Source organism: Artemia franciscana, unplaced genomic scaffold (genome assembly GCF_032884065.1).
Source record: "Artemia franciscana unplaced genomic scaffold, ASM3288406v1 Scaffold_1426, whole genome shotgun sequence".
Taxonomy (NCBI): Eukaryota; Metazoa; Arthropoda; class Branchiopoda; order Anostraca; family Artemiidae; genus Artemia; species Artemia franciscana.
Genome location: NW_027062827.1, coordinates 1 through 72,089, shown reverse-complemented (window position 1 = coordinate 72,089; position 72,089 = coordinate 1). Strand labels below are relative to the sequence as shown.

The 72,089-nt window shown below is 36.6% G+C and overlaps 3 protein-coding genes across 3 annotated transcripts; 2 read left to right on the top strand and 1 right to left on the bottom strand.

Moving 5' to 3' along the window:
• The first annotated feature begins 34,436 nt into the window (after positions 1-34,436).
• On the top strand, positions 34,437-35,684 carry LOC136042537 (piggyBac transposable element-derived protein 3-like). Its single transcript, XM_065727500.1, has 2 exons — positions 34,437-34,478; positions 35,352-35,684. Exons 1-2 carry the CDS (start codon positions 34,437-34,439, stop codon positions 35,682-35,684), a joined length of 375 nt encoding a protein of 124 aa, XP_065583572.1.
• Positions 35,685-40,286: 4,602 nt separating this feature from the next.
• Positions 40,287-44,751, top strand: LOC136042538 (endoplasmic reticulum chaperone BiP-like). The gene is made up of 2 exons (XM_065727501.1): positions 40,287-41,235; positions 43,541-44,751. The coding sequence occupies exons 1-2, from the start codon at positions 40,287-40,289 to the stop codon at positions 44,587-44,589; spliced, it is 1,998 nt and encodes a 665-aa protein (XP_065583573.1). The 3' UTR covers positions 44,590-44,751.
• Positions 44,752-70,495: 25,744 nt separating this feature from the next.
• LOC136042539 (uncharacterized) lies at positions 70,496-71,806 on the bottom strand. Its single transcript, XM_065727502.1, has one exon. The coding sequence runs from the start codon at positions 71,804-71,806 to the stop codon at positions 70,496-70,498; it is 1,311 nt and encodes a 436-aa protein (XP_065583574.1).
• Positions 71,807-72,089: the final 283 nt, after the last annotated feature.

The following is a 72,089-nucleotide window of genomic DNA, read 5'->3' as shown; positions in this document are numbered from 1 at the left end:
GCAACGGAATCATCAATCTCCAATAACTAACATTATGGTAAATGTTGCATGTGCAACAACACTTGTAATAACGGTAAATGTTTCATAATATTAAATGTTGCATGTGCAACAACAACACATTACAACTTTCATAATGTTAAATGTTGCACTTGTAATAACGTTAAATGTTGTAAAAGTGTCAGCAAAAAGAAATACTAGCTAAAGAAGAAAAACAAAGCAACAAAATCATCACTCTGTAATAACTTTCATAATGTTAAATGTTGCACTTGTAACAAAAACGCTTGCAATAACGTTAAATGTTGTAAACGTGACAGAAAAAAGAAATACTAGCGAAAGAAGAAAAATATCATCAATCTGGAATAAGTATTTTCGTAATAGGATGACACATTTAATGTAAATGAGCAATCAAAGAACTTGCATGATTCTTAATTCCAGTTAAACCATGCATTGAAGTCCTTGATAGGGTTTAATAAATATTATTGATTAACGGTATATAGATGCTTGATTTTTTTTCCCATCGTCCTACGGTGAAATAATGGGAAAGTAGAGATAACATTTTCATAAGGAGTAGCAAGAGCAGGGGAGAGGGAAAATTTCTTGTAATCAGTAGTGAGGCCTTTTTTAATTTAGGCAAGCACGTACCTGCTACTCATTTCTTCCTTCAAAGGCTTAAGGTGAACGACAATTCCCTAAAGACGCAAGAGTTATTAATTTTCTAAGAGATCCAGGTGTCTGTTACGTCATAGGGAATGCTTTTCTATGGCTATTATGCTTAAAATCCTAAGGGTGTAAGGGAAATATTCAGGGGCTTCTTTACCCTAGGATTTCTTTGGTATTATCTAATAGAGAGTCTTTAACAAACCTGCAGGGGCTTCCTTATTCCAGGATTACCGTGATTGTTAACCTAATAGAGTTTGGGTGCTACGTAATATGGTGTTTACATTACGTAATAGGACTTAATAGAGGGCCAGGTAAAAAGCTGTTGCGTAATAGGGTTTGTTTACTTTTGGTTGTTACGTAATAGGAAATGTTAGAGTCCAATTTATTAAGACATTTCTTTTCAAAGCATTTTTCAAGACGTTTCAAGACATTTTTCTTCAAACGTTTTTTATGACATTTTTCTTCAAGACCTTTCAAGATATTTCAAGACATCCCAAGGCGTTTTTAAGACATTTTTCTTCAAGACGTTTCATGACACCCCAAGACATTTTCTTTGACATTTTTCTTCAAGACGTTTTTCTTCCTGATTTCTTTAGTTCTTACCTAATATTTTCTCTGATTCTTAATAAACCTACGAAGGTAAGGTGGGGAAAACTTTCAGGGCCTACTAATGGGGGACTTCCAAGACGGTGGACCCTAACGGTACACCTAGCATGCATTTTCATTGAGGCTTCCTAACCTAACCACCGGATGGCCTAAGCATCCATTTTCACGGGGGGGGGGTACCATCTAATTTTACTGGGGCCCTAGCATCCAATTTGATCGGGGATACTAGCCTATTCGCCGTGAATTAACACGTTAGACCCTCAACAGGTTGACTCTAGTTCAGCATTGTGGAGTGATATGCATGAGAGGAAAATTTTCATCCAAGTCAACTTGTAGTCAACCTGCGATTGTTCCCCAGCGAGAACCTCCAACCGGTACGACTCTAGTTCGTCATTGTAAAAAGACACGTTTGCATGGAGCATAAATGGGAGACAGTAACAACGGCCATCCAAGGGGTAAAATTAACCTGGACAATTTGTCTTGGCTTTTTTCGTCAATTGGCCATGACTTCCGTTCAAAAATCAACCTTCCATCAGGAGTCCTAGCAGTCTATTCCAACGGGGCCCTAACATCCAATCTCATTAGTAGTCCCTAATCTAACCATTGGGGCTCTTGCACCCTATTCAACCTGGTCCCTAGCGAGTAATTCCAACGGAGGGCCCTAGCAACAAATTTCCTCGACAAGACGTTTTTAAAAGTTTTTCAAGATTTCTTTGGATGTCATACAGTAGGGGAATGTTTACTCATGTTAAGGATGAGGCTATCACGCATGATATGCTAGACTTCATAGCCCTTTGGGGACTGCCGCTTGTAACAGAGCACAGCGCGCATGTGGAATGCTACGTAATGACACTGCAAACATGGGATGTTACATAATACTTTAAAAGTTTTATTTTCTTTTCATGACGCTTTTCTTCATGATTTCTTTACTTTTTATGTAATAAGAAATGTTTAACTGAGTTAAGACATTCACACGCAACTTTATTCTTCAGACCCATCCTGGGGAGACTTGTCCTGGAACAAGTAATCTAAAAAGAGATAGACTTTATATTGTAAATAAAAGTTTTATTAATAAAAAAACGTACACAATCATGAAATCACAGAAAGAGCAGTTAAAACTCAACAAACAAACAAAAAAAACACAAAAAACCTCATATAAGATAAAATATAAGCAATAAGAACCATGGAATCATAGAAAAAGCAGTTAAAATGCAATAAATGGAAAAGAAATACGTGAATAAACTTTATAAAGGATAAAATATGAACAAGAAGGACCTTGAATAAAAAAAGACAGGGTCCTAGCAACAATTTTCAAGGGTGGGGTTGTCATTAGAGATTACTTTAAGGCATATTAAGAGGCATTTCTGAGAGGTTTAAATGGAAATGCTACGTTTCTTTGAACCATGGCTATGCATATTCACGCCACCGTGGCAATATGTGGTTAGCGTATCCTCACATCCAATTCCACCATGGAGCCTAGAAACTAATGCCAAGGGGACCCTAGTGAGCAATTTCAGCAGGGCCCCTAACTTCCAATTCTAACGGGGGCCCCGAGTAACTAATTACAGAAGGGAGATCTGTTATTAGAGATAAATTTAAACCAAATTAATAGTTATTTCTGAGAGCTTTGAATGGAAATGGTACGATTTTAGCCTTCACTAGGCAAACTCACGCCACCGCGACAATATGTGGTTAGCCCACCCTAGCAAGCAGCTCAAGAGGAGGAGGGGATTTATTATTAGAGATAAATTTAAACCACATTAAGAGTTATTTCTGAAATATCTTAATGAAAATGGGTCATTTTTTGACCGGATCTTAGATTTCAGTCCCCCTAAAGGTGAGGAATTCTTTTAACACCTCCCAACTTAACTTTAAGCTGTAATCCGAGCAATTTACGTCACTGTGTCAAATCATGGATGGAACACGGCACCCACAGCCATCCTTCGACGTGATGGCTTCCACGGCAATTCACGTCACTAAGACAATGTGTCTGCCTCCCTTGACAAACCTATGATACGCACTATTATTCCTAAGACATTTTCCATATAGTTTCTTAATAAAATTATGGTTTGTTCCGTTGATTCGTGTTTTTGCAAGTCACCCCTCAATTTTATGACCTCCATGACGATTCAGGCCACCATGCCAATGTGTGTCTGGCTCATGACATCCCTTTGACAGATATTATCATTACTAAGACATCTTCCAAATAGTTTCTAGTTAAAAATCATCGATTACATCCAATATTTCATGTTTTTTGCATATATCATGTCATTTCACGCCATCGTGCCAATCTTTGACTAAGTACCTTATCATGACTATATAGACTCTGGCACCTTAACATCATTTCTAAGAAATTTTTTTTAATATATTTTTTTAATAAAGTGATGTTCAATTCCGCTTCCCCCACTTCCAACACTCGGTTCCAATTCCGATTCTACTGGTTTCGGCTTCGGTTCAACCGATTCCAAATCTGGCCGCGGTTGCGCCAGTTTTATTTTCCCACACTTCAGTCCCCAGTTCCATAATTACAATAACGCCAATTCCGCTCCAAGTTCCATCAATTCTAAAATTTTGTTTTACAGCTGCCTCCGTGGTAATCTATTGCAGATCATTGACAATACCTAGCTTATCATACGTTTTCGATCAGTATCATTTTTATATTGGAAGGATATAACACTCAAATGGCATTTTTTGCATACTAATGTGGCTCTTCGTGAAACTTGTTCTTTGATTTACCTCATCGTAAAACTGGTTTTGTTCATGGAACTTGTTGCGTGCTGATTTTTGTTCATGAAATCTGCTGAATGCTGATTTTTCTCTTCGTGAAAATTGCACATTCTTTTTTTCCTGGTGACACTAATTTTGTTCACATATAACTTGTTGTGTGCTGATTTTTCTTCGTGGAACTTATTGCGTGCCAATTTTTTTACAAATAAAAAAGAAGTAGAAGTCAATGAAAAGACAACGAACAAAACTCTGACCAGTAGAGAGAAAAGATGAAAGACTAAAACAACGTGGTTATTTCATCTTTGTGCAAACTAGGCGTCCTTAGCACAAGAGAAACAAAGATAAAAAGAAAAAAAACACTAAAATGAAAACAATTAAAACCACCACCGTCAATATTTATAAAATTTAATTGTCACAGCTGATCCACGTAGGGCAATTAAACTATTAGAGAACATCAAAGCAACTGAGGAAAAAAATTATGAAAATATAAATTAAGTTATTTATTTTGTTGCAAAAAATAACTTTATTTCAATTTATTTTAATTTTTTCCTCGGTTGCTTTGAAATAAATCTAATAGCTTCTTTTTCTTACGTGGATATATTTTGAAGATATATTTTATTAATAGTGATGGTGGTTTTATTTGTTTTTATATGAGTTTCTTTTGTGCTGACGATGTCTAATTTGCATACAGGTAAAATATCCGCGATATTTTAGTCTTTCATTTTTTCTCTCAACTGATCACAGTCTAGTTTATTGTCTTTTTATTGAGTTTTACCTCTCTGTGTTTTTTTTCATGGCTGGCCAGTTTGGCTTAAGAAATTTCTTTCGTGCTGATTTTGTTCGTGAAACTTGTTGCACGTGGATTTTTCTCTTTTTGAAACCTGTACATTGATTTTCACTTCGTGACTGATTTCGATTATGGAGGTTTTTACATGCTGATTTTTATTTGTGGGCCTTTTTGTTTGATGAATTTTATTCGTGAAACTTATTGCATATTGGTTATTTTCTTCGTGAAATTTATATATTAATTTTTTCTTTGTAAAACTGATTTTGTTCGTGAAACTTGTTGCTTGCTGATTTCTGTTCGTGGAACTTGTTGCGTTCTGATTTTTGTTCGTGAAACTTGTTGAACGTTGAATTTTCCATTCATGAAACTTGTATATTGATTTTTCTCCACGTGAAACTGATTTTGATCATGGAACTTTTTCCGTGCTGATTTTTGTTCTTGGAAGTTTTTGCGTACTGATTTTATTCGTGAAGCCTGTTGCATGCTAGTTTTTTCTCTTCGAAAAACTTGTACATTGATTTTTTTCTCGTAAAACTAGTTTTATTCGTGGAAGTTGTCGCAAGCTGATTTTGTTCGTGGAACTTCTTGCGTCCTAATTATCTTCGTGAAACTTGTTGCATGTTCATTTTTCTCTTCGTGAAACTGATTATTATATTCGTGGAGATTGGTGCGTGCTGACTTTTGTTCTTGAAACTTGTGCAGTGATTTTCTCCTTGTGAAACTGATTTTGTTCATGGTACTTGTAGTGTACTGATTTTTGTTCTTGCAACTTGTTGCATGTTGATTTTCTTCTTTGAGAAACTTATGCTTTGGTTTTTCTTCTGGTGCAATTGATTTTGTCCCTGGAACTTCTTGAGTGCTGATTTTGGCTCGTGGAACTTGTTGCATTCTATTTTTAATTTTTGAAACTTGTTGCGTGTTGATTTTTTTCTTTGTGAAACTTGTGAATTGATTTTTCTCCAAGTGAAACTAATTTTGTTCATGGAATTTGGTGCGTGCTGATTTTTATTCGTGGAACTTGCTGCGTATTGATTTTTAATTCTTGAAACTTGTTGCACGTTGACTTTTCCTGGTGAAACTTGTACATTGTTTCTCCTTGTGAAACTGATTTGGTTAATAGAACATGTTGTACGATGAATTTTCTCGTGGGTCTTTTAGTCTGCTGGTTTTGCTCGTGAAACTAGTTAATTGTTGATTTTTCTCTTGTGAAAATTGTACATTTATTTTTTTTTCTTGTGAAACTGATTTTATTCATGGAGCCTGTTGCGTGCTGATTTTTGTTTGAGAAATGTTTTGCATGTTGATTTTTCTCTTGGTAAAACTTGTCCATTGATACTTTTCCCCGTGAAACCGAATATGTACATGGAACTTAATGTATGCTGGTTTTTGCCCGTGGAACTTGTTGCGTACCGAGTTTGTTCATGAAATATGTTATATGTTGATTTTGAAACTTGTACGTTGATTTTTCTCCTCGTGAATCTGAGATTATTCATGGAACCCGTTGAAAGGTCATTTTTGTTCGTGAGTCTTAATCTATCATGATATGCTAGTAGGTAAGGTTAACCTACCCTACAAAGGATAGATTAGGTTGTTAGATTTGATGACGTGTCATATTTGAATTGATGGAACTCGGAGTGGATTTTGCAAAATTGTAATCGTGGATTTCGGAACCGAGGTGGGGAAACAGAACTGTTGAACCAGAGCCAGATTTGGATTTTGATTGAACCGAGGTGGAAACCAGTAGAATTGGAGGTGGAACCGTTGTAACCGAGGGTAAGAAGGAGGGAAAGTGGAATTGCATATCACTTTATTAAAAAAAAAATTTTTTTAAATGTCTAGGAATGATGGTGGGGTGCGAGAGGGTCAGTCATGATGTGGCACAATGGCGTAAAATGACATGGTATGCGAAGATGGGTTGGCTTGCAAAAAGAATAAACAATTTGATTTAATGCATTTTTTTAACAAAACATATTTGGAAAATGTCTTAGGAATGATAATATGTTTCATTGGGGTGCCACGAGTTAGCCACGTATTGGCTTGGTGCCGTGAATTGCCAGGGAGTTAATCACATTGAGGGGTGGCTTGCAAAAACACGAATCAATGGATCAAAGCATAATTTTATTAAGAAAATATCTGGAAAATTCTTATGAATGATAATGCATATTACAGGGTTATCACGCGAGGTAGCCACTTATTGTTACGGTGACAATCCATAGTGTGACACGGTGTCGTGGATTGCTTGGACGAACATGTTCTACAGCTTAAAATTAAGGTGGGAGGCGTTAAAGAACTTTTCAGCTGTGGGGGCCCTGAAATCTAAGATCCAGTCAAAGAAACGAGGCATTTTCATTAATACTTCTCAGAAATAACTGTTAATTTAGTTTAAATTTATGCCTAATAACAACATTCTCCTCTGAAATTGGCTTTTAGGGGAACCCTGTTGGAATTGGATTTTGAGTGGAATCTGCTGGAATTGCTCAATAGGGGTGGGTCAGCGATATATAGGCACAGCGGCGTGAAATATGCAGTCTTGGCTCATAGAAACGTGGCATTTCCATTAAAGACCTTCAGAAATACCTCTTAACATGGTCTAAATTTATTCTAATAACAAGCTCCCTTCCCCCTCTGGAATTGGTAGCTAGGACCCGCGTCTTTCTTTATCTAATGGTTCCTTCTGCTTATATTTATCCTGCGTCAAGTTTTTTCACGTTTTGTTTTTCCGTTTGTTGAGTTTCAACTGTTCTATCTTTGATTTCATGATTTTATAACGTTTTCCTATTATTAGAATTTTTATTAAAATAAAAATCTCTGGCTTTTTAGATTACTTTTTTCAAGACGAATCTTCCATACGCAATCATTCACATGAAGAAATGTCAAAAACCAATGCTATGTATTATCTGCTATGTAAATGAACCTGACTAGATCACATTAAAAGATTAATAACATTTTAATAGGCAGATGCATCTAATGGAGAGAAAATCAATAGTATTGGGATGCTTACGTGCTCAAATGGGGAAAGGGTTGGGAACATGCAGTCAATTTAATCATTTTATTAAACGGGACATGAAAATTCTCCGGTTGCGGAATTTGTTTTTTCGTACAATCAATTTTCTGAATTATTTTGGAAAGGTTTTCGTAGTCCAACTGGTTAACGCTCCATTCAATTGGACAGAAATGCCTATTCAAATCCTAATGAAAACAAACATCATTAGAATACAAAGGTTCCCTGAGAAAACCATCTTGATAGAAAATGAAATCTATTATATGTATTACGTAACATCACACGTGTACATCGTCATTATATAACACCTGGGTGTGTTTTTTGCTCAGTCACAAGGGGGATTCCCCACTGAGCCCTGGAGAAACAAGTTACGTGTGAATGTGTCATCCTCAACACAGATAAACATTCCCTACGACGTAAGAATTTCAGAAACCATGAAGAAAACGTCCTGAAAGAAAATTAAAACTCTTAAAGTCTTGAAGACTCCATTGAAATTGGTTGCTAGGGTTCTCCCGATAGAATTTATTCTTAGGACCCCTAGAGACTCCCGGTTGAAATGGTTACTAGGTTCCCCGGTGGTTGGGTTAAGGACCCGATGAAATTAGATGCTAGGGCCCCGATAAAATTGGATGGTAGCCCCCTGCCACTAAAATTGGATGTTAGGCCCCCCCCCCAGTGGTTAGGTTAGGTTGAGGGATGCCTGTGAAATTAGAAGATAGGGGCCCTGTTGGAACCCCTCGTTAGGACCCTGCTTCTTGAAGGTCCCCCACTAGCGGTTCCTAAAGTTCTTTCCCATCTTGCCTTCGTAGGTTCTTATAAGAATCAGAGAACCTATTTGGTAAGAACTAAAGAAATCATGAAGAAAAATATCTTAGGAAATATCTTGGGATGTCTTGAAAAGTCTTGAAGAAAAAATATCTTAAAAAACGTTATGGGATGTGCTGAAACATCTTGAAGAAAAATGTCTTAAAATATATTGAAGAAAATTGTCTTGAAACGTTTTGAAAAAATGTCTTGAAGGAAAATGTCTAAATAAAACCCCTTGAGCCTAAGCTAGTGGACTCTAACATTCTCTATTAAGTAACAACCAAAAGTAAACAAACCCTATTACGTAACAGCTTTTTCCTGGCCCTCTAATAAGTCCTATTACGTAACACACAAACCCTATTACGTAACACCTAAATTTTATTAGGTAACAATCACGGTAATATTGGACTAAGGAAGGCCCTGAAGGTTTTTTAAAGACGTTCTATTTGGTAAAACTGAAGAAATTCTAGGGTAAAGAAGCCCCTGAATGTTTCCCTACACCCTTAGGTTTGTTAGGCATAACAAATGATAGAAATAGCATTACCTATAACGTAACAGACACCTTCGTATCTTACATCACAAATAACACCTTGCCTCTTGAGGGAACCGCCGTTAAACTTAAATCATTCAAAGAAGAAAGGAGTAGCTGGTGTTTGTCTGCCTAAATCCAAAATGGCCTCACTACTGTAATCCAGCTGGAATCTTGTGATACCAAAGCTCCCTTAGAGATCCTACAACATAATCCTAATGATAATTTTGAGCGTTCTGAAAGAAATATCGATTCAGTTTCTGCTCTGATGAAATTTCAGATATAGTTGTTTATTATATAACATTTAATCAACAAACTAGTCCAAAACCTCACAGGTGAATCTTCAAAATTGTTATTTTCATTCTATTTATATTTGATTTAGTTTCAAAGTTTCTTTTAATACTGGTGATGCAACTGTTAATATGACATGTTTGATCTGCAAACAAGTCCATATTTACATGGCAGAAACTTCAAATTTTTTGACGTTAATTTAGGTTGCTTTTTTTCAGGAAGTTCACAGACTGAAAATGATTGATGAATTTGAAGTTTTCATGTTGAAACCGAGACTATTGTTGATACTTTGGGTGCTGAAATTGATCGAATAGAAAAGGAATTGAAGGTGGGTTAACTGTTTTTGTTTATTTTTTAGGGTTTTTAGCTGAAGAACGTATTAAGTGACATCCTCCCCCCTCCCTTCACGCACTAACACGCAACCTAAGGACGACCCTGACTGCGCCGAGGGTGTAGTAACCCTACATATGCAAAGTACATATAAAACAGCACATTTGCAGGATTTAAGTCAGGGGGTGGATGAGTTGTTATTAGATTAAAATATTAAAAATTTTAAGAAAAAAATATAGTAAATTACGGTTGTCCACGCTCCTCCTTTGTGTTGGTGGGTCTGTTCTTGAAAAGGATGCATGTAATAGTTATATTACATTTGTATGATAATGACGAAATAGAAAAGGAATTAGAAGGTTAATTAAGCCTTTTTGTCTTAGCAATAAGAGGATTTATTAGTTGTTTTTTTTTATTTTAAATAAAGTTAAAGATACTTATATGGTCAGCTGGTAAAAGCCATACAAAAGAAAATACGTCACATTGTCACTAAGTTCAATAGAAAAACTATTAAATTATGTTACAGGGCCATGTAGCATTTGTTAACTAGCCTTTTTTTTGTTTCTTTAAGGATACTGAAATATCGTTGGCAAACTTCCAGCGTCTGAATTAAGCCCTACAAAGGTCATTTTCTGTCTTATCAAATGAATTTACTTTAGGAAAAATAGTATAAAATAATGGTAATACGGGACCCAGAGATCGAATCACGCTGCAGGAATGCACTGCAGGGCCGACGCAGGGACCTTAGTTGTCAAGAAGCGTCGTTAATTCTTAAATAGTATAAAACAATAACAAATAGTATATCTATCTATCTATCTATATATATAAAATAAGTTGTCTGTGTGTTATGTCTGTCGAGTGACGTCATGTAATCATGTCGTCATGTCGTCATGAAGTTAGTTGTCATCATGTTTGTTATGACGATGACGTCATTAAAGGTATTTAAGACATTCGTTCACGGAAAAATGTTTAATTGTAAAATGACTGAAGAACCTACAATGGTAACAGCCGAGGAAGCTGCTCAAAGAGTCTATGCCAAAAAACTTGCTGCTGATAGAGAAAGTAAGAAAAGAAAGCGTGCCGAGGAATCACAAGAACAGCAAGAAAACAGGCTTGCGGCTGATAGAAAAAGTAAGGACAGAATGCGTGCCGAGGAATCACAAGAGTAACGTGAAAACAGGCTTGCGGCTTCAAGAGATTATGCCAGATTAGAAATGTGCAATTTCTGTCAACGAAGGCGTGTCGAGGAACTACCAGAGCAATACGAAACCAGACTTGCTGCTAAAAGAGAAAGTGAAAAAAGAAGGCGTGCCGAGGAATCACAAGAACAGCAAGAAAACAGGCTAGCGGCTGATAGAGAAAGTAAGAAAAGAAAGCGTGCCGAGGAATCACAAGAGCAACCTGAAAATTATCGCCTGGCATTCAGGTACAGCCCAGTCGATGATTATAGCCTGAGTAGATGTGTTCAAATCGGGACTATGTCTAAAATTTGTCCCTATTGTAAGGCCTTGAAATTCAATGGTGAAACAATGGGAATGTGTTGTGCCTCAGGAAAAATTAAACTTCCTCTATTGGCTGCACCAACAGAGCCATTGAAGACTTTGCTTACAGGAACTACATTAGAATCTAAGCGTTTTTTTTTATCACAGATCAGAAAATATAACTCTTGTTTCCAAATGACGTCGTTTGGTGCCCAAATCGAAAATCCAGATCAATTTATGCCTACTTTCAAAGTAAAAGGGCAAATTTATCATAGAGCAGGGTCACTTCTACCATTCTCAGGCGAGAATCATAAATTTTTACAATTGTACTTCATCAGTGATAGAAATTCATAATTGAATGCACGTCGCGAAATTTCTCCCGAAGTTGAAAGGAGAATCGTTTCCCAATTGCAATATCTTTTCCACGAAGATAATAATTTAGTGCATCTGTTCAAAACAGCCATCGATTTGATGCCTACTGATACGCATAAAATTGTTATTTCCGCTGACAAAACGCCTCCTGGCCAACATATGCGTAGATACAATGCTCCAGCTATCGACGAAGTGGCAATCGTTATGGTCGGTCATAAGTTTTTACCTCGAGATATTATTCTTCAGAAGCGAAACGCGCAGTTGGTAAGAATTGCTGAAACTGATCGATGCTACGATGCCTTACAATATCCTATCACTTTTTGGGATGGAGCCGACGGCTATCACTTTAATATTAAATTGATAAATTCAGCCACTAACAAAGAAATGAATAAGAAATGCAGTGCAATGCCTTATTATTCCTATAGACTAATGTTTCGGCAGGATGAAGACAATTATATTTTAAAATACCGTCAATTGTTTCACCAATACGTCGTTGATATGTATGCAAAAATTGAATCAGAATGTTTGCTATTTATCCGTCTGAATCAGACCAAGCTCCGCTCTGAACAACATTCATTTGCGAGATGCAGTTGTAAATGACGGTAATACCACAAACGTTGGAAAATTAATGATTTTACCTTCGTCTTATGCTGGCAGTCCCCTTCATATGCATGAATATGCTCAAGATGCTATTGCGTATGTTCGTCTCTATGGTCGTCCAGATTTATTTATTACATTTACATGTAATCAATCTTGGGACGAGATACAGCAGCTTTTACTTCAAGGACAATCGGGGGTTCATAGACATGACATTACGGCCCGTGTCTTCCGGCAAAAGCTGAAATCACTGATAAACTACATAATAAAACTTAAAGTGTTTGGGTCAGTGCGATGCTGGATGTACTCAGTGGAATGGCAAAAACGAGGATTGCCACATGCACATATACTAATCTGGCTACATTATAAAATTACTTCTAACGAAATTGATGATGTGATTTCCGCTGAAATACCTGATGAAAATGTCGATAAGGGGTTATATGATGTTGTTGTAAAAAATATGATGCATGGACTTTGCGGTGCATTGAACAAAAATTCACCATGCATGGCCAAAGGAAGGTGCACAAAGCAACATCCTCGACTTTTAGTACCCAACACAATTACTGGCAATGATGGTTACCCACAATATAGAAGAAGATCTACTGAAGATGGCGGTAAAACAGCAATAGTAAAGAAGCATAACAGTACCACCATCGAAGTAGATAACCAGTGGGTTGCACATTAATATTGCTTGCGGGAGATTTCAGGCAAACATTACCTATAATACTTAGTCAACCCCTGCAGACGAAATGAATGCTTGCCCGGAAAATTCTAATTTATGGGCACACGTAAAAACATTAAAATTAAGTACAAATATGCGTGTCCGATTGCAAAACGATGACTATGGTCAAACATTTTCAGATCAATTGCTGGCAATTGGAAACGGAAAGCTCCCAGTAGACTACATTTCAGGACGGGGAGAGTGGGGCACGTTGGCCAGTGGGGCAGGTTGAACACTTGGGAATTGGTCTGCCATCTATTGCCAAAAAATTTTGTAACTGCTACTGAATGTGAGAAATTGCATCATAAACATGTCATGAAAATATGGTGGCTATAGCGTCTTTGTGAAAAAAGTGGCGGACAAATTTTGTTTTTTCGGTAAGTTTTTATGAAAAATCAAGGTAGACGTAGTGTAATTTTGAGAGAAAACGAGAAAAATAATTACAATAAGATTTTTATCGCAGGAAAGCCAGCTGATTGGCTCCATTTTAGGCTTGGATCTGAATTCTTGACTTTAACAGTTTTTAAAGTAGCCATGTTTTTGTTTAGCTTTCCTCTGTGGGGCAGGTTGGTCACTTTTTTATGGGGCAGGTTGGTCACTTTGAAGACGCAATGTCCAACCTGCCCCACAGTGTGAAAGAAAATGTTATTTATATTTTCTTTGAATATTCTTTATTTTTTGTTATTGTAAGTGAGATTTAACAAAAATGAGGACCTACAAGAGAAAAACAGAAAATGGGACCATTCCTCCTGAGGTTATAAGACAAGGTGTGCAAAAAATACTGGAAGGAGGAAAGTTTGCTACTGTAGCCCGTGAGATGCATATCCCCCGATCGACTCTTAAGCGCTACACTCAGAAGTTCTTAACAGAAGGTGGCACAAGTACAAATGATGTCAGTGAAGTACCACTGGAAAATTTTATCCCACGGTAGAAAACGTGCAAAATATTTACGGCTGAAGAGGAGAAAAGCCTTGAAAATTATCTTATTAGAGCATCACAACTTCATCATGGACTTTCAACAAGGGAGGTCAGAAAATCAGCGTTTGATTTTGCTGAGAGACTAAGGATATTCATCACTGGGAAGAAGCAAAAACATCTGGAAAGGACTGGCTCTGGGCCTTTTTACGCTGCAACCCAACACTTTCTCTACGATCTCCAGAAGCGACAAGTATTGCAAGAGCTACTGCCTTTAACAAACCTGTAGTCAATGCTTTTTTTGACACATACGAGTCATTGCTGCGCAAATACAGTTTTTCGGCTTGTGATGTATGGAATTTAGACGAAACTGGCCCCACTACTGTTCAAAATCCAAGAAAAATAGTGGCCGAGAAAGGAAAGAAGCAAGTTGGAAGAATTACATCAGGAGAAAGAGGGGTGCTAGTTACAATGTGCACAGCTGTGTCTACTCAAGGAATTGCCATCCCACCATTCATGATTTTTCCGAGGGTAAAGTATCTTCCTCACATGATGAAGGGATCTCCGCCTGGGAGTGTGGGCGTTGCTCATCCCTCGGGATGGATGACTGGAGAGAACTTTGTTGTTTTTCTTGAACATTACATCCGCCACAGCAAGCCTAGCGTTGAAAGGCCAGTGCTACTTCTGATGGACAACCACACTAGCCATGTTACCATTGAGTCGCTTGAACTGATGAAGAAGTCCCACATCCTTGCATTAACCTTCCCGCCACACACAAGCCATAAACTGCAGCCGCTAGATCGAAGTTGTTACGGACCATTCAAGGCATACTATAATGCTGCCTGCGACACGTGGATGACAAAGAATCCAGGAAAATCCATTTCTATTTACGACGTAGCGGAGCTAGTTGGAACTGCCTTTCCTCGTGCATTGACTCCAACGAATATCACATCTGGATTCAGGGTTGCCGGAATTTGGCCTTGTGATCGTTTTGTGTTCGCGGATGAGGTATTTCTTGCCGCAGAGGTTAATGACAGACTTGATCCATCTGGTATTGCGCAACGAGCAGGATCAGAGATGTTTGTTGGACAAGATAGTGGAAGTCAATCACAGTCAGAACCAAGTTCAGCTGATCTTCAAGCCCTTGTGGGATCAACGTCTGCTGCACTTAGACCAGAAGTAGTAAGACCTTACCCAAAAGCACCACCAAAAAAGGGTGATACGATTAAACGGAAGAAGGGAAGGTCTCAGGTTCTTACTGACACACCAGTAAAAAACGCTTTAATCAAAGAACTCTCAGCTAAGAAGAAACGCAAAGGAGAAACTGAGGAGAAAAAAACCAGTAAATCCAGTAAGAACACCGCAAAAGAAATGCAACGTAAGGCACTTTTCGTCGAAGCAGACAATTTCAGCTCAGATAGTGAAAATGAGATGGTCTTTGACGACGATTCCAACCTTGATGTTGATATGGATGACTGTACAACTGAAAAAGATGAAGTCAGTGTTGGTGACTTTATCCTGGTGGAGTTTTTAGGCAAGAGAGTGAAAAAGTATTTTGCCGGTGAAGTCAAGGAAGGCACCAGTGAAGGATATGTAGTCAACTTCCTTCGGAGGAAATCTCCCTCCTGGAAATTTGTTTTTCCTGAAGTAGCTGACGAATCACTAGTTCCTCAAAGTGACATTGTTATGAAGCTTCCAGTTCCCAGGATCTCTGGGGGGACCGATCGTGCCGCAAAAGCACTAGTCTTCGACGTTAATGAATAAATGAATAAAATGTATTTTTTTTGTATCTAATGCGAAATTGCTAGTTAAATGTTGCATTTTACGTAAAATATAATTGAAACAATAATAGTACTACAATTGTATCTGGTGTTAGAAGTAATAAAGAGACTATTAACAGTGTGACCAACCTACCCCCCTACGGGGCACATTGGTCACTTTCGACCTCATCTGTTAAAAATGTTACTGAAGAGAAAATAACGGTAGATTAAATCTAAGAAAAATTGTGGACGTTGAACAGGAAATGCTGTATCTTTTGACACTAGAATCATTTTCCTAGCTTGCACACTTTGGCCACACAGTCTGCCAAACCAAAAATGTGACCAACCTGCCCCACTCTCCCTTATACAGCTACCTGCTGAATTCTGTAATTTAGTGACGTCCAGAAATGAATTGATTGAAAAAGTATTTCCGAATATTCTAAACAATTATAAAAATAATAAATGGCTAAGTGAAAGAACGATTCTTGCACCCAAAAATATAGAAGTCCACGAAATCAACAATATTGTTTTGACCAAGATTCGAGATCAGGCAGTCCTTTACAAGTCAGTCGAAACAGTTTTGGAACCAAATGAGGCAGTTAATTATCCATCTGAATTTTTAAATTCCGTGGATCTTTCATTGTTTCCACCACATGTGCTACAACTAAAAATAGGCGTACCAATAATACTGTTAAGAACAATCAACCCACCAAAGCTTTGCAATGGCACGCGACTTGCCGTAAAAAAACAATGGAAAACGTAATATAGGCCACAATCTTGACAGCGCCTTTTGAGGGTGAGGCTGTTCTTGTTCCTCGCATTCCCATGATTCCGACGGATCTGCCTTTTCCATTTAAAAGATTGTAATTCCCCATTCAATTAGCATTTGCAATCACTAACAACAAAGCTCAAGGTCAATCATTAGAAAATGTGGTATAGATCTTAATACTGATTGTTTTTCCCACGGACAATTGTACGTTGCATGTTCGAGGGCTGGTAAACCTGACAATCTATTTATATGCAGCGACAATTGGACAGCAAAGAATGTTGTATATTCGGAAGTTTTACGCAGTTAATTTTTATTGTATCTATCTATCTATCTATCTATATAAAAACGAGTTGTGTGTATACATGTTTGTTTGTTTGAAAAAAGAGTGTTTGCATATGACGTCATTATAAGTACATAAGGCTTTGTATATGCACAGACAATGGAAAAGCCAAGAATGTTGTATATTCGCAAGTTTTACGTAGTTCAAAACACATATATAAATATATCTATATTCATAGGTGGTACACAGGGACAAACAACAATGGCGCGTAACGATTTACGTGCGCGGGGGGGCTTAGGGGGGGGGGGCGCAAAGCACCCCCACCAACTACGTGTTGGGGTGGCGCGAAGCGCCACCCCAACAGCTAGTTATTAGTATAATAATAATAGCAGTATGATAGCATAATTGTACTATAGTATAATAATAGTAGTGCAATAGTATATTACTATGATATTATAATAATATTATAGTATATAATAGTATCCCAATAGTATGATAGCATAATATTAGTATAATAATAATAGTATAAAATATTTCTGACATAAAACGTAATACTTGACCAAAAAGGTAAATGTAATGTTTGACCAAAACGACACATCATTGGCCCAAGATTCTCATTTAAAGGATAATTCTTCTTGACTTCGTCTGTTTTGATGGGTGTTGTCGGGCTGAAAAACGTCTTTCTAGCTAATTTATCTACTATGGATTGCCTCCCCATAGTAGCACAATATTTATAGGAATGAATATATAATGAGTTGCAGGTCATAGGCTTGAGACTGTCTGTGCGGGATTTTGACTCTTGTTGATAGAAGAGGATCACCAAGTGCTGAAAACCATATTTCGACGAAGATGGGCCCAGAATTCTACAAAATCTGGGCCCAGAGTTCATTCTGGAGATCCCAGGGACTTCTTGGTGTAAGCCGGCTTAAGCTCTTTGGTGTAGACTTGAGAAGATGTGTTGGTCCTCGCTGTGTACAGGTATCCGGGACTATTGCTTTTCTTGAGGGCAAATTAATTTCAATGATTTAAAGAACATGGAAATTGGAATGTTATGACGTTAATAAATAAGCTCGTATCGGCATTTTTACCGGTGAATTCAGACCATTCGCACTGGACTTATTATACCAGGGGTAGGAGGCATATTATACCAGGGGTAGGAGGCATACAATTAGGTGTTACAGAATTTGTTTACTCAGGCAGGAAGGATGGGGTACATAAACAGGGAGTGGGGCTCATAATGTACAGGGAAGCTGCTAAGTCTTGTTTAGGCTGAGAAGGTATTAATAACAGAATAGTAATCGCTTATTTTATTACTAAAAAGCTCAGCGTATCATTTATGCTACCATATACCTCTGTTAAATCGTCTGACGAAGATACTTGTGACTAGAGAGATATATTTTACTTACAGTTAAAGGAGTAGATAGATAGGGTCCCAGGAAGATTTTGTTTTTGAAGTTTTAACGCCAAGTTCAGTAGAAATAGGAATAGATGGTATCGTAGCCTAGGAAAGAAAACAGTAATGGCTACAGTCTGTTGCAATTTTGTAGGTGTAACATTTTGCTTACATTTTGTATTGCTCGTCGATTTGGCTTGGTACTTTCCCTTCGATAGTTCGTCCAATCCGTGTGATCCAGAATAATGATATCCGAGTTTTTTGTGGTGTTGGGAATCAGGAGTCTTTGAGGTCTATGTATAGAGATTTAAATATAATGCCTGCAGCTGGATTACGTGATTTTTATACGTTGATTTTTATATATAGGTATTACAGAGGTAGCCTTCCTGATTGTTTTACAGGAATATTTTGTGAGAGGTCTGATGTTCACCACCACATTACTCGGATACGAGGTAATACTGAGGTTCCTCGATTAGTTTCAAGTAGGTCTTCTTTTTCACATATTTACAGAGCTTCGAAACTTTGGAATAAACTGTGTATATATATCAAGGAAATAGGTACCCTTGACCAGTTTAAGTCTGATTTACGTGTGGAGTTGCTCGGTAGGTATGCTTTTGAAACAGATTAAATAGAATAAATTTTACATAGCTTATTCATTTGTAATATTTATGTATTTTTTTGTTTTTTTGTTGTTGTCTTGGGGTCACGCAAGGGAGTGTATTGTTTATGTTTTTTTGTTTTTTGTTGATTTCAGTATATGGTCTCATTCTCCATATTTTCTTATTCTCCATATTGTCTCTTTATTTTCTTTGAATTTAGCACAGCCTCGCAAGCTTCGCTTATGTTGTGCTATTGATTAAGAAATGTTTATTTCTAATAAAATTGTTCTACTACTACTACTAAAAAAAAAAAAAAAAACAGTTTAGTTATAACATATAGCCTACGGTGTTTGGTCACAAAATGGCCCATTAGTCTTAACATGGTATTCATATGATGGTAAGAAAGTAAATCTAATTGGTTATGTTATTGTAAACCGAAGACCAGCAGGATTAGTACAAGATACTAGGGTAAAGAAAGTGGAGAAAATATTAAAATGTAAACTAAGGAGGTATGAAGTGGAAGCCATGGTCAAAATTGCCCTGGATTTGAAAGATGCTGCTAAACAGCATAATAGTAAAATATTGTACTGGCATTTCAATAAATTGAGAAGTCAATCCCGACCTGTCCCAGTTAAAGATAGGAATGGGGCCACAATTAGTGATAAGGAAAGAGTTAAAGAGAGATGGGCAGAACATTTTTAGAATGTGCTAAACCAAGATACAGTTGCAGGTAAAGATATAGAGGAAAATAAAAAAGTTTATGATACTTAGGATGTGAAGAAAGATTTATTTTGTGAGGAAGAATTAGCGACAGTACTAAAAGGATTAAAAAAGAATAAGGCTGCAGGTGCTTATAGTTTTGTAAATTAGTTTCTTAAATAATGCAGCTATGAGTTTAGAACTAAGTTACTGAAGATTATGAATATGATTTTTGAAAAAGGGGAAGTGTAGACAAAGTATGTGTAGTATGTGTAGGCTACAATTGCTACATACACATACAAAGTATGTGTAGACTAAAGTGTAGACAATGTAGACAAAGTTTTAAGAGAGGAACAGTGCAGTCAACCCAATTTTCACTCTTAGGTTAATAACTGAGAAGTGCCTGAGCTATCAAACACCTTTGGTCCTCAGTTTTATAGATTAATAGCAAGCGTTTGCTTAGGTTGAAAGAAGATTTTAAGCAACGCTCTCATCCTTGTATGGTATACTAGACAAGTACATTAAAGTGATTAGTGATATATGTGAGGATAACACTGCTGTGGTTAAGGTAGGAAATAAGATTAGCAGCTGGATTCGTATTAGATTAGCAATCAAGCAGGGTTGTCACTATCCCCCTTTATATGGATTATTTTGATGGATCTTGTCTTAAGAAGCACAGAAAAGGCAATTGGAGACCCCGGAATCAAATGGGGAGGAAAAACTATTTTGGAATTAGATTATGCTGATGGTTTAAACATCCTAGATGAAAAAGGGAGAAAAATGAATGAATTTTTTGAGGTTTTGCGAGTTCAGGGTGCTAGAATAGACTTGACAAAAAATTTCAAGAAGACCAAGTCACTAAAGCTAGGAATAAATGACGATCAAAAGGTGAAGTTGGGTAATGAAAATTTTCATCAGGTGGACAGCTTAACTTACATAGGTATTATTATTAGTAAAGACGTTGTGAGCTGTGAAGATGTTAAAAGTAGAATAGCCAAGGCCCAGGATGTTTTTTCACTGTTAAAAAAAAGTTTGTAAAAATAGGAAGATAAGTCAGCAAACCAACATTAAAATATTGGAAGCTACAGTGATGACAGTGGTTAAATATGGCTCTGAACCATGAGCGCTCCGAAAAGTGAAGGATGATTTGCTAGATGTTTTCTAGAGAAATTAGCTACAGATTGTTCTAGATACCCGACTGACTGACCGTGGTCAAACAGTAGGCTACACGAAATAAAGTGTGGTTCAATCTCGCTTTCTAGAGCTATAATGAGATAAAGGATGAGATGGCTATGGCACGTTCCTCGGATGAAGGATGACAGATTCCCAAATATTGTTCTTTTTGGCCAACTGTCTAGGGGTAAATGGAAAGCAGGTTGTCCATTGTTGCGGTGGGAGAAAGTCATAAAGAAAGATTAAAAGGAAATGGGGGCTACCTTAGAGGGTGTAAAGAGGGAGGTTTTGGAGGAGGAGCATGTTTAGGTGTGTTGGCCTCAGGCGGGTTGGTGCTACGTTTAGTTGATAGTAATAGTGGTAGTAGTAAAAAGATAGATGTTCACACTTGTTTAAGCCTCCTTATTTTGATTTTCTTGTTTGATGGAAATGACAAATAGCTTTGGTGGGATATTTTGAACATAAAGAGAAGATGAAATTTTAATTTGAGTGCTATGGAACATGGCAATTTTGATGTGCAAATTTTTTCGACATCACGATGTTCTACTGCCTAACTGATTACAGCTTATTCACAGAAATTTACAACAAGGTAGAACTCAATGCTTCTCCTTTATCACAAAAACAAACCCACAGCAATAACAAATACATATTTCACAAAAAAAAGAAGAAGAGGCCAGAATACGAAGGGGAAAAAATAACTGGAGGAAAAAGTAAGTGGAGATAGGAAAGTTAATCACCAAATAAATTAAAAAATGGAACAGCCCGTTACTGTAGGTTGTAAGAACCGTCTTATTTGGTTTCTTTTTTGCCCTTAAGCAAAAGTTTTCGGAAATTTCTTAGCCGGATTTGTTGCAAATGGGGAATAAATTCCTTTAACAGAAGCCATAGAGAATAAGGAAGTCTGAACAGTTTATGTTGAATGTACTGCAACATCATCTATTTTGAAATCTTCCTTTGGGTAAAGAATAAATAGATTTGCCCTTGATAGCATAAAACTAATACTAATACTTTATTTATATACCAGCAAGGACGTGACAAAAGACACCAACCAGTAAACAACAAGTCTCTGAAAAGCGGTTTTACAGAGAGGCAATTGATGTGTTAATAAGTATTGGTTGACTTTAAGGTATTTATTTATTTATTTATTTTTGTATTTTGTAAACTTGTGGAGAAGAGAGCTTGAGCCAAACAGGAAGAGCCGTATTGGTACCAGCCGGCCTGTATGGCTTAAACAGCTGGGAACAGACAGCATGAGTACATGCATTTTCTAGAAGTCAATCAAATTCTGTATTGTGTATCTAACTGTAATTTAAGTTGTATTATGTATTTTTAATTGGTTTATGGTTGTGAAAAAATGAAAATTGAGTGAAAATATGTAGTTGGAAACCAAAAGGAGCTAGTTTAGGACTCCAGGTGCTTTTTCTTAAAAACAAGAAGTTTTTTAGTTTTTGAAGCTTGTTTTTGGTTTTTCCTGTTTTAGCCACGAAATTCAATTCTTCGTCTTTGGGGCTTGTGATAGCAATTAAAGTAAACAATTGTCCTCTTGTCCTTCTTAAAACAAGGCCGTATCTGGTTCAGTCTTGGTCTCAGGAATCATCCCTGCTTTCGAATTTCCCTCTGAAAAAATTCATTATTATTATCAATGAAGAAATTAAAAATTTCAAGTTTGACTCTTTACCACAATTCTGCTTTTTAAGACAATTAAAAGCTTTAGCATAAAGAGCGAGGGATTGCGGAGGGGACAACCCATTTCATATACGGAGTAATTTCTGTTCGTTTTAAGTTTCAATGTTGCTCTTTACTTTCAGTTAGAAAAACTAGTTTTTTTATGTAATTAAACTAAGAATTCAAGAAAAATTCCTTGCTAAAAATTTTGTTGTGTTCAGGTCGACTGAAATCTTAAAACCTTGGACAGTAGTTTAAAATAGGAAATTTTGAAACAACTCACTTTTCTCAATTTCCAAGAGAAGAATAATCCTCGATTTTTTAAGAATTCATGGTAAAAATAAAGTTCAAGAACATACAAATTCAGCAATACCTAGCAATTACGATTATTGTGCTTGGAGAATATTTGCAGGGTAGCGACATTCTTTTCGGGCCCTAATAGTCATAATAGGGCACCACAATGTTCAGAATGTTACCTTTTTGCACAAAATGCGGCTGAATTTGTAATCTACCATGAGAGACCAAATATTTGTAAATAGTAGGACATGTTATGAATTAAATGATGCATTTTTTTAATCAAAAGATCTTGGATTTTAAATCTCACTGTTGTTCACTATAAACCTTATCTTTTAAGTTTGCTTTGATTTTATTTTTTATCCTTTTTTTTAATTTTCTCTTGTTTTCAGAGACGGCACCCATAGATTCGCCACTGTGATCTTGAACTCCTGTGATTTTGGAATTGGTCTCATCCTAATTTCTAAATATCAACTTATTAGTGTGTAAGAGGTTTTAAATTAAAAAAAATAGTGCGATATGCTTTGGGTTCACTAAATATGCATCCTCTATCTGAGAAAGTGGCTGCTCCTCCCCTCCTCGACTAGCGGTACCATATCCATGTTTCAGAATGTGTGGCAATAATTAGTGTTTTAAATGTACGTTGTAGGTCAATTATATTTGATACAATTGTTGTTTCCTTCCCTTCTTTTTTCCGAGACGGAGCAGCAAACTTAGTCACACTTAGTCAAATTTAGTCAAATTTGACTAACTTATTCAAAGACTGTAGATTGATTTAAACTACAAAGACTGTAGACTGATTAAACTGTAAGACTGATTTAAACTTAGTCAAAGACTGTAGACACAAAGAAGTTATGATGTTGCGAAATATCTGTTCGAATATTGAAGATGGCACTGTATATTCAGTTAGTTATTATAGCTTATACAAAATATTATAGTAAAAAGTGACACCATGGAGGAATTAAGCCACCTAAATTATACACTTTAGAAATAGATATTATACGACGGTAATAGATAGATACTAAACATCAATTAAATAGGTAAAACTTAATAGGTAATAGACAAAACAACAGTAGGGAGAAGCACCAATAAAAGATTTTTCAGTAAAGTGAATGGATTTTTTCTCTCTCTCTCTCTCTTATTAGACAAGGTAAATTTACAGTTTAAATAGTTTCCTTTAGAGATAGTTTCCTTAGATCAATAGTTTCCTTTAGATCATATATCTCACTATAAAATCCTAAACGTTTATGGTTTTAATAATCTAAACGTTTATAAGTTTATGGGTCAATTCTCGCTTTAATCAGAATAAAAAAAAAAAACACTATTAAGATCTTTGGATTTGAGACTATTTTCAAATCATTTTAATGAACAATGGTATTTACCTACACATATTGGTGAAAATTTGAAATCGATAACGAATATGCTGTTGCACATACCCATATAGCTTTGTGCATTTAAAAAATCGTTATGACCAAGTGCATAATCACCAGTAATGGCTACTAAATATTAACACTTGCTAGATTTATGTGTTGAAAGCCTAAAAAAAGATAATTTGCCAGAATTTTTTGACTTTTTGAAGATTGATTTGGTGGCTCCTGAGACTTGGCGGTTAAACCGAATATTTAACAATATTTTGTACTTTAAACTAATGTCATGTTTAGGCTTGTCTAGTATGTTTTAAAAACAACCATGCAAAAACGATGGAGTGGTTGCAGTATTATTTTCGGATTTTGGGGATTGGGGAGATGGCGTTTTAAATAGAGATGTATTCTGTAGTATGGTATAAATTACTTCTAAAGCTGTTGGCGCATCAGACCCACCGACTTTTTTTCTCAAATTCATTCATTATGAAATATCTAAATGAGCACATTAATTCTAAATGAATATAACAGAATGAAAACCTCCCAGCTAGATTTTCATTAGAACTTGAAAATTGTTTCCGAATGATACTTTCTTCGATTTTCTGGTACCATCCATTCTGCATAATAAGGCATGGGGAAAAATACAGGGGAGAAACGCAGACTTTTTTAAGCCAATAATATTGCATTTGATTATAAGCACCAGGGGCCTGAGCTCTGCACGGTAAAAACAGACATTTCTTTTTAATCTTTCTTGCAAAAAAACAAAAATTATGCTCATAGAGCATAAACTAAGAAAACTGTTTATAAATTCGTTGGCCTTTAAAAAGACATTTTATGGGGTTGGGAATTGGGAAAGCTTAACAAGCATACGGAAACTCCCAAAAATTGATGTTGCTGAGGTATTTTTAGGTATTTTGCTGAGGTAGTTCTTAATCAGGCAAACTTAGTTGAATTATTTATATACACATTTTTTATAATGATAAATTCAAATGCTTTATGTATATAAAAGACAAGGCTCACTTTTGAGCCTTTTTTTAACCTTTAATAGCGCAATCTCTGACTTTCAGATTAAGTAACTAAGTTTTTAAAGTTGCTTCTTTATACGTTAGGCATACAATTTTCAAATGTTAACTAGTCAAGTCAGTTCAGAACCAATACTTTCTGAGGCCAAAACTGCATCGCACGCACCCCCTCCGCCCAAATCTATTCAAAACTTAACTCTTTACTCCATCTCATGAAGTACCAATTTCCTTTCAATGTGTGCGGAGAGGCATTGCTCCGTCAGTCTGACCCCAAAAAGCATTCACCAGTTTTTCTTTGTCAACTGTGGAACTGTTTGTATAGGAGGGGATACCCTTTTTGGGGTCTCTTCAAACTCATCATAAAAAGAGTTAAACAGTTACCAAAAAACATGCATATTTATGTAATCTCTTTTTTTTTACTACAATAAGAGGATAGGTCCATTTTATGCAAAATGTTTGCCAATGAAGACTAATCAAGGATTTATACTTATAAATTCTTCTCAGGAAACAGTGAAATCACTCAGTTCTTTCAGAAATAGTGATTTGCATTTTATTTTTGTCATTTAGCTTTTTCGCTCATGTTATATTATTGAATTAAAGATTATTGCAAGTTTTATTGTACAGTTTATTAATAGTAAAAATACTAGAAACTTTTGAACTTCTCGTATATGCGATGACAATCAAGAACGACAGTATGAGAAAGGACGGAGTTTAATTCGTAAAACCAACTTTTTTTCTGTAAAAGCAGAGTTTGTTGTTGCCCCTTTTCCCATAACCCTTTGTTCTGAAAAATCTTTGCAGACTTCTTCTTCTCATTCCCAGAAGGATAACCTTATGCTGGCTCGATTATGACTGATTACTTTTTATTGAAATTCAGTAACTGAGAAGTGTACCTGTCTTGAGTCATGTGAAACAGCGGAAAGACTATGATATTGAGCTGCTGGTCTATGCAACCATAGGGACTACAGGAACCTCGGATGTAGCAACCAATTCACCTTGAAGAGTTGCGAAATTAAACCCTCAATCTGCAACAGAGAAAGGGTGAAGATACGCTGTTTATGATACATAGCAAAAATCTATTTTCATAAAAATCATGTCAACCTTTTATAAAACAAATAGCCTTGCGTGCAACCAGCATAAAAACTAATCGGGAACCACTATTCACGTCGCTATTTTTCAAGTCTAAAGCAGAAATTTAAAGAAGTCTAAAGCAGAAGCCTAAAGTCTAAAGCAGAATAAAAAAATAATCCAAACTTTTGACAAGAAGAAAGACAAATTTTGGGTACAATGAGGTGGACAAAAAAAAAATCCTGTTGTTTCAAACTTATTAGACATGAGATTATTGGAAAGCTACAAAAAATCTGGAAACAACAGGCAAACTATAAATGAAGGTATTCTCCTAGTCTGGAATCATGTCTATCATATTTTGAGGAACTAGATAGAAATTTGTCATCCTTGCAAATGGCCAATGGTGTGTCTTTTTTTATTCTTAAATGCATTAGCAAGGTCACGTACTTTCCAAAACTTTACCTTGCGGCCCTGACTATGCCACTAAAAATAGTTTACAATTCTATAAGGATTCCATTTCATAACGGAAGAATTTGACTGAATAATACATTAAAGAACAAAAAAATTCCTTTGGACAAAAACTGGTCTTGAAATTAATAAATTTCTTCATAGAGACAGTGACGAATGCATTCAGTGAGAAAAAATTCTCCATTTTTCTTTCAGTTTCATCCCTTCCAATCTCCAAGAATAATCCATGGTTTTTATCCTTTCTCCAAGTCAAATCCTGACCCTGCTCATTGATATTTCGAAGATAAGGAACATAAGATTCTATATTTTTGGAAGATGGTTTGTTTTTTTTTTTTTTTTTTATTATTATTATTATTCTTAATGCTTTTAGAAGGAGCTTGAACTTTCCACAACTCCACATTGTGGTCGTGATTATCCTATTAAGAATACTGTCAAATATTGGGAAAATGTTTTGAAAAACTGAAGAATTTGACAGAATAATAAATTCAAGAGCAATAAAAATCCTTTTGGACAAATTGAGTCTGAAAATAAATGGATTTGGTCATTTAGACAAACAACAAATGCATTTTACATTAAAAGATGTTTCTTCTAATTTCGTCCCTTTAATCACCAAGATTAATTATCCTTGGTTTTCTTCTTATTCGAAGTAAAATCTCAATCCTGCCCATCCGTGGCACAATTTCGTCAAATTTATGAGGGCGGGGGAGAAATTGGAGCCAATTTTCCTGAATCAAATGATATGATCGGTGAAAATTGAAAAATTAGCCATATAGTACTATAAAGCCAAAAATATATTAAAAGAATACTGACCCTTTTTTCTGGATGTGAACAAAGACCCGTTCTTCTTACATAAAGCTATTTTAGTACAAGGGTTTTGAGGAAACTAATTTCTACCGGGGTCTTGGCACAGTTGCCTTCTACCTGCCTCATAGCAAATTACGCGTCTGCTGCCCATTCGTGCTTCAAAGAACATGAGAATCCAGTGCTTTTGAAACAGCCTTACAACACAAACACAATTTATTGATTTTGAAAAATTCTATTCTTATTTGAAATCTATTCAATTTCTGTTGATTCTTTTTTTTATCCATTTTATTTTATTAGCCATTTATTTATCCATTTATCTTTATTTCCAATTATTCTATTTCCTCTGTGGAACTATTTACTAGACCTCTAAGCGTTTCTCAATTTTTTTTTTTCATAATTCTGGTTTAAGGGTTTAGAAGTTGTGCTACTGGATTATGCTTATTCTTAAGTGACAGTAACTTCATCAAACTACACATCCGCAATCTATCTATATGTATAAAAGTAAGTTGTTTGTCTGTGTGTCTGTCTACTGACGTCATGTTTGTCAACTGACGTCATTATGCAAATTTCTCATAGCAAATTACGCGTATGCTGCCCATTCCTGCTTCAAAGAACATGAGAATCCAGTACTTTTGAAACAGCCTTACAACACAAACACAATTTATTGATTTTGAAAAATTCTATTCTTATTTGAAATCTATTCAATTTCCGTTGATTCTTTTTTTTATCGATTTTATTTTATCAGCCATTTATTTATGCATTTATCCTTATTTCCAATTATTCTATTTCCTCTGTGGAACTATTTACTTGACCTCTAAGCGTTTCTCAATCTTTTTTTTCATAATTCTGGTTTAAGGGTTTAGAAGTTGTGCTACTGGATTATACTTATTCTTAAGTGACAGTAACTTCATCAAACTACACATCCGCAATCTATCTATATGTATAAAAATAAGTTGTTTGTCTGTGTGTCTGTCTACTGACGTCATGTTTGTGTGTCGACTGACGTCATTATGAGGATTGAGCATTATTCCGTTATGAAGTTGTTTGTCGACTAACGTCATGTTTGTCGACTGACGAAATTACTGATCGTGACAACGGGACACAAATGAAGACCGGGACACCGGGAAACAGGGGATATAAATGATGACTGGGACACTCAAAGAGAAATTACAGACTGGGACACCGGGACACAAATAACGAACGGGACAAAGGGAATATAAATAACGACCGGGAAATAGGGATACAACTAAAGCGGGGACTTCGGGGGGCACAGGGGGATATATAAATGACGACCGAGACACAGGGAATGTTCAAGGGCAATCATTAGAATAACCGAGGGGCACGGGGGGGATATATAAATGATGACGGAGACACAGGGAATGTTCGATTAGCAATCACCATTCGCAAGTTTTACGTAATTAAAAACATATAAATATCTATCTATATTCACAGGTGGGACACAGGGACACAATTACAATGGCACGTAACTAATATGGCGCGTAACGACTTACGCGCGCGGGGGGGTTTGGGGGGCGCGAAGCGCCCCCACCAGCTAGGTGTTAGGGTGGCGCGAAGCGCCACCCCAACAGCTAGTATATTTATGAAATTGCCTAAACTATTGAGAATTGAAATACGTCAAGTTAGGCTTGGTAAGAGGTGGAGGTATTAAATTAAATAGAGAGGTAACATTATAATTGTTGCTATCTTGGAAAGTTAGGCTAGCAAAAGTTAAACTTTAAAAGATGGTTATACAGACTAGACTAAAGTAGCCTATGTCCTGGGAAGGTCTTTTGAAGTATCTACCTCCACTCTTTCTCCCTCAGAAGGGCTCTGACTTTTGATTACTTTCAAAAATCTTTGTGTTAAAAAAAGTAAAACCTTGCAAAATAGATCTTCTGTATAAATGAAAAAGGGTAGGAAACCAGTTACCGATCCCTAACAAATAAAGCAACACCCCCCCTTAAACCTCACCGATTATCCTTAGGTATGGTACTTTTTCATATATTTCATCCTCGTGCTTAATGTACAACAGCTTTCTTGCTCATTTTGATATATCTATTAACACAAAGCAGTGCCTAACTTTTGCTTGTCCAGGAAATTTGCAAGGATTTTTAATTTTTTTTTTAAAGACATATAATTATTATCAATGATAAGACAAAATTTTGATCAGTTTTTAGGAATGGTGCAGTTTTAAAATGGTCAGTTTTTATTGCACTTGGGATTAACCAAGGGACATAGCGATCGCAAATTCTGTCAGTCTGTCCCGATTTTGCTAATTTAGGCACTTCCAAGTAAGCTAGGACGATGCAATTTAGCAGGCCTATTAAATTATATAATAGGCGCACCGGACCAGATTAAATTAAAAATAGTCGTTTTCCTGATTTGACCATCTGGGGGGGGGGAGTGGGGGGGGGGCCGGTCAATTCGGATAAAATAAAAAAAATGAAGTGTTTTTAACTTATGAACGAGTGATGGGATCTTAATGAAATTTGATGTTTGGAAGGATATCGTGTCTCAGAACTTTTATTTTAAATCCTGACCGGATATGGTGACATTGGGGGATTTGGAGGGGGAACCTAAAATCTTGGAAAATGCTTTGAGGGGAGGGATCGGCAGGAAACTCGGTGGAAAAAAAATAACCAAAAGTCCTAGATACGTGATTGACATAACTGGAACAGATATGCTCTGTTTGGGGGAGTTGGGAGGAGGAGGATTAATTCTGAAAAATTAGAAAAATTAGGTATTTTTAGCTTACGAACGAGTGATCGGATCTTAATGAAATTTGAAGGTTGCAAGGATATCGTGTCTCAGAGCTTCTATTTTAAATCCCAACAAGATCCGTTGACATTGAGGGGAGTTGGGGGAATGGACCTAAAATCATGGAAAACGCTTAGATTGGAGGGATCGGGATGAAACTTGGTGGGTAAAATAATCGCAAGTCTTAGATACATGATTGACAGAACTGGAACGGATCAGATCTCTTTGGGATAGCTGGGGGGGGGGGTTAATCCTGAAAAATTAGAAAAAATGAGGTATTTTTAACTTACGAACGGGTGATCAAATCTCAATGAAATTTGATATTTAGAAGGATACCGTGTCTCAGAGCTCTTATTTTAAATCACGACCGGATCCAGAGACATTGGGGAGAGTTGGGGGGACCTTAAATCTTGGGAAACCCTTAGAGTGGAGGGATCGGGATGAAACTTGGTGGGAAAAATAAGTAGAAGCTCTAGATATGTGATTGACATAATCGAAATGAATCCGCTCTATTTGGGAGAGTTGGGGAGGGATTAATTCTGAAAAATTAGAAAAAATGACGTATTTTTAACTTATGAAGGAGTGATTGGATCTTAATGAAACTCCATATTTAGAAGGACTTCGTAACTCAGATCTCTTAATTTAAATCCCGACCGGATCCAGCGTCAATGGGGGGGATATCTTGGAAAATATTTAAAGTGGAGAGATTAGGATGAAACTGGGTGGGAAGAATAAAAACAAGTCCAAGATACGTGACTAACATAACTGCACCGGATATGCTCTCTTTGGTGGAGTTGGGAGGGGGAATAATTCGGAAAAATTAGAAAAAATGAGTTATTTTTAACTTACGAACAGGTGATCAGATTTTGATGAAATTTGATATTTAGAAGGATCTTGTGCTTCAGACCTTTTATTTCATATTACAATCAGATCCCATTACATTGGGGGGAGTTGGAAGGTGAGACCAGAATTCTTGGAAAACGTGAAAAAAGGGGTATCTTTATCAAACAGTTCGTGGTAACGAACTGTAGTAAGGAGCGACCCGGCTCAATAGTAACCAAAACTCTAAAAAATGGAATTTTGATACCAATACCTACATCCAAAGAATCGCATTTTAATGCTGATTTTAAATATGTAAGTTTCATCAAGTTTAGTCTTATCCATCAAAAGTTACAAGCCTGAGAAAATTTGCGTTATTTTAGAAAATAGGGGGAAACGCCCCCTAGAAGTCATAGAATCTTAACGAAAATCACACCATCAGATTCAGCGTATCAGAGAACCCTACTGTAGAAGTTTCAATCTCCCATCTACAAAAATGTGGAATTTTGTATTTTTTGCCGGAAGGCAGATCACGGATGCGTGTTTATTTGTTTTTTGTTTTTTTTTTTTTTTTTTCCCCAGGGGTGATCGTATCGACCCATTTGTCCTAGAATGTTGCAAGAGGGCTCATTCTAACGGAAATGAAAAGTTCTAGTGCCCTTTTTAAGTGACCAAAAAAATTGGAGGGCACCTAGGCCCCCTCCCACGCTAATTATTTTACCAAAGTCAACGGATCAAAATTCTGATATAGCCATTTTATTCAGCGTAGTCAAAAAACCTTATAACTATGTCTTTGGGGACGACTTACTCCCCCACAGTCCCCATGGGAGGGGCAACAAGTTACAAACTTTGACCAATGCTTACATATAGTAATGGTTATTGGGAAGTGTACAGGCGTTTTCAGGAGGATTTTTATGGTTGGGGGAGGGGTTGAGAAGAGGGGGATATGCTGGGGGAACTTTCCATCGATAATTTGTCATGGGGGAAGAAAATCTCCATGAAGGGAGCGCAGGATTTACTAACATTATTTAAAAACACAATGAAAAAATAAATATGAAAAAGTTCTTTCAGCTGGAAGTAAGGAACAGCATTAAAACTTAAAACAAACAGAAATTATTACCCATTTGAGGGGCTCAACTCCTCCTAATACCTCGCTCTTTACGTTAAAGTATTTTTAGTAATTTCAACTATTTATTCTACGGCTTTTGTGATTCTGGGGTCATTCTTAATGAATTGGGACAAAATTTAAGCTTTAGTGTAAAGAGCGAGGATCTGACAAGGGGGCGAACCCCCTCATATATGTAATAAAAATATGAGAATACAAAAGTTCTTTACGTAAGCTAATTTATAAGTTACGTAGATCTTTTACTAATAAAAATATTCGTAAAAAATTAAAAGTTCTAGTTGCCTTTTTAATTAACCAAAAAATCGGAGGGCAACTAGGCTTCCTCCCCCGCTCTTTTTTTCTCAAAATCATTCGATCGAAATTATGAGAAAGCCATTTAGCCAAAAAAAAAAAAAAAATGCAAATTTCGTTTTAATTATTCCTCTGCAGAGAGCCAAAATCAAAACATGCATTGATTCAAAAACGTTCAGAAATTAAATAAAAAAAAACAAGTTTTTTTAACTGAAAGTAAGGAGCGACATTAAAACTTAAAACGAACAGAAATTACTTCGTATATGAAAGAGGCTGCTTCCTCATCAACGCCCCGCTCTTTACGCTAAAGTTTTTTACTGTTTTAAAAATAAGAATTGAGGGACAGAGTCAAACTTTAGCGTAAAGAGCGGGGCGTTGATGAGAAAGCAGCCTCTTTCATATACGAAGTAATTTCTGTTCGTTTTAAGTTTTAATGTCGCTCCTTACTTTCAGTTAAAAAAACTTGTTTTTTTTATTTAATCTTACGAATAGGTGATCGGACCTTAATGAAAGTTGATATAAAGAAGGATCGTATGTCTCCGATGTTCAATTTTTTACTCAAATCGGATCCGGGGACATGGGGGCTGGAGGGGAGAAAGAGGAATCTTGGAAAACACTTAGAGTGGAGAGATCGGGATGAAACCTGATGGGAAGAATAAGCACAAGTTTTAGATACCTGATTGACATAATTGAAACGGATTCGTTCTCTTTGGAGGAGCTGGGGGGAGTTAATTTGGAGAAATTTGAAAAATTGAGGCATTTTTAAATTAAGAATGTGATACCTGATCTTAATGAAATTTGATATTTAGACGGAACTCATGTCTCTGAGCTCTTATTTCAAATCCCGGCCTGATCTGTTAATATTGGGAGGAGCTGTAGGGGGAAATCGGAAATCTTGGGAAACGCTTTGAGTGGAGGAATCGGGATGAAACTTGGTGGGTAGAATAAGTAAATGTGGTAGATACATGATTGACCTAACCCAACTGCATTTGCTCCCTTTGGGGGAGTTAGGGGGTAGGGTTCAGTGCTTTGGCGAGTTTGGTGCTTTTGGACGTGCTAGGACGATGAAAATTGGTAGATGTGTCAGGGAGCTGCCCAAATTGACTTGATAAAGTCGTTTTCCCCGATTTGACCATCGAAGGGGCTGAAGGAAAGAGGAAACATTAGAAAAAATGATGTATTTATAACTTACGAGTGGGTGATCGGATCTTAATGAACTTTGATATTTAGAAGGACATCGTGACTCAGAGCTCTTATTTTAAATCCCGACCGGCATTAAGCCTCTAATTTTCCAATTAAATTAATCTATTGATTCTTAGAAAATTGCTAGAGCTTATACCATTTGAGCTCTTGGTTCTTGTTCTTTTAGTTAGTTGAATATCCCTCACAACAAGCCTTGCTGGTTTCAACTTCACATACGAAAGTGTTACTAAGTTATTGCTGTTACATCCTTTTGACAACCTACACACAGACGGCGTTTGTGATTCAGTTTACTTCAAAATTCCTCCTCAAAATTCCTTGAAAATTTTAACTTTGTGCCCTTAGGCATGGTTTTAATAGTAGTCACAGTAACGCTGTCGATATTACTAGAAATATTATTTAATAGTAGTAGTAATAGAAGCAGTAGAATTAATATATTGCCTTTAGGTCAGTAGAACAATCCTCTGATCCTGGAATTTTCAGCTGAATAAAGTTAGCCGTTACTATGACACTGCTGATATGTCCTTTTGACAACCGTACATATACTTCTTGAATTTTTCATCTTAACCCTTTAAGTCCGGATGTCCTTTTAAAAGGACAAGAACGTTTGATTTGTAGCAACAACTCGTGTATGGTTTCAATCGGCGTATACCGTCGCTTATATGATTCAACGGTTCAAGACGCGTCGAACAAGATGTCGCACAAGGTGGGAGCAACTAGGTTCAGTTGCTAGGCCAAGATTTGTGAGAGAGGTCCAAAAAAGGGTTAAAGCTGGGTATTGATTAAAATATTATTAAAATTTTTAAAAAACTTTCAAAAATTCTAGAAAAAAATCAGAGTGTAGTTAGATAGTGTTAAATTAGAATTTGATAAGAGGCTAGGATCCAACGGTCAAAATTCTGGTGTATGAACTAGTTTTTGACAAGCTGTCCTTTCGAAAGGACATCCGTCCGAAAGGGTAAACAACTCGACGGCTATTGCATGAAAGAACATCGAAGGAAAATAATAAATGTATATCATATATTTGAATATGTTTTAACGAATGTATATTCAAAGTATATTTCAAGATGGGTGACAAGTTTGAGAAGGCACTGAAGAAGTCACGAAACGTGCGCGCTTGATGAAATTTTGAACCAGAACAAGCCATAGAAATGTTTATGGAGCTCAAAGATGGAGATGTTTAAGAAATGTTGGATCTTTCAGATTCCGGTGATGACGAGAGTTATAGCCAGTATTTACCGCTGAACCTCGAACTAAACGACTTCTACGAGTTAACACAGCTGGAACCGATGTGAGACAGCCCCCCCTCCCGATAACTGTATTGAGTCCAATGATCTTGAAGAACTTGGGCCCTCTACTAGCTCTTGGCCCTCTACTAGCTCTGACAGGGCAACTGAAGATCAGCAATCTTCAGCAAAAAAGATAAACCGACGAATTAGGGGCGAATACAAGTGGGGTTATAAGGGCTTCGAACCTTATATTGAATATCAGCAGGTTATATGTGCATATACACCCCCCCCCCCCCACAACAGAGTCCATGTCCCCAGCCAAATATTTTTCTATGTTTTTCTCTGATGAAATGACTGATAAGATATTGATAGGGACGAATCGCTATGCAATGACGAAGGACAATCGTCTGTTCAAGGTGAGGCCCTTAGTTGACGAGAATTTGACGAGAACTGAGCCTGAAGAAAGACAGAGTATCGATTAACAGATTAACCCATTCAAGGAAAGATCTGTTATGCGGCTCTATCTCCCAAACAAGCTGCACAAGTGGGGGTTCAAAGTATTTACTCGAGCTGGAAGTAGTGGCAGCATGTATAACATTGAAATTTACCAAGGCCAAGGAACTGTGGAAGCTGGGGCCTTCGGTCTTGGTGGAGATGTTGTTATGAGCTCTTGAGATCCCTGGAACCCCAAGCGGGGCCCAAGATATTTTTGACAATTGGTTTTTGAGTGTAGACCTTGTCGTTCATTTGTAGGAGATTGGATTTGATTGCGTTGGGACTATTCGTCGGAACCGTTTTTCAGGATGCGAACTGATGGACGAAAAGGAAATGAAACGGTTTTGTATGGGACACGTCGACTGGAGAGTTGAAAAATCGACAGAAGTTTGCTTGGTGTGCTGGTATGATAACAAAGCGGTCACGCTTGTGTCGAACTACGTTGCACTTGAGCCCAAGGATACCGGTAGACGTTGGGACTCCTTCGAGAAGAAATACGTGGAAATCCAAAGGCCCGCAGTGATCAAAGAGTATAACAAGTACATGGGTGGTGAGGACTTGGCTGATATGCTTTTTGAGCTCTATCACTAAAACCCGAAGGCAAGAAAGTGGTATTTGCACACATTCTACTACGTTCTTGACAGTGCCGTGGTCAATGCTTGGCTAATTTTTTGTTGTCACTGCTGGCAGTCCAATGACAAACCAATGCCTCTTCTGAACAAAACCTTCATTGCAAGCTCTCTCGGATACTCTGACACACCCCGAAGGCGCCCCGGTAGACCATTATTTTTGGAAGCCGAAGGTACTCTTCTACGAAAAATACCTATACAGCCTACCCTCTCCCCTCTACAGACGGGCATCATGACGGGTACAACCAACTATACTATACTTACTTACTATATACTTACTTACCAACTATACTTACTATATCGCAATTACAATTGCATGGAAAAGAGGATGTTGGGGATGGGGCTAGTTGCTCTCTGTTATGTTTTATTCTTAAAAAGGGCACTAGTCCTCATAATTTCCATTCAGTCGTAGGAGCTTTTTTCTACGACATCAAATGGCTATTTCAAAATTTCTATATGATACATTTGGGAGCAATACGAAGTTTGCGAGGGGGGGGGGTATTCACACTCCAATCACCTTCAATCCAAAAATGAACCTTCAAATACACATAAAATATTTTGATTTGGTTAAGCACTCCCGTCAAAATTCTGTGAAAGGTTCAAGCCCCTTGTCTTCGTAGAAAGTGAAGTACAAACATGTGTTGGCTACCTTTCTCAATAATACATACTATGTGCAAACGATTAACAAATTTCTTAGCTTTCAGCCCTTGTCCGGAGGCCTCCGGGCTTAGAATTTTGGACTAGATATGTTTTGGGGATTGATAGGCTCGGATGGGGCTGACTGCCCTCCATTCATTTTTGACTCTTACAAAGAGTACTAAAACTTCTTACTTCCAATTGATTGAGATCCACCAAATCCAAAGCCTATATGATCACCCGTTCCATAAGAACCTTCTATGCCAGGGACATACTTTACAAACCTTACTAAGGGGCTCTGGGGATTGTATTCACCCAAAGGATATTATTATTTGAATTTTGGAATATTGGTAACAAAATGGCTATTTCAAAATTCAATTGAATGCCTTTCGGGAATAAAGGATGTCAGGGAGGAAGGTGGGCATGCAGGAGGGGCGCTACAACTTCTGATTACCAATCCAATGGGCCCCCTTCGAAGCTTATACGATCACCCTTTGCATATAAACCTTAGGCTATATGCCTTCACGGTATAGCTTAGAACCCTTGCCCTGTAGACTCAGGGGAAGGTTGTCATCCTCAAAGACATAATAATTTCCAGACCCTTCAGCTACGTTGAATAGAATACCTATTTAAAATTCTGACTGGATGTGTTTGGGGAAATGGTGGGCGTGTCATCTTTGACTATTAAAATGGCCACTGGCCCTTTCAATTCTCAATCAAATGAACCATTTTGAAGTGTCTATGACAATTTTTTTTTTATACAAAGCAATACAAAGCCTGCCCTAAAACGGACAAAGCTCTTCAATATGCTTCTTTATTGGTATGACACCACTCAAAACTCCCGCCTGGACTGCAGCACCATATGCTACGGCTCCGTCGGGATTAATGCCCCGACTGGGTTCTTTCCCATTCAAAAACTCTTTAATGAGTTGCTGTATCTTGGGAATTCTAGTGGACCCGCCAACCAGGACAATTTCATCAATTTCTGTCTTTTTCATTTAAGCATCTTCCAATACCTTTCAACTGGTTTCAAAGTGGATTTAAACAAGTCCATATTCAACTCTTCAAACTTGGCTCGTGTCAACGTTTCAGCAAAATCGTCACCTTCGAAAAATTAGTCAATTTCAATTAGAACTTGATGAGAAGAAGACAAGGCGCGCTTAGCCTTTTCAACTTCACGTCGTAGTTTTTGAACAGCGCGGTTATCTTTACGGACGTCCTTTCCTTTTTGTTGAATCCCATGTCTTAGAAAAAAATTTCCCTGTTATTTCCAAGTTTTGTTTGTTTGATATGGAAAGGCAGTGTGATCTTAATCGCTATTTAAGCAAGATAATTAAGTACAATCAAAATTATAAAGACTAAAATGAAACAGCTTTGCCATATAAAGTTGCTGTTTATAAAGAGATTACTACAATCAAAAGAAATTATATCAGAAAGCAAAGCAAGTTAGTTATTTTTTAAAATAAAAAATCTCCCTTTTGCTATTTCAATAACACGTGGTTTTCATCAGTGTTGTAAGATTCAAGCTCCAAAAATAAATTACTGACTTCAGCATGCTAAAATTAAAAAGTAAGAATAAATAGGAAAATAAGTCTTATTCTTCATTTTTAAATACAATCTACTTTGCTCATTGTGATATTTTATTTTTGTTCATTCCTCAAAATAAAATCTTTGTAATTGGCAGAATATTTTCGCGTGAAAACAGTATCATATCTTTTTTACAAACTCCACGGCAATGCTGGTTTTACGAGATTGAAAATCGTCATGAAGGTAAAAGGGAACCGAATTGAACTCCAAAAGGCTTGGTATTCCGGGGAGAAGTTTCTTTTTCAAGACTAACCTACAGACAGTTACACATCTTATTACATATAGCCTCTGGAAAATCCTTATTTCAGCAAACAAACAAATTAAGGTGCAAACATCGCATATTGAAAAGCATAAACTTTAAAAGAAAATGCAAAAATGAAAACTAAAAAGAAAAGCTAAAAAAATCTATCAGTGAAAAACATAACGCAATTGAAGGTATAAAAGATAAGCTTTTTGGGGGGTTTTCACCATTTGACATGGATAAAAAAGTACAAACCAAGAGCCTCTTAACTATATTTTACATAGTAAATACATAAATAGTGTACAAAAGAAGATTGTGATTATTGAATTTAAATCTATTTCTGGAATGAAGCTACCCGTTGATGCTAAAGACTATTTTTTTCTTAACACAACAGAGTCATCTTTGTCTGTTACTTGTACTTCTTGTCAACAGTTCTTTAAGGGAGAAGCGAAACATTTTTCTGGCTTAACATGAGCCAAAAAAAACTATACTCTTTAACGTTGTGCCATATTTCCATAGCTGGACAAAAACCTGCATATCAGAGCCGTATTTCAGACATATCTAGGTGTCGAAACAAATGCATACAGAGCAAAAATTCTACTTTTTGTTGTAAATGCCCCCAATTTCACAGAATTAAAAACTAGTACATTAAATTATCTTTAAAAATTACCTTTAAGAAAATGCGTAGCAACAAAGTACTGATGACAAAAGTTTATTCCAAAAAACAACTGTCGAGAACTTCCTGAAAAGAACGCAGATGTAAAGTTCAAGAATTCAGGGCACAGAAAAATTGAAACAATTTTACAGTCGTTTGAAAGCTAATAATAACATCTAAGGGCTTAGTATAAACTTATTTGGACAATACTGTCGCAAGTTGGTGTATGGCAACAAAAGTACTGTGTTACACTTCTAGAGTAGATACGCTTAAAAGCATTCACCAGTGTAGCACAAACTTTCGGATGATCAAGAACCATTAACTGGACTTTTAATTTACCCATAATTAACACTCCCCCTCCCAGTTTCTTTATTAAGAAAAAGCGAAAAATGAGTTTAAAAAACTTACTTGTATAATTTGAGAGCAATATCTGAGAAGAAAGTATGCTCAGCAAGATTTTGACACAGCGACAAGCTGTCTTGTCTCAAGGCTGAAAAATTGGTGTTCAGCACCGGTTTGGAAACTTGATCTGCTCGTCAAGATTACTATTAGTTATGTCGAACACCGTACAGTTTTACAAGCTAAGAAAACCCTTCATAGCGAGCTGGATATCCAAACCCAGATGGTCTTATATGCCGAGGATGAGGAAAATATGATTGAAATGTGCAAGTTGCTAGTCACGGCAGCAAAGCAAAATGTTCTTATCCCGAAGTTTGTAATTTTCAGTCCGTGGAAAGTACCTGCTATAAGCGAGTTTGTTCATGCCACATTAGTTTCGAAAGCAAATGAATTTTCGAAAAAATTACATGGATTTATTTTGAATGCTAGCCACTTCCCTGCAGCCAAGTCAAGTCATTGACTCTGAAATACCAATAAAGACCATACGAAAGCGGAACCTAGTGTGATTTGTTAAAAAGCTGAAAGGCAATATGATCTATTTAAATTTTTTCCAAGACCGAACTGCCTTTCTATGACAAAACAAACAAGAGTTGCAATAAGGATATGACCTTTTACTATACATACAAAAGAAACTGGATATTTTCATCAAGGATGTATGTGGTAGAAATATCCCGTAGCTTTTGTATGTGTTTTTCACTGTTTAATAAAAGGTCCTCTCCCTATGGAAACTCTTATTTGTTTCGGCACCGATCGATTAAAACTATATTAACTAGCTACATATAAATGTCATAAAGCCGGAATACTACCTTCCTAATTATTAAATGACGATAGAACAAGAAAATTTGCAAGACCGATTGAAATTTTTCTTATATTGAAATTCTTAAGATTCCTATAACAGCAAAAATATTGTTTCAATCATTGCGAGAAAGTGTAGTGGATTAGAGATTGAAAACTGACTAAGTCATAAAGACTTACAACCTTTCCATCAAAGATGAAAGATCTTGTACATAAGGTTGACATTAAGAACGGTCAGTCTAGTGGTATAAATGGTTGAGATTAAGCTTGTGAAACTACTTTTCTTTGTGACTCTGTTTGGCTATGCTCTTGCAAAACCTGACAAGGAAGATAAAGAGCTTGGAACAGTTATTGGTATTGATCTTGGGACAACTTACTCTTGCGTTGGTGTGTTCAAGAATGGTCGTGTTGAAATAATTCCAAATGACCAAGGTAATCGAATAACTCCATCTTATGTTGCCTTCACAGCAGATGGTGAAAGGTTAATTGGTGATGCTGCTAAAAATCAGTTGACAGCAAATCACGAGAGCACTGTTTTTGATGCCAAACGTCTTATTGGCCGTAAATGGAGCGATAAAACTGTCCAAAGTGATGTTAAACTTTTCCCATTCAAAGTCATTGAGAAGAGCAGCAAACCCCATATTCAAGTGGAAATGAAGCAAGGCACCAAAGTTTTTACTCCTGAAGAAATATCCGCCATGGTTCTTGGTAAAATGAAAGAGATTGCAGAGGCATATTTGGAGAAAAAAGTGACGCATGCTGTGGTAACTGTACCTGCCTATTTTAATGATGCTCAGAGACAAGCTACTAAAGATGCAGCTGTTATTGCTGGCCTGACAGTCATGCGTATAATCAATGAACCAACTGCCGCTGCCATTGCTTACGGCCATGATAAAAAAGAAAGAGAAATGAACATTCTTGTGTTTGATCTGGGTGGTGGCACATTTGACGTCTCATTGCTAACAGTCTATAATGGTGTATTCGAGGTTGTTTCAACAAATGGGGACACTCATTTGGGTGGTGAAGATTTTGATCATAGAATTATGGAATATTTTATTAAATTGTATAAGAAGAAAAAAGGAAAGGACGTCCGCAAAGATAACCGCGCTGTTCAAAAATTACGACGTGAGGTTGAAAAGGCTAAGCGCGCCTTGTCTTCTTCTCATCAAGTTCAAATTGAAATTGACTCATTCTTCGAAGGTGACGATTTTGCTGAAACGTTGACAAGAGCCAAATTTGAAGAATTAAACATGGACTTGTTTAAATCAACTGTAAAACCAGTTGAAAAGGTATTGGAAGATGCCGGAATGAAAAAGGCAGAAATTGATGAAATTGTCCTGGTTGGCGGGTCCACTAGGATTCCAAAGATACAACAACTCATCAGAGAATTTTTCAATGGTAAAGAACCCAGTCGAGGCATTAATCCCGACGAAGCCGTAGCATATGGTGCTGCAGTCCAGGCTGCAGCACCATATTCACAAGATTCCAGCTGGATTACAGTAGTGAGGCCATCTTGGATTTAGGCAGACAAACACCAGCTACTCCTTTCTTCTTTGAATGATTTAAGTTTAACAGCGTTTCCCTCAAGAGGCAAGGTGTTATATGTGATGTAAGATACGAAGGTGTCTGTTACGTTATAGGGAATGCTATTTCTATCATTTGTTATGCCTAACAAACCTATGGGTGTAGGAAAACATTCAGGGGCTTCTTTACCCTAGAATTTCTTCAGTTTTACAAAATAGAACGTTTTTAAAAAACCTTCAGGGCCTTCCTTAGTCCAATATTACCGTGATTGTTACCTAATAAAATTTAGGTGTTACGTAATTGGGTTTGTATTTTACGTAATATGACTTGTTAGAGGGCCAGGAAAAAGCTGTTACGTAATAGGGTTTGTTTACTTTTGGTTGTTACTTAATAGAGAATGTTAGAGTCCACTAGCTTAGGCTCAAGGGGTTTTATTTAAACATTTTCCTTCTAGACATTTTTTCAAAACGTTTCAAGACAATTTTCTTCAATATATTTTAAGACATTTTTCTTCAAGATGTTTCAACACATCCCACGACGTTTTTAAGATATTTTTTCTTCAAGACTTTTCAAGACATCCCAAGACATTTCCTAAGATATTTTTCTTCGTGATTTCTTTAGTTCTTACCAAATAGTTTCTCTGATTCTTATAAGAACCTACGAAGGCAAGATGGGAAAGAACTTTAGGAACCACTAGTGGGGGACCTTCAAGAAGCAGGGCCCTAACGAGGGGTTCCAACAGGGCCCCTATCTTCCAATTTCACAGGCATCCCTAAACCTAACCTAACCACTGGGAGGGCCTAACATCCAATTTTAGTGGCAGGGGGCTACCATCCAATTTTATCGGGGCCCTAGCATCTAATTTCATCGGGTCCTTAACCCAACCACCGGGGAACCTAGTAATCATTTCAACCGGGAGTCACTAGGGGTCCTAAGAATAAATTCCATCGGGAGAACCCTAGCAACCAATTTCAATGGAGTCTTCAAGACTTTAAGAGTTTTAATTTTCTTTCAAGACGTTTTCTTCATCGTTTCTTTAATTCTTACGTCATAGAGAATGTTTACCTGTGTTGAGGATGACACATTCACACGTAACTTGTTTCTCCAGGGCTCAGTGGGGAATCCCCCTTGTGACTGAGCAAAAGACACACCTAGGTGTTATGTAATGACGATGTACACGTGTGATGTTACGTAATACATATAATAGATTTCATTTTCTATCAAGATGGTTTTCTCAGGGAACCTTTGTATTATAATGATGTTTGTTTTCATTAGGATTTGAATAGACATTTCTGTCCAATTGAATGGAGCGTTAACCAGTTGGACTACGAAAACCTTTCCAAAATAATTCAGAAAATTGATTGTACGAAAAAACAAATTCTGCAACCGGAGAATTTCCATGTCCCGTTTAATAAAATGATTAAATTGACTGCATGTTCCCAACCCTTTCCTTAGTTTTTTTAGTTTTTCGGCTTTTTTATTTTTTTATTAGTTTTTAGTTTTTTTTGTAGTTTTTGCCTTTTTTTAGTTTTTTCAGTTTTTTTTTTAGTTTTTAGTTTTTTACCTTTTTTAGCCTAACCAGGATTTGAACCTGGGACCTTCATTCTCCGTTCTGACACCCTCTCTCACCGAGTGACTACTCCAGCATGTTCATTTTGGTGTTTTAAATGGTATATTATTAACCAAATTAATGTGTTTTACAATATACTAAGCATCGTCATAACAAAAATGACGGCAACTAATTTCATGACGTCAGCCGAAACATGACGTCACCTGATCCGCAGATCCACAGACCCACAGACAGACAGACAGCTTATTTTTATATATATAGATTTTATTAAATTGTATAAGAAGAAAAAAGGAAAGGACGTCCGCAAAGATAACCGCGCTGTTCAAAAATTACGACGTGAGGTTGAAAAGGCTAAGCACGCCTTGTCTTCTTCTCATCAAGTTCAAATTGAAATTGACTCATTCTTCGAAGGTGACGATTTTGCTGAAACGTTGACAAGAGCCAAATTTGAAGAATTAAACATGGACTTGTTTAAATCAACTGTAAAACCAGTTGAAAAGGTATTGGAAGATGCCGGAATGAAAAAGGCAGAAATTGATGAAATTGTCCTGGTTGGCGGTTCCACTAGGATTCCAAAGATACAACAACTCATCAGAGAGTTTTTCAATGGCAAAGAACCCAGTCGAGGCATTAATCCCGACGAAGCCGTAGCATATGGTGCTGCAGTCCAGGCTGGAGTTCTGAGTGGTGAACAGGAGACTGGGGATATCGTCCTTCTTGACGTGAATTCTCTGACCATGGGTATTGAAACCTTAGGTGGTATGATGGCCAAATTGATTCCTAGGAACACGGTCATTCCAACAAAGAAATCACAGATTTTCACAACAGCTGCCGATAACCAGAACACTGTCACCATCCAGGTATTTGAGGGAGAACGTCCAATGACAAAGGACAATCATCTCTTGGGAAAATTTTATTTGACAGGCATCCCTCCAGCGCCACGTGGCGTCCCTGAAATTGAAGTGACTTTTGAAATGGATGCTAATGGAATTTTACAAGTTTCGGCTGAGGACAAGGGAGCTGGGAATAAAGAAAAAATCACGATTAGTAATGATAAGAACCGTCTCACCCCTGAAGACATTGAGCGTATGATCAAGGACGGTGAACAATTTGCCGATGAAGACAAATTACTGAAAGAAAAAGTTGAATCTCGCAATGAACTTGAATCGTATCTTTACTCGTTGAAGAATCAGATTAGTGAAAAGGATAAACTTGGAGCAAGGTTGTCAGATGATGATAAATCTAAAATTCAAGATGTGGTCGAAGAGAAGATAAAATGGCTAGATGATAATCAAGATAACGAGGCATCGGAATTCAAACGAGTGAAGAAAGAAGCTGAAGATTTAGTGCAACAGATTATTGTCAAACTCTACCAACAAAGTGGCAGTGCTGGCGCTGACATGCCTGAGGAGAAAGGTGACCACGACGAACGGGTGACCTTAGAAGGTTTTGTGTCGTAATTTATTTATTTCTATGGATTCATTCCAGTATACGTGAATGACAGTTTATAGTTTAGGTGAAAAAAAAAACTTTCAGTGAAAGAAATAATATCTAGGATTGTTTGTTTTTTGATGTTTTGGAGCTAAGTTAAATTAATCTAATACTACATTATTGTATAAATAATCTCCACATTAAAAATATTTTTTTCTAGAGATTCAACAAAGGATCATTTTCAAAACAAAAATATTTGTATCATGCATAAGAACTATGTGTCTGATATACAGAATTATCGTGAATGTTCGATATATAATGTTATTAATAGTCGAAATATCATCACGATATTCCGGCAGTCTCGACGAAAAAGATTGGCTAGACAACGGCTACTACTTGGCCTTATAACTTATTTTAAGAGTTTTTTTTTATTGAATTTAGTAGCAATGTAAGGCATTTTCTGTTTTAGGGCTTTTATAAACTTACCACATACGTATAATTAACTTTATTTGCAATCAAAAAAACTTTTAATATCTTTTGTTGCTACAAATATGAGGCTTAATCAGCCTTTAAATTCGTTTTCTATTACGTCATTATCAAACTAAGGTACTTGTGTTGTTAATAGGCAGGGCGCAATAGGCCATGCTGCTTCGTAGTTGTCATAGACACTTCTAAAGGGTTCACTTGATTGGATATTAAAAGGGCTAGTGTCCTTTTTAATAGTCAAAGATGACTGGAGGTTAAATCACCCCTTCCAACGCCCACCATTTCCTCAAATACATCGAGTTAAAGTTTTGAGATAGCCATTCTATAAAACGTAGTTGAAGGGTCTGGAATTTATTATGTCTCAGAGGATTACAACTTTTCAGAGGATTCAGAAGATTACGGCTTATATGCAAAGGGTGATCATATAAACTTCGGAGGGGCCCCAAATTATTTTGAAATTGTTCAAAATTGCTATTTGTTCAAAATTAGTTCAAAGGTCATATAATGAGACTTAGGGGTTGATAGAATTCACCCAAGACTGGGGATAAGGATAGTAAATTATGCCTAAGGGATGTATAAGGTTTTTATGGAAAGGTCGATTATATTAACTTTGGAATAGGCTCATTTGACTGGAAATGTTTAGTTCTAGTTCCATTTTAAGAATAAAACATAACGGAAAGCAACTAGCCCCCTCCCCAACATCCTCTTTTCCATGCAATTGTAATTGCGATATTGCCATTTTGTTGCCAACCAAAAATCATATAACAATGTCATATATAAAACGTTACATGAATCATATAACACTCTCTGTCTATACAGGTCGTGAAAAAGGTGTAATACAGGAACTACTAATATAAACTGAGTATGTTAATTTATGAAATGATAGGGAATATGGTCGAAAAGGTGGTATTTGCATGCTATCTATACTACCACCACAACTGCTATCACACTCCAGAAAAGTCCTCCAAAGTACTCCGGACAAGGGCTGTAAGCTAAGCAATTTGTTAATCGTTTGCACATAGTATGTATTATTGAGAAAGGTAGCCAACACATGTTTGTACTTCACTTTCTAAGAAGACGAAGGGCTTGAAACTTTTACAGAATTTCGACGGGAGTGCTTTACCAAATCAAAATATTTTTATGTGTATTTGAAGGTTTATTTTTTGGATTGGAGGTGATTGGAGTGTGGATACCCCCCCCCCGCAAACTTCGTATTGCTCCCAAATTTATCATATAAAAATTTTGAAATAGCCGTTTGGTGTCGTAGAAACTTCGAAAAATGCTCCTACGATTGAATGGAAATTATAAGGACTAGTGCCCTTTTTAATAGTCAAAAGTAATTGAAGGACAACAAGCCTCATCCCCACGCCTATCAATTCCCAAAACAAATACAATCAAAATTTTGAGACTGCTATTTTGTTTAGCATAGCTGAAGGGTATGAAAACCATGACTTTGAGGATGTCCCCTCACCAACAGTACTCTTTGCAAAGGTTGTAAGTTATGCCCCAAGGGCATATGTTTTTATGGAAAGGGCGGTCGTACAAACTCAGGGGGCTCATTGAAAACCGGATTTTCTAATATCCTTCTTAAGAAGCGAAGTAATCAGGGACAGCCAGACCCCCGCCACACGTCATATTTTCCACAAATGCATTCAATAGAAAATTTGGTCAAATTTGTTCAAAATTTTTCAAAATTACTTTGAAATTCGTCAAAATTGCTATTTGTTCAAAATTAGTTCAAAGGTCATATAATGAGACTTAGGAGTTGATAGAATTCACCCAAGACTGGGGATAAGGATAGTAAATTATGCCCAAGGGATGTATTAGGTTTTTATGGAAAGGCCGATTATTTTAACTTTGGAATAGGCTCATTTGACTGGAAATGTATAGTTCTAGTTCCATTTTAAGAATAAAATATAACGGAGAGCAGCTAGCCCCCTCCCCAACATCCCCTTTTCCATGCAATTGTAATTGCGATATAGTAAGTATAGTTGGTAAGTAAGTATATAGTAAGTAAGAAGAGTATAGTTGGTTGTACCCGCCATGATGCCCGTCTGTAGGGGGGGAGGGTAGGCTGTGTAGGTATTTTTCATAGAAGAGTACCTTTGGCTTCCAGAAATAACGGTCCACCGGCACGTCTTCAGGGTGTGTCGGAGTATCCAAGAGAGCATGCAATGAAGGTTTTGAACTTCAGAAGAGGCATTGGTTTGTCATTGGACTGCCAGAAGTGACGACCAAAAACTAGCCAAGCATTGACCACGGCACTGTCAAGAACGTAGTAGAATATGTGCAAATACCACTTTCTTGCCTTCAGGTTTGAATGATAGAGCTCAAGAAGCATATCAGCCAAGTCCACACCACCCATGTACTTGTTGTACTGTTTGATCACTGCAGGCCTTTAGATTTCCACGTATTTCTTCTTGGAGGAGTCCCAACGTAAACAGGTATCCTTGGGCTCAAGTGTAACGTAGTTCGACACAAGCGTGACCGCTTTGTTATCATACCAGCACACCAAGCAAACTTCTATCGATTTTTCAACTCTCCAGTCGACGTGTCCCATACGAAACCGTTTCATTTACTTTTCTTCCATTAGTTCGCATCCTGAAAGACGGTTCCGACGAATAGTTCCAACGCAATCCTGATTCAGACGGATAAATAGCAAACATTCTGATTCAATTTTTGCATACATATCCACGACGTATTGGTGAAACAATTGACGACATTTTCAAATATAATTGTCTTCATCCTGCCGAATCATTAGTCTATAGGAATAATAAGCCATTGCACTGCATTTCTTATTCATTTCTTTAATAGTGGCTGGATTTATCAATTTAATATTAAAGTGATAGCCGTCGGCTCCATCCCAAAAAATTGATAGGATATTGTAAGCCATCATAGCATCGATGAATTTCAGCAATTCTTACCAACTGAGCGTTTCGCTTCTGAAGAATAATATCTCGAGGTAAAAACTGATGACCGACCATAACGATTGCCACTTCGTCGATAGCTGGAGCATTGTATCTACGCATATGTTGGCCAGAAGGCGTTTTGTCAGCGGAAATAACAATTTTATGCGTATCAGTAGGCATCAAATCGATGGCTGTTTTGAACAGACGCACTAAATTATTATTTTCGTGGAAAAGATGTTGCAATTGGGAAACGATTGTCCTTTCAACTTCGGGAGAAATTTCGCAACGTGCATTCAATAATGAATTTCTATCACTGATGAAGTACAATTGTAAAAATTTATGATTCTCGCCTGAGAATGGTAGAAGCGACCCTGCTCTATGATAAATTTGCCCTTTTACTTTGAAAGTAGGCATAAATTGATCTGGATTTTCGATTTGGGCACCAAACGACATCATTTGGAAACAAGAGTTATATTTTCTGATCTGTGATAAAAAAAACGCTTAGATTCTGATGTAGTTCCTATAAGCAAAGTCTTCAATGGCTCTGTTGGTGCAGCCAATAGAGGAAGTTTAATTTTTCCTGAGGCGCAACACATTCCCATTGTTTCACCATTGAATTTCAAGGCCTTACAACAGGGACAAATTTTAGACATGGTCCCGATTTGAACACATCTACTCAGGCTATAATCATCGACTGGGCTGTATCTGAATGCCAGGCGATAATTTTCAGGTTGCTCTTGTGATTCCTCGGCACGCTTTCTTTTCTTACTTTCTCTATCAGCCGCAAGCCTATTTTCTTGCTGTTCTTGTGATTCCTCGGCACGCCTTCTTTTTTCACTTTCTCTTTTAGCAGCAAGTCTGATTTCGCGTTGCTCTGGTAGTTCCTCGACACGCCTTCGTTGACAGAAATTGCACATTTCTAATCTGGCATTATCTCTTGAAGCCGCAAGCCTGTTTTCACGTTACTCATGTGATTCCTCGGTACGCATTCTGTCCTTACTTTTTCTATCAGCCGCAAGCCTGTTTTCTTGCTGCTCTTGTGATTCCTCGGCACGCTTTCTTTTCTTACTTTCTCTATCAGCAGCAAGTTTTTTGGCATAGACTCTTTGAGCAGCTTCCTCGGCTTTTGCCATTGTAGGTTTTTCAGTCATTTTACAATCAAACATTTTTCCGTGAACGAATGTCTTAAATACCTTTAATGACGTCATCGTCGTAACAAACATGATGACAACTAACTTCATGAAGACATGACGACATGATTACATGACGTCACTCGACAGACATAACACACAGACAACTTATTTTTATATATATAGATAGATAGATAGATATACTATTTGTTATTGTTTTATACTATTTAAGAATCAATTTTAATTTAAGATCAATTTAAGATCAATTTATGCCTACTTTCAAAGTAAAAGGGCAAATTTATCATAGAGCAGGGTCACTTCTACCATTCTCAGGCGAGAATCATAAATTTTATACTATTTGTTATACGTTCTTCAGCTAAAAACCCTAAAAAATAAACAAAAACAGTTAACCCACCTTCAATTCCTTTTCTATTCGATCAATTTCAGCACCCAAAGTATCAACAATATTCTCGGTTTCAACATAAAAACTTCAAATTCATCAATCGTTTTCAGTCTGTGAACTTCCTGAAAAAAAGCAACCAAAATTAACGTCAACAAATTTGAAGTTTCTGCCATGAAAATATGGACTTGTTTGCAGATCAAACATGTCATATTGACAGTTGCATCACAAGTTTTAAAAGAAACTTTGAAACTAAATTAAATATAAATAGAATGAACAAAACAATTTTGAAGATTCACCTGTGAGGTTTTGGACTAGTTTGTTGATTAAATGTTATATAATAAACAACTATATCTGAAATTTCATCAGAGCAGAAACTGAATCAATATTTCTTTCAGAACGCTAAAAATTATCATTAGGATTATGTTGTAGGATCTCTATGGGAGCTTTGGTATCACAAGATTCCAGCTGGATTACAGTAGTGAGGCCATTTTGGATTTAGGCAGGCAAACACCAGCTACTCCTTTCTTCTTTGAATGATTTAAGTTTAACGGCGGTTCCCTCAAGAGGCAAGGTGTTATATGTGATGTAAGATACGAAGGTGTCTGTTACGCTATAGGGAATGCTATTTCTATCATTTGTTATGCCTAACAAACCTAAGGGTATAGGGAAACATTCAGGGGCTTCTTTACCCTAGAATTTCTTCAGTTTTACCAAATAGAATGTCTTTAAAAAACCTTCAGGGCCTTCCTTAGTCCAATATTACCGTGATTGTTACCTAATAAAATTTATGTCTTACGTAATAGGGTTTGTATGTTACGTAATAGGACTTGTTAGAGGGCCAGGAAAAAGCTGTTACGTAATAGGGTTTGTTTACTTTTGGTTGTTACTTAATAGAGAATGTTAGAGTCCACTAGCTTAGGCTCAAGGGGTTTTATTTAGACATTTTCCTTCTAGACATTTTTTCAAAACGTTTCAAGACAATTTTCTTCAATATATTTTAAGACATTTTTCTTCAAGATGTTTCAATACATCCCATGACGTTTTTTAAGATATTTTTTCTTCAAGACTTTTCAAGACATCCCAAGACATTTCCTAAGATATTTTTCTTCATGATTTCTTTAGTTCTTACCAAATAGTTTCTCTGATTCTTATAAAAACCTACGAAGGCAAGATGGGAAAGAACCTTAGGAACCGCTAGTGGGGGACCTTCAAGAAGCAGGGCCCTAACGAGGGGTTCCAACAGGGCCCCTAACTTCCAATTTCACAGGCATCCCTCAACCTAACCTAACCACTAAAAGGGGGGGGGGGGCCTAACATCCAATTTTTGTGGGAGGGGGTTACCATCCAATTTTATCGGGGCCCTAGCATCTAATTTCATCGGGTCCTTAACCCAGCCACCGGGGAACCTAGTAACCATTTCAACCGGGAGTCTCTAGGGGTCCTAAGAATAAATTCCATCGGGAGAACCCTAGCAACCAATTTCAATGGAGTCTTCAAGACTTTAAGAGTTTTAATTTTCTTTCAAGACGTTTTCTTCATCGTTTCTTTAATTCTTACGTCATAGAGAATGTTTACCTGTGTTGAGGATGACACATTCACATGTAACTTGTTTCTCCAGGGCTCAGTGGGGAATCCCCCTTGTGACTGAGCAAAACACACACCCAGGTGTTATGTAATGACGATGTACACGTGTGATGTTATGTAATACATATAATAGATTTCATTTTCTATCAAGATGGTTTTCTCAGGGAACCTTTGTATTCTAATGATGTTTGTTTTCATTTGGATTTGAATAGGCATTTCTGTCCAATTGAATGGAGCGTTAACCAGTTGGACTACGAAAACCTTTCCAAAATAATTCAGAAAATTGATTGTACGAAAAAACAAATTCCGCAACCGGAGAATTTCCATGTCCCGTTTAATAAAATGATTAAATTGACTGCATGTTCCCAACCCTTTCCCCATAAGGAATACCAATTCCAGAGGGGGAAGGGAGCTTGTTATTAGAATAAATTTAGACCATGTTAAGAGGTATTTATGAGGGGCTTTAATGGAAATGCTACGTTTCTATGAGCCAAGACTGCATATTTCACGCCGCTGTGCCAATATATCGCTGACCCACCCCTATTGAGCAATTCCAGCCCCTCTAAATCCTATTCCAACAGGGTTCCCCTAGAAGCCAATTTCAGAGGAAAAGGTTGTTATTAGGCATAAATTTAAATCTAAAAAGCCAGAGATTTTTATTTTAATAAAAATTTTAATAATAGGAAAACGTTATAAAATCATGAAATCAAAGATAGAACAGTTGAAACTCAACCAACAGAAAAACAAAACGTGAAAAAAACTTGACGCTGGATAAAATATAAGCAAAAAGAACCATTAGATAAAGAAAGACGCGGGTCTTAGCAACCAATTCCAGAGGGGGAAGGGAGCTTGTTATTAGAATAAATTTAGACCATGTTAAGAGGTATTTATGAGGGGCTTTAATGGAAATGCTACGTTTCTATGAGCCAAGACTGCATATTTCACGCCGCTGTGCCAATATATCGCTGACCCACCCCTATTAAGCATCCCAATAATATTGATTTTCTCTCCATTAGATGCATTTGCCTATTAAAATGTTATTAATCTTTTAATGTGATCTAGTTAGGTTGAACTACATAGCAGATGTTACATAGCATTGATTTTTGACATTTCTTCACGTGAATGATTGCGTATGGAAGATTCGTCTTGTAAAAAGTAATCTAAAAAGCCAGAGATTTTTATTTTAATAAAAATTTTAATAATAGGAAAACGTTATAAAATCATGAAATCAAAGATAGAACAGTTGAAACTCAACCAACAGAAAAACAAAACGTGAAAAAAACTTGACGCTGGATAAAATATAAGCAAAAAGAACCATTAGATAAAGAAAGACGCGGGTCTTAGCAACCAATTCCAGAGGGGGAAGGGAGCTTGTTATTAGAATAAATTTAGACCATGTTAAGAGGTATTTATGAGGGGCTTTAATGGAAATGCTACGTTTCTATGAGCCAAGACTGCATATTTCACGCCGCTGTGCCAATATATCGCTGACCCACCCCTATTGAGCAATTCCAGCCCCTCTAAATCCTATTCCAACAGGGTTCCCCTAGAAGCCAATTTCAGAGGAGAAGGTTGTTATTAGGCATAAATTTAAACTAAATTAAGAGTTATTTCTGAGAAGTATTAATGAAAATGCCTCGTTTCTTTGACTGGGTCTTAGATTTCAGTGCCCCCACAGCTGAAAAGTTCTTTAACGCCTCCCAAATTGCACATTTCTAATCTGGCATTATCTCTTGAAGCCGCAAGCCTGTTTTCACGTTACTCTTGTGATTCCTCGGTACGCATTCTGTCCTTACTTTTTCTATCAGCCGCAAGCCTGTTTTCTTGCTGCTCTTGTGATTCCTCGGCACGCTTTCTTTTCTTACTTTCTCTATCAGCAGCAAGTTTTTTGGCATAGACTCTTTGAGCAGCTTCCTCGGCTTTTGCCATTGTAGGTTTTTCAGTCATTTTACAATCAAACATTTTTCCGTGAACGAATGTCTTAAATACCTTTAATGACGTCATCGTCGTAACAAACATGATGACAACTAACTTCATGACGACATGACGAAATGATTACATGACGTCACTAGACAGACATAACACACAGACAACTTATTTTTATATATAAAGATAGAAAGATAGATATACTATTTGTTATTGTTTTATACTATTTAAGAATTAACGACGCTTCTTGACAACTAAGGTCCCTGCGTCGGCCCTGCAGTGCATTCATGCAGCGTGATTCGATCTCTGGGTCCCGTATTACCGTTATTTTATACTATTTTTCTTAAAGTAAAATTATTTGATAAGACAGAAAATGACCTTTGTAGGGCTTAATTCAGACGCTGGAAGTTTGCCAGCCATATTTCAGTATCCTTAAAGAAACAAAAAAAGGCTAGTTAACAAATGCTACATGGCCCTCTAACATAATTTAATAGTGTTTCTATAAAATTAATGTCAATGTGACGTATTTTCTTTTGTAGGGCTTTTACCAGCTGACCATATAAGTATCTTTAACTTTATTTAAGATAAAAAAAACAACTTATAAATCCTCTTATTGCTAAGACAAAAAGGCTTAATTAACCTTCTAGTTCCTTTTCTATTTCGTCATTATCATACAAATGTAATATAACTATTACATGCATCCTTTTCAAGAACAGACCCACCAACACAAAGGAGGAGCGTGGACAACCATAATTTACTATATTTTTTTCTTAAAAACTTTTAATATTTTAATCTAATAACAATTCATCCACCCCCTGACTTAAATCATGCAAATGTGCTGTTTTATATGTATTTTGCATATATAGGGTTACTACATCCTCGGCGCAGTCAGGGTCGTCCTTAGGCTGCGTGTTAGTGCGTGAAGGGAGGGGGGAGGATGTCACTTAATACGTTCTTCAGCTAAAAATCCTAAAAAATAAACAAAAACAGTTAACCCACCTTCAATTCCTTTACTATTCGATCAATTTCAGCACCCAAAGTATCAACAATATTCTCGGTTTCAACATGAAAACTTCAAATTCATCAATCGTTTTCAGTCTGTGAACTTCCTGAAAAAAAGAAACTAAAATTAACGTCAACAAATTTGAAGTTTCTGCCATGAAAATATGGACTTGTTTGCAGATCAAACATGTCACATTAACAGTTGCATCACAAGTTTTAAAAGAAACTTTGAAACTAAATTAAATATAAATAGAATGAACAAAACAATTTTGAAGATTCATCTGTGAGGTTTTGGACTAGTTTGTTGATTAAATGTTATATAATAAACAACTATATCTGAAATTTCATCAGAGCAGAAACTGAATCGATATTTCTTTCAGAACGCTCAAAATTATCATTAGGATTATGTTGTAGGATCTCTACGGGAGCTTTGGTATCACAAGATTCAAGCTGGATTACAGTAGTGAGGCCATTTTGGATTTAGCTACTCCTTTCCGACAAACACCGACAAACACCAGCTACTCCTTTCTTCTTTGAATGATTTAAGTTTAACGGCGTTTCCCTCAAGAGGCAAGGTGTTATATGTGATGTAAGATAAGAAGGTGTCTGTTACGTTATAGGGAATGCTATTTCTATCATTTGTTATGCCTAACAAACCTATGGGTGTAGGAAAACATTCAGGGGCTTCTTTACCCTAGAATTTCTTCAGTTTTACCAAATAGAACGTTTTTAAAAAACCTTCAGGGCCTTCCTTAGTCCAATATTACCGTGATTGTTACCTAATAAAATTTAAGTGTTACGTAATTGGGTTTGTATGTTACGTAATAGGACTTGTTAGAGGGCCAGGAAAAAGCTGTTACGTAATAGGGTTTGTTTACTTTTGGTTGTTACTTAATAGAGAATGTTAGAGTCCACTAGCTTAGGCTCAAGGGGTTTTATTTAGACATTTTCCTTCTAGACATTTTTTCAAAACGTTTCAAGACAATTTTCTTCAATATATTTTAAGACATTTTTCTTCAAGATGTTTTAACACATCCCATGACGTTTTTAAGATATTTTTTCTTCAAGACTTTTCAAGACATCCCAAGACATTTCCTAAGATATTTTTCTTCGTGATTTCTTTAGTTCTTACCAAATAGTTTCTCTGATTCTTATAAGAACCTACGAAGGCAAGATGGGAAAGAACTTTAGGAACCACTAGTGGGGGACCTTCAAGAAGCAGGGCCCTAACGAGGGGTTCCAACAGGGCCCCTATCTTCCAATTTCACAGGCATCCCTAAACCTAACCTAACCACTGGGGGGCCTAACATCCAATTTTAGTGGGAGGGGGCTACCATCCAATTTTATCGGGGCCCTAGCATCTAATTTCATCGGGTCCTTAACCAAACCACCGGGGAACCTAGTAACCATTTCAACCGGGAGTCACTAGGGGTCCTAAGAATAAATTCCATCGGGAGAACCCTAGCAGCCAATTTCAATGGAGTCTTCAAGACTTTAAGAGTTTTAATTTTCTTTCAAGACGTTTTTTTCATCTTTTCTTTAATTCTTACGTCATAGAGAATGTTTACCTGTGTTGAGGATGACACATTCACACGTAACTTGTTTCTCCAGGGCTCAGTGGGGAATCCCCCTTGTGACTGAGCAAAATACACACCCAGGTGTTATGTAATGACGATGTACACGTGTGATGTTACGTAATACATATAATAGATTTCATTTTCTATCAAGATGGTTTTCTCAGGGAACCTTTGTATTCTAATGATGTTTGTTTTCATTAGGATTTGAATAGGCATTTCTGTCCAATTGAATGGAGCGTTAACCAGTTGGACTACGAAAACCTTTCCAAAATAATTCAGAAAATTGATTGTACGAAAAAACAAATTCTGCAACCGGAGAATTTCCATGTCCCGTTTAATAAAATGATTAAATTGACTGCATGTTCCCAACCCTTTCCCCATAAGAGCACATAAGCATCCCAATAATATTGATTTTCTCTCCATTAGATGCATTTGCCTATTAAAATGTTATTAATCTTTAAATGTGATCTAGTCAAGTTGAGCTACATAGCAGATGTTACATAGCATTGGTTTTTGACATTTCTTCAAGTGAATGATTGCGTATGAAAGATTCGTCTTGTAAAAAGTAATCTAAAAAGCCAGAGATTTTTATTTTAATAAAAATTTTAATAATAGGAAAACGTTATAAAATCATGAAATCAAAGATAGAACAGTTGAAACTCAACAAACAGAAAAACAAAACGTGAAAAAACTTGACGCTGGATAAAATATAAGCAGAAAGAACCATTAGATAAAGAAAGACGCGGGGCCTAGCAACCAATTCCAGAAGGGAGCTTGTTATTAGAATAAATTTAAACCATGTTAAGAGGTATTTATGAGGGGCTTTAATGGAAATGCCATGTTTCTATGAGCCAAAACTGCATATTTCACGCCGCTGTGCTAATATATCGCTGACCCACCCCTATTGAGCAATTCCAGCCCCTCTAAATCCTATTCCAACAGGGTTCCCCTAGAAGCCAATTTCAGAGGAGAAGGTTGTTATTAGGCATAAATTTAAACTAAATTAAGAGTTATTTCTGAGAAGTATTAATGAAAATGCCTCGTTTCTTTGACTGGGTCTTAGATTTCAGTGCCCCCACAGCTGAAAAGTTCTTTAACGCCTCCCACCTTAACTTTAAGCTGTAGAACATGTTCGTCCAAGCAATCCACGACACCGTGTCACACTATGGATTGTCACCGAAACAATAAGTGGCTACCTCGTGCGATAACCCTGTAATATGCATTTTCATTCATAAGAATTTTCCAGATATTTTCTTAACAAAATTATGCTTTGATCCATTGATTCGTGTTTTTGCAGGCCACCCCTCAATGTGATTAAATCCCTGGCAATTCACGGCACCAAGCCAATACGTGGCTAACTCACGGCACCCCAATGAAACATATTATCATTCCTAAGACATTTTCCAAATATGTTTTTGTTAAAAAAATGCATTAAATCAAATTGTTTATTCTTTTTGCAACCCATCCCATATTCATATATCATGTCATTTTACGCCATTGTGCCACATCATGACTGACCCTCTGGCACCCCACCATCATTCCTAGACATTTTTAAAAATATTTTTTTTAAATAAAGTGATATGTAATTCCACTTTCCCTCCTTCTTACCCTCGGTTACAACGGTTCCATCTCCAATTCTACTGGTTTCCACCTCGGTTCAATCAAAATCCAAATCTGGCTCTGGTTCAACAGTTCTGTTTCCCCACCTCGGTTCCGAAATCCACGATTACAATTTGGCCAAATCCACTCCGAGTTCCATCAATTAAAATTTGACACGCCATCAAATCTAACAACCTAATTTATCCTTTTTATGGTAGGTTAACCTTACCTACTAGCATATCCTGATAGATTAAGACTCACGAACAAAAATGACCATTCAACGGGTTCCATGAACAATCTCAGATTCACCAGGAGAAAATTCAACGTACAAGTTTCCAAATCAACATATAACCTATTTCATGAACAAAAAGTTCCACGGGCAAAAACCAGCGTACATTAAGTTCCATGTACATATTCGGTTTCACGAAGAAAATTATCAATGGACAAATTCTACCAAGAGAAAAATCAACATGCAACACATTTCTCAAATAAAAATCAGCACACAACAGGTTCCATGAATAAAATCAGTTTCACAAGAAAAAAAAATAAATGTACAATTTTCACAAGAGAAAAATCAACAATTAACTAGTTTCACGAGCAAAACCAGCAGACTAAAAGACCCACGAGAAAATTCATCGTACAACATATTCTATTAACCAAATCAGTTTCACAAGGAGAAACAATGTACAAGTTTCACCAGGAGAAGTCAACGTGCAACAAGTTTCAAGAATTAAAAATCAGTACGCAGCAAGTTCCACGAATAAAAATCAGCATGCACCAAATTCCATGAACAAAATTAGTTTCACGTGGAGAAAAATCAATTCACAAGTTTCTCAAAGAGAAAAATCAACATGCAACAAGTTGCAAGAACAAAAATCAGTACACTACAAGTACCATGAACAAAATCAGTTTCACAAGGAGAAAATCACTGCACAAGTTTCACGAACAAAAGTCAGCACGCACCAATCTCCACGAATATAATAATCAGTTTCACGAAGAGAAAAATGAACATGCAACAAGTTTCACGAAGATAATTAGGACGCAAGAAGTTCCACGAACAAAATCAGCACGCGACAACTTCCACCTACAAAACTAGTTTCACGAGAAAAAATCAATGTACAAGTTTTTCGAAGAGAAAAAACCAACATGCAACAGGCTTCACGAATAAAATCAGTACGCAAAAACCTCCAAGAACAAAAATAAGCACGGAAAAAGTTCCATGAACAAAATCAGTTTCACGTGGAGAAAAATCAATATACAAGTTTCATGAATGGAAAATTCAACGTCCAACAAGTTTCACGAACAAAAATCAGAACGCAACAAGTTCCACGAACAAAATCAGTTTATACGAAGGAAAAATTAATATACAAGTTTCACGAAGAGAATAACCAATATGCAATAAGTTTCACGAATAAAATGCATCAAACAAAAAGGCCCACAAATTAAAATCAGCATGTAAAAACCTCCATAATCGAAATCAGTCACGAAGAGAAAATCAATTTGCAGGTTTCAAAAAGAGAAAAATCCACATGCAACAAGTTTCACGAACAAAATCAGCACGAAATAAATTTCTTAAGCCAAACTGGCCAGCCATGAAAAAAAACACAGAGAGGTAAAACTCAATAAAAAGACAATAAACTAGACTGTGATCAGTTGAGAGAAAAAATAAAGACTAAAATATCGCGGATATTTCACCTGTATGCAAAGTAGGCATCCTCAGCACAAAAGAAACACATATAAAAACAAATAAAACCACCATCACGATTAATAAAATATATCTTCAAAATATATCCACGTAAGAAAACGAAGCTATTAGATTTACTTCAAAGCAACCGAGGAAAAAATTAAAATAAATTGAAATTAAGTTAATTTTTTGCAACAAAATAAATAACTTAATTTATATTTTCATATTTTTTTTCCTCAGTTGATTTGATGTTCTCATTGAAGTAACTCTAATAGTTTAATTGCCCTACGTGGATCAGCTGTGACAGTTAAATTTTATAAATATTGGCGGTGGTGGTTTTAATTGTTTTCAGTTCAGTGTTTTTTTTCTTTTTATCTTTGTTTCTCTTGTGCTAAGGACGCCTAGTTTGCACAAAGATGAAATAACCACGTTGTTTTAGTCTTTCATTTTTTCTCTCTACTGGTCAGAGTTTTGTTTGTTGTCTTTTCATTGACTTCTGCTTCTTTTTTATTTGTAAAAAAATTGGCACGCAATAAGTTCCACGAAGAAAAATCAGCACACAACAAGTTATATGTGAACAAAATTAGTGTCACCAGGAAAAAAAGAATGTGCAATTTTCACGAAGAGAAAAATCAGCATTCAGCAGATTTCATGAACAAAAATCAGCACGCAACAAGTTCCATGAACAAAACCAGTTTTACGATGAGGTAAATCAAAGTAAAAGTTTCACGAAGAGCCACATTAGTATGCAAAAAATGTCATTTTAGTGTTATGTCCTTCCAATATAAAAAAACTAGGTATTGTCAATGATCTGCAATAGATTACCACGGAGGCAGCTGTAAAACAAAATCTTGGAATTAATGGAGCTTGGAGCGGAATTGGCGTTATCGTAATTATGGAACTGGGGACTGAAGTGGGGGAAAATAAAACTGGCGAAACCGCGGCCAGATTTGGAATCGGTTGAACCGAAGCGGAATTGAACATCACTTTATTAAAAAAATATATTAGAAAAAATTTCTTAGGAATGATGATAAGGTGCCAGAGTCTATATAGTCATGATAAGGTGCTTAGTCAAAGATTGGCACGATAGCGTGAAATGACATGGTATATGCAAAAAACATGAAATATTGGATGAAATGGATGATTTTTAACCAGAAACTATTCGGAAGATGTCTTAGTAATGATAATATCTGTCAAAGGGATGTCATGAGCCAGACACTCATTGGCATGGTGGCCTGAATCGTCATGGAGGTAATAAAATTGAGGGATGACTTGCAAAAACACGAATCAACGGAACAAATCATAATTTTATTAAGAAACTATATGGAAAATGTCTTAGGAATAATAGTGCGTATCATAGGTTTGTCAAGGGAGGCAGACACATTGTCATGGTGACGTGAATTGCCGTGGAAGCCATCACGTCGAAGGATGGCTGTGGGTGCCGTGTTCCATCAATGATTTGACACAGTGACGTAAATTGCTCGGATTACAGCTTAAAGTTAAGTTGGGAGGTGTTAAAAAATTCGTCACCTGTAGGGGGACTGAAATCTGAGATCCGGTCAAAAAATGACACATTTTCATTAAGATATTTCAGAAATAACTCTTAATGTGGTTTAAATTTATCTCTAATAACAAATCCCCTCCTCCTCTTGAGTTGCTTGCTAGGGTGGGCTAACCACATATTGTCGCGGTGGCGTGAGTTTGCCTAGTGAAGGCTAAAATCGTACCATTTCCATTCAAAGCTCTCAGAAATAACTATTAATTTGGTTTAAATTTATCTCTAATAACAAATCTCCCTTCTGTAATTAGTTACTCGGGGCCCCCGTTAGAATTGGAAGTTAGGGGCCTCGCTGAAATTGCACACTAGGGTCCCATTGGCATTAGTTTCTAGGCTCCATGGTGGAATTGGATGTGAGGATACGCTAACCACATATTGCCACGGTGGCGTGAATATGCATAGTCATGGTTCAAAGAAACGTAGCATTTCCATTTAAACCTCTCAGAAACAACTCTTAATTTCGTCAACATTTTTCTTCCCTCTGGAATCGGTAGCTAGGAGGCCTCCCACTTAAATTGGATGTTAGAGGCCCCACTGAAATTGCTCACTACAGTCCCAATATAAGTGGTTTCTAGGCCCTCCGGTGGGATTAGATGTTAGATTAAGTGAGATTAGATGCAATTCCGCTGGAATTGCTCGCTAAAGGGTTAGTGAGCCACGTACTGTCACGATGGCGTGAATATGCATAGTCATGACTCAAAGAAACGTAGCATTTCCACTAAAACCTTTCAGAAATGCCTCTTAATATGGCTTAAAGTAATCTCTAATGACAACCCCACCCTTTACAATTCTTGCTAGGACCTCGTCTTTTTTTATTCAAGGTCCTTTTTGTTCATATTTTATCCTTTATAAGGTTTATTCAGGTTTTTCTTTTCCATTTATTGCATTTTAACTGCTTTTTCTGTGATTTCATGGTTCTTATTGCTTATATTTTATCTTATATGAGGTTTTTTCGTGTTTTTTGTGTGTTTGTTGAGTTTTAACTGCTCTTTCAGTGATTTCATGATTGTGTACGTTTTTTATTAATAAAACTTTTATTTACAATATAAAGTCTATCTCTTTTTAGATTACTTGTTCCAGGACGAGTCTCCCATACTTAAACATTTAAGGAATGGAATATCTAAAACAAATGCTATGTAATATCTGCTATGTAGCTCAACCTGTCTAGATCACAAATGAAAATTAATAACATTTTAATAGGCATGTGCATCTAATGGAACAATAATCAATAGCATTGGGATTCTTTTGCTCTCTCATCGGGAAAGGGTTGGAAAGATGCAATCAATTTGATAATTCTATTAAGCAGGACATGGGAATTTTCCATCCGTGGAATTGGTTATTTCGTAGAATCTATTTCCTAAATTATGATATTAGAAAGGTTTTTATAGTCCACCTGGCTAACGCTCCATTCCATTGGATGGAGATACCCTATTGAATCATAATGGCGAAAAAAATCATTAGAATATACAGGTTTCCAGAGAAAAACGTCTTGAAAAAAAAAAGAAATCCCTTCAAGTTTTATGTTAGATCCCGCGTGTAAATCGTCATTACATAGCACCCACGTGTGTGCTGTGCAAAGTTAAAAGCGGGGATTTCCCATTGGGGTCTGAAGAAAAAAGTTGCGTGTGAATGTCTTAACTCAGTTAAACATTTCTTATTACATAAAAAGTAAAGAAATCATGAAGAAAAGCGTCATGAAAAGAAAATAAAACTTTTAAAGTATTATGTAACATCCCATGTTTGCAGTGTCATTACGTAGCATTCCACATGCGCGCTGTGCTCTGTTACAAGCGGCAGTCCCCAAAGGGCTATGAAGTCTAGCATATCATGCGTGATAGCCTCATCCTTAACATGAGTAAACATTCCCCTACTGTTTGACATCCAAGGAAATCTTGAAAAACTTTTAAAAACGTCTTGTCGAGGAAATTTGTTGCTAGGGCCCTCCGTTGGAATTACTCGCTAGGGACCAGGTTGAATAGGGTGCAAGAGCCCCAATGGTTATATTAGGGACTACTAATGAGATTGGATGTTAGGGCCCCGTCGGAATAGACTGCTAGGACTCCTGATGGAATAGGTTGCTAGGGGGCTCCATTGAAAATGGTTGCTAGGGTGCTCCCGAAGGAATTAACTATTAGGGCCCCTAGAGCCCACAATTGAAATAGTTTCTAGGGTCCTCGGTGGTTAGGCTAGTATCCCCGATCAAATTGGATGCTAGGGCCCCAGTAAAATTAGATGGTACCCCCCCCCCCTGTGAAAATGGATGCTTAGGCCATCCGGTGGTTAGGTTAGGAAGCCTCAATGAAAATGCATGCTAGGTGTCCCGTTAGGGTCCACCGTCTTGGAAGTCCCCCATTAGCAGGCCCTGAAAGTTTTCCCCACCTTACCTTCGTAGGTTTATTAAGAATCAGAGAAAATATTAGGTAAGAACTAAAGAAATCAGGAAGAAATACGTCTTGAAGAAAAATGTCAAAGAAAACGTCTTGGGGTGTCATGAAACGTCTTGAAGAAAAATGTCTTAAAAACGCCTTGGGATGTCTTGAAATATCTTGAAAGGTCTTGAAGAAAAATGTCATAAAAACGTTTGTAGAAAAATGTCATGAAACGTCTTGAAAAATGCTTTGAAAAGAAATGTCTTAATAAATTGGACTCTAACATTTCCTATTACGTAACAACCAAAAGTAAACAAACCCTATTACGCAACAGCTTTTTACCTGACCCTCTATTAAGTCCTATTACGTAATATAAACACCATATTACGTAGCACCTAAACTCTATTAGGTTAACAATCACGGTGATCCTGGAATAAGGAAGCCCCTGCAGGTTTGTTAAAGACTCTCTATTAGATAATACCAAAGAAATCCTAGGGTAAAGAGGCCCCTGAATATTTCCCTTAACCCTTAGGATTTTAAGCATAATAGCCATAGAAAAGCATTCCCTATGACGTAACAGACACCTGCATCTCTTAGAAAATTAATTACTCTTGCGTCTTTAGGGAATTGTCGTTCACCTTAAGCCTTTGAAGGAAGAAATGAGTAGCAGGTATGTGCTTGCCTAAATTAAAAAAGGCCTCACTACTGATTACAAGAAATTTTCCCTCTCCCCTGCTCTTGCTACTCCTTATGAAATTGTTATCTCTACTTTCCCATTATTTCACCGTAGGACGATGGAAAAAAAAATCAAGCATCTATATACCGTTAATCAATAATTTTTATTAAACCCTATCAAGGACTTCAATGCATGGTTTAACTGGAATTAAGAATCATGCAAGTTCTTTGATTGCTCATTAACATTAAATGTGTCATCCTATTACGAAAATACTTATTTCAGATTGATGATATTTTTCTTCTTTCGCTAGTATTTCTTTTTTCTGTCACGTTTACAACATTTAACGTTATTGCAAGCGTTTTTGTTACAAGTGCAATACTTAACATTATGAAAGTTATTACAGGTGATGATTTTGTTGCTTTGTTTTTCTTCTTCTTTAGTATTTCTTTTTGCTGACACTTTTACAACATTTAACGTTATTACAAGTGCAACATTTAACATTATGAAAGTTGTTCGATGACATAATGTGTTGTTGTTGCACATGCAACATTTAATATTATGAAACATTTACCGTTATTACAAGTGTTTTTGCACATGCAACATTTACCATAATGTTAGTTATTGCAGATTGATAATTTCGTTGCTTTGTGTTTCTTATTTCGCTAGTCGTTATTTTTGTTGTCACTTTTGCAACATTTAGCGTTTATATTTTTGTATTACTTTGTTTACGTTTTGTTTTGCTTCTCCACTAGTTTTTACGATTTCGTTGGGCTTTAAAAAAATTTGGCTGTTATTTAATACATCTTCTTCAGGAGCCTTTAAATTATATAGGTTTTTTGCCCTTTTCTAGAATATGGGATGCTTAACAGAGCTTATGGAGCAAAACTTGATCAGCTCCAGCATTTTCTAATCAGCTCATCGTCGCCCAGTTATGCACGTGGGCATTATTAGCTATTTGGGAGTTGAACAACTACTGTTTAATCCACTATAATTGGTTTCTATTTATTTATTTCTATAATTTATTGTTTATATCTATACATTTCTATAATTAATTCTTATTTCTATAAATCTATGATATTATTTCCATAATTTCTATAACATAATAATTATAATTTCAAAAATTTTTATTACTATAATTCTACAATTATTATTTCAATAATTTCTATAATTATTATTTCTTTAGCTTATTTCTTAATGCTATACATGTGCCCCTGTAGTACGACATTTAAAAATCCTCCCCTTCCCTTAGAAGACCAGGTATATTCAAAGGGTGTTAAATTTTGGTAGGGTAAAAACATTACAACTTTCTGAAAAATTTACTTGAAATATTTTTTAAATTTTAAATATTTCTCACAAGGGGTGGATGTGGAGACAATCTTGCAACAGATATTTCCAAGGAAAAAGATGTTTCCAAGACGCAGCCATCCAAAATACTGACTTTGCTTTTCTTTCTTCATAAGTAACTTATGATGTTTATTTATTTACCACACTTCACCTTTCTCTATATTTTTGTGTCTCTACGGATATTACACAAGATTTTCATAATTGTAAAACCAGCATGTACTTTGACAAGTATCGTTCTGAAGGATCTAAATTTGCTTCGTTTTTGCCGATACCCCGGTGTTGGGATGCTCACAAGCATCTTATTCAAAGTTTTAAGGTTCAAGGTGAAATTGGGTTTAATTAAAAAAGGAAATAACTAAACTTAAAGTACACTGCTCTGTGACAAAACTCACGTTGAGACCCATAAACATAAAAGATTCTTCACTAACACGCAGTACGGTTCCCACTTCACTCTTCGACACAACCACACGTTTCCTCATTATATAATCTTAACCATAGGGTTCCTCACTCCGTCCCCGGATGTACAACCACCTCAACAAAATATACTAAAAAATCTAAACTTAATCTAATTTAATTTATCATTCTTTATTAACATTCACTTATTGACCTTTAACTTAATATGTATTTTTATTATTTTTGAATTATTTTACTTCTATCTCAATAAAAAAAAAAATCTTGTATTTTATTTAGCTCATTTTAGTGTTCACAAAATAAGATGAGGTTATTTATAAGGTTAGTTGCTCTGGTTGAACAGAGCCCCTTGGTTATCCTTTGGTAACAATCTATGTTTAATTAGTGAAAAAAAAAAGTTTTTTTAAACTGAAAGTAAGGAGCGACATTAAAACTTAAAACGAACAGAAATTACTTCGTATATGAAAGAGGCTGTTTCCTCATCAACGCCCCGCTCTTTACGCTAAAGTTTGACTCTTAATCTCAATTCTTTTTTTAAAACAATAAAAAACTTTAGCGTAAAGAGCGGGGCGTTGATAAGGAAGCAGCCTCTTTCATATACGAAGTAATTTCTGTTCGTTTTAAGTTTTAATGTCGCTCCTTACTTTCAGTTAAAAAAACTTGTTTTTTTTTATTTAATTTCTGAATGTTTTTGAATCAATGCATGTTTTGATTTTGGCTCTTCGCAGAGGAATAATTAAAACGAAATTTGCATATTTTTTTTGGCTAAATTGCTTTCTCATAATTTTGATCGAATGATTTTGAGAAAAATAAGGCGGGGGAGGAAGCCTAGTTGCCTTCCGATTTTTTGGTTAATTAAAAAGGCAACTAGAACTTTTAATTTTTTACGAATATTTTTATTGGTTAAAGATTTACGTAACTTATAAATTAGCTTACGTAAAGAACTTTTGTATTCTCATATTTTATTACATATATGAGGGGATTCGCCCCCTTGTCAGATCCTCGCTCTTTACACTAAAGCTTAAATTTTGTCCCAATTCATTAAGAATGACCCCAGAATCACAAAAGCCGTAGAATAAATAGTTGAAATTACTAAAAATACTTTAGCGTAAAGAGCGAGGTATTAGGAGGAGGTGAGCCCCTCAAATGGGTAATAATTTCTGTTTGTTTCAAGTCTTAATGCTGTTCCTTAATTCCAGCTGAAAGAACTTTTTTATATTTATTTTTTCATTGTTTTTTTTTAAATAATGCTAGTAAATCCTGCGCTCCCTTCATGGAAATTTTCTTCCCCCATGACAAATTATCGATGGAAAGCTCCCCCAGCATATCCCCCTCTTCTCAACCCCTCCCCCAACCAAAAAATCCTCCTGAAAACGCCTGTACACTTCCTAATAACCATTACTATATGTAAGCACTGGTCAAAGTTTGTAACCTGTTGCCCCTCCCACGGGGAATGTGGGGGAGTAAGTCGTCCCCAAAGACATAGTTATAAGGTTTTTCGAATACGCTTAATAAAATGGCTATCTCAGAATATTGATCCGTTGACTTTGGTAAAATAATTAGCGTGGGAGGGGGCCTTGGTGTCCTCCAATTTTTTTGGTCACTTAAAAAGAGCACCAGAACTTTTCGTATCCTTTAGAATGAGCCCTCTTGCAACATTATAGGACAACTGGGTCGATATGATCACCCCTGGGGAAAAAAACAAAAAAAAACAAAAAAACAAATAAACACGCATCCGTGATCTGCCTTCTGGCAAAAAATACAAAATTCCACATTTTTGTAGATAGGAGCTTGAAACTTCTACAGTGGAGTTCTCTGATACGCTGAATCTGATGGTGTGATTTTCGTTAAGATATTATGACTTCTAGGGGGCGTTTCCCCCTATTTTCTAAAATAAGACAAATTTTTTTAGGGCTCGTAACTTTTAATGACAAAGACTAAATTTGATGAAACTTATATATTTAAAATCAGCATGAAAATCTGAATCTTTTGATTTATATTTTAGCATCAAAATTCCGTTTTTTAGAGTTTCGTCTACTATTGAGCCGGGTCTTTACGCTCTTTACGCTAAAGCTTTTAATTGTTTTAAAAAGCAGAATTGTGGCAAAGAGTCAAAATTTAGCTTAAAGAATGAGGGATTGCGGAGGGCAAAACCCATTTCATATACGGAGTAATTTCTGTCTAGATAGATAGCTTCTTCTAGAAGCTATGTATTTCTGTCTAGATAGGAGCTTGAAACTTCTGCAGCAGGGTTCTCTGATACGCTGAATCTGATGGTGTGATTATCGTTAAGATTCTATGACTTCTAGGGGGCGTTTCCCCCTCGTTTCTAAAATAACGCAAATTTTCTCGGGCTCGTAACTTTTGATGGGTAAGACTAAACTTGATGAAACTTATATATTTAAAATCAGCATTAAAATGCGATTCTTTTGATGTAGGTATTGGTATCAAAATTCCATTTTTTAGAGTTTTGGTTACTATTGAGCCGGGTCGCTTGCTCCTTACTACAGTTCGTTACCACGAACTGTTTGATAATGAAATTTGATATTTAAATAAGAATCCTGGGATAGCTGGTGTCACATTACTGTAGTGTTGTTGTTTATCCTTGTTAACGTATTCTTATTTTATTTTTGTCTAGGCCTAGTTTTTCCAGCTTGTCTCCCCATGGGCTTAGTCAAATATATACACATGCATAAGTGAATAATAACAAGATTGAACTGGAACTACTTGAATCCCCTACTCCTGGTGGGCCAGAATTAACTATAGTTCAGTATTAACTGAACTAAGTCTGCAAAACCAAATTATATGATACAACAAAACTCCCTTCACTGATAGGTAAAACACTAATAGGAAATTTTGTGGGACATAAGGGGGGGGGTACTCAGAATTTTGTCTCGGGTGCAAAAGGGGACCGGAATTGTCATTGCATTGTTAGATTCGGGAAAGTTGGAAAGTAGGAGAAAATAGTAATGATTAAGGAGTAGTAGAAGTAAGGGAGTAGTAAGGAGTATGATAAGGAGAAAGTATAATTGCGATTTCCCAATAAAGCGCAAAACTAATTGCGGAAAATGTTTCAAGTAAAATTATTTTCAATATCTTAGTGATTTCATTTCTTCGTGAGAGTAAATAGGACGACGATGTTAAGTATTAAAATACTGAGCGCGTTTAAAGCTCTACTTTCTTGTTTTATACTGGATAAGCTGTCGTATTTTTCATTGGGACTTGAATATTTGGCTTGAGTGGTTTGATAATTGGTTGAGATGTTTGATTAGTAGCTTGGATAGTGGTTCGATAATCTGACGAGTCGAGCTAACCATAAATCTAGTGAAAGTGTAGGATATTGTCCTGGACTACTAGAGAAAAGTAAATTATTTGATAAACTTGTAATTTATAGTTTATTTTTCTGTTAAATACTGTGAAAAAATATTTGAAAATCCTCAGTAGCATCGTCCCCCAATCGGTAATTGAGACTTTTAATAAAAATTCTAAAGATTTAAAATAGAGAAAACAATTTTGGAAGAAAGAATAAATGCTAAAATTTGGCAAAACATAAAACGGTTTTCTATTCCTTACTTATTCACAGTCTTCTCCCTGCCCTCCTCGGGACTAAACGCTTAATAACAAGTATTTACTTCATTAAATACAGAAAACTTGCCATCATTTCATTATCATAGTAGCTTTCAGTCTATTTATTCCAGCTCTCTCCTCACCTCTTTAGCCTGTAGGCTATATAGCCCTAGCATATTCATAGCCTAGCATTCTAAGGCTATTTAGCCCTAGCAGTTCAGAAATTCTGTTGGTTTCAGGTATTTTGTTTCTCAGAAATAATTGAAAAATAATGTCCAATAATAACAAAATGGTATGATTCACTAGGTTAAAAATAGACAAATCGCTTAATATGTGCTTTAACGTTAATTCCCAATGGAAAAATCGATATGTTTGCAATTGTTCGCAGAAGAAGGAGAGCGTTCTGCAAATTAGATTCCGGAAAACCATATTCAATATCTGGCTAGATATTATATTGGATTTTTGCTTACAGAATCTTCCGAACACGCCCATTTTCTTTCGATCCAATAGTAAAGTTTTGGGAAAACTTCACAGTTCTTCGTTTGGGACACGCCCCTTTTCTAGTAGCTTAGTTCCGCCTATATTTCATGAGCGCTTTCGAACATAATCTCTTTTAACATAAAACAAGTATCAAACACAGTACTTCCACTTTTCGATTTCAATTTTCCCTATATTCATACCAATTTTCCCTAAAAGTCCTCGTGTTTAGGTCTGTTTTCTCCCTATTTTTCTCCCTAGAAAAAAGGATATTTTGGTCTAGATTTCTACATAATTTACATGGGATCCTTTCATTTCAGATAATGATAATATCTTTACTCTAACGAGAATAAATACAAAAGTTCAAACTGAGATCTTTTTACTTCAGATAATGATAATATCTTTACACTAACGAGAATACATAAAAAAGTTCAAACAAGTGTCATCTCCAGCACTTCATGGCACGTAGCGTTTGCCTTCGTCTTGAAGCCAGCGACAGCTTTCGGTATACTGACAGTTGATGAAGTTTTATCTTCGTTTTTCAACCAGTAATTGACTCGGATCAGTGAATCTAGGGTGACATTTTCGAGACTATTTCTCATGTCTGTTTTGATCAATTTTAGGAGGTTGAACAAACGTTCAGCTGGAACATTGCTAAAAGGTAACGAGAATATCAGTGAAATGCACTTCCGCAGTTCCGGGTACTTGATTTCGCCACTGCGAGTCTTCAGACCAAGTATTTTCTTCCAGTATTGTTCAACTGACAGGTCTTCAACTTGGGAATCTCCCAAATGAAGCTCAGTGACATCAGTCATTGCCTGTGACCTCCATTCTACGTCCGTTTTCTGGAGGGAACACTTTTCTGTTAGAACAGGAAACCTCACAAATAGTGGCCTTAGAGATCTTGGGTTCAAATTTCTTGCATTCCTTGGTTCAACTAAAGCCAAAATGTCATAAATTTCGTCTTCAAACTTGAACCGGTCTTTGATCTGCTTGATCAGGACTATATAGTAGTTTCGACACGACTGGTAAAAGAGATCAATGTTATCACTTGGCTCTTGAGCATCCTCGAGTTCTTGCATGGAATCGGTTGCAGCTATTTCCACATATGTCTGGTTTAAAGCCAGGTACTCACTTGAAAGGTAAGGATCCAGTTCAGTAAACGAACCAACACTGCGAATATAGTCCAGTTGCATGAAGTTAGACGCAACATCATTCACAAGTTTGCTTACACTAAGCTTCAGAGAGTGAAGAAGTGGGAGTTCGGATTGAAAAACTGTATTGAATTCGTTGGAGAGGCCAAGAGAGCAGTCCATGAATTCTAAGGTCATTTGTTGCAGTTGGGTCTTCAAACGTTGTTTCTACGAAATACTGAATAATAGCAACCCGTTGCTCAATAAGCCTCTTCACACAGGCCTGAAGGGATAACCAACGGATCTGTCCCGGAGCAAGAATTCGGTGTGCTTCGTATCGGAAGATTTTCAGAAATTCGGTGAACTTCTCTCGCCTGGAAGCGCTTCTGAAAAAGTGGGCATAGATATTTCGCGCCAAGTCTTCGAATGTCTTGGGAAGTGACAAGCATGCATATGATGAGCATAAGTGAATAAGATGGCATGAGCATTTTACATTCAAGATGTGTGGCACCATGGCTTTCATAAGGGTTGAAGCGGATCTGTTGGCTCCAAACATGACGTTAGTTGTATCTGCACAAAATCCAGCAATATTTTGCCAGGGAATCGAGTTTTCCTCAATGACTTGCTTGATGCGGTTAGTCAGGCCCTCAGCCGATCCATCACTACACTTAACCATATCCAATGCTTCGACATGAAGTTTTAGATCTTTCTCGCTAAAAAATAAAACCATGATAACTAGCTGTTTATCAATAGTATTATCAGTGGTTTCGTCAATTATCACAGAGAAAAAAGTGGTTTTGAGCAACTCGACTAACTGCTTCTGTAGCACCAACGAAAAATTCTGTCGCAAAATATTTGTAGCTTTCTGTTTACCCAATGTGACCCCTGCCAGGGCCTGGTCTTTGGGAAATAATTTTCTGAGGAGAGGAATCAAGCTGTCTGCAAGACGTAATGGCAGATTATATTCTGCCAAAAATATGCAGATCCGCTGTTCAATTTCTTTGGAATGACTGCCTACAGTCAGAAGTTTTTCAATGCTGCCAGACTTCGTCTCGATTTCACTGTTTGCTTTTATATGCTGCTTGGTCAGGGCATGCTTCGTCAACTCTGATTTCCCACAATACACATACTTCAAACAGAACTTACAGTATGGTACAGAAGTCATTTTCTTTGACTTTTTTGACACTCTTTTCTCTATCCAATTTTTCTCTATCCACTTTTCAACAAAATTTTGCTCGTATATTTTCTTTTGGGAATTCTGCCCTGAACCCTGCTTTTTTTGGAGGAGCACCAGGAGGTGAACTCCAGGAACATCAACATCTTCGTCATCCAGTCGTCTTTCAGGACTAGATCCAATTCTAAGACTATCTTCCTCTGAGTCTGTACACTGGCTTTCAGATGAAATTTGCATGTCAATGATCTCTAGAAAAAGTGTTTTATTAGCGATCAAAACTAGTCTATTTCTATAATTACTTGTAAAAGGGTACACAATAATTAGATCATGCTAAACTATGCTCATGGGCATTGAGGTGCATATCCTCAATTAACTTAAATTACCCCATGTATAATTTAAGTTTGCAGTATGGAGTGCGGATGGACCAAAAATTTGCAATAGTTGTATTGCACTTTTTTGCAAAAATCAAAACGAAGTATGCCTAGCTTGATAAATGATAATTAATTATTTACTATGTTGT

What these genes read in the sequence shown, in the direction of transcription:
- LOC136042537 (XM_065727500.1), top strand. Translation starts at nt 34,437, where the DNA reads ATGGGTGACAAGTTTGAGAAGGCACTGAAGAAGTCACGAAAC. An exon ending in CACTGAAGAAGTCACGAAAC is followed by an intron (nt 34,479 to 35,351) that starts GTGCGCGCTTGA and finishes GTTCATTTGTAG; the next exon opens with GAGATTGGATTTGATTGCGT.
- LOC136042538 (XM_065727501.1), top strand. Translation starts at nt 40,287, where the DNA reads ATGGTTGAGATTAAGCTTGTGAAACTACTTTTCTTTGTGACTCTGTTT. An exon ending in AATTGACTCATTCTTCGAAG is followed by an intron (nt 41,236 to 43,540) that starts GTGACGATTTTG and finishes CATTCTTCGAAG; the next exon opens with GTGACGATTTTGCTGAAACG.
- LOC136042539 (XM_065727502.1), bottom strand. Translation starts at nt 71,806, where the DNA reads ATGCAAATTTCATCTGAAAGCCAGTGTACAGACTCAGAGGAAGATAGT.